This window comes from Helianthus annuus, chromosome 12 (genome assembly GCF_002127325.2).
Source record: "Helianthus annuus cultivar XRQ/B chromosome 12, HanXRQr2.0-SUNRISE, whole genome shotgun sequence".
Taxonomy (NCBI): Eukaryota; Viridiplantae; Streptophyta; class Magnoliopsida; order Asterales; family Asteraceae; genus Helianthus; species Helianthus annuus.
The window spans coordinates 89,957,196-90,029,284 of record NC_035444.2 but is presented as its reverse complement, the minus strand read 5'-3'; the positions used below and the strand labels follow the sequence as shown (position 1 = coordinate 90,029,284).

Genomic DNA, 72,089 nt, shown 5'->3' with positions numbered 1-72,089 from the left:
CTTTAATTTTACAACACATGAAATCAGAATGGCGTTTGAAGTGATGATGGTTCTTTGTTGTAGTGATTTTTTTCCAGCCCCTTAGGTTTCTATTTTTTCCTTGTCAGTTTTGTCTTTTTTAAAGTTTTCTTGCTATAAATTTGAGTTTATTTATGTTTTACGTCCGCTCATGGCATACAGGATGGCATAAATTTAATGTTTTGTTTTATAATTTTTCCAGTTTTGCTTACTACTAGCATTAGGTTAAACACTTAAAAAACTTAAACTTAAACATAGAAATATATGGATTGTAACTTACTGGTTCAGTTTTTTTGGTTACTGAAAATGATTATCTTAAAACCGAACCAAAAAATCCGAAAACCGAACCGTCGGTTTTTGTTTCGGTTCGGTTTTTTGGGTTTTGTTTCTTAGGTTACGGTTCGGTTATTTTAAGTTTCTCCTCACCCCTATTAGAAATCTTACACACAGCTCTCTCCACTTTGCAAGATCACCACCAAGATTGTCCCATTAAAGGCTCGAACCAAAACAAGTTTAAACAAGCCCGAGCCTGAGCTCGAGACTAGAAATAAGTTTGTTTATTGAAGATCTAAAAACCAGCCCTTCGGAATGACTAGAGGGATGGATCTTATGGCAGGAAAACAACCTGCAAAACAAAAAACCGTTAGGCTCGTCGTAGAGGTGGGAGGACCACTTTGCGACCACCCTCCGATGTGAGAATAAACATTTGTAGTGGAGAGAGAAAATAGAGAGAGAAACTAACGCCGGATATAAGTCACTTTATTTGATTGATATGTGGTTTGCTTCGGTAGCTGGAGCATCAGATTATCCCAGTTGCCTATGTGGCTATCATTTACGTTCCGATGGCTGGACTATCTAGTTCGGTACTAAAACGTAGTCTCTTCATTTACTAAACGAGATTGAGCCTGAACTTCACTTATTAAGCTCAACTAAGCTCGCAACCCTAAGCGAGCTTTTTTTATATAATTGTTTTTATATTTCAAATATATACATAGTATTTATTAACTAATATATACTCACGAGCTCAGCTTTAGATTTAGAGTTTGAAACGAGCCCAACTCAAGCTCTCATAAGTTAAATGAGCCAATCTCAAGCCCAGGCGAGTTGATGCTCATCTCGGCATATTTACACCCCAACATACACTTTCAATACATCAATAACACGTTACGACATGTTTTATGACTAATATATCTTCTATGAACGAACAAATTATCATAGAAAAGAGTTCATTAAATTAAACTCCAATATCATAAACCAAACCACATCCACACAATCAACAACTTGAGGTGCAACAAACATCATAACCTCTAAAGAGCAAACCACATTCATATCAACATGATCATCAACATCACAAAAGTAAATAAAAAGATAGTTGCAACCAGATTTAATCTTTAATAATCCCCATCATCTTCATCTTCATTCTCACCAGACTCAGCACCAACCTCCTCATAATCCTTCTCCAATGCAGCCAAATCTTCGCGAGCTTCCGAAAACTCACCTTCCTCCATACCCTCACCAACATACCAATGAACAAACGCCCTCTTCGCATACATCAAGTCGAACTTATGGTCAATGCGAGAGAACACCTCAGCCACACTTGTCGAGTTAGATATCATACACACCGCTCGTTGCACCTTCGCAAGATCACCACCAGGAACCACCGTTGGCGGCTGATAATTAATCCCACATTTGAATCCAGTCGGGCACCAGTCGACAAACTGAATCGTCCGCTTTGTTTTAATAGTTGCCACTGCTGCATTCACATCTTTTGGGACCACATCACCCCTATACATCAAACAACAAGCCATGTATTTACCATGACGCGGGTCACATTTCGCCATCATAGAAGACGGTTCAAAAGCCGTGTTTGTGATCTCAGCAACTGACAGTTGTTCATGGTATGCCTTTTCAGCTGAGATTACTGGTGCGTAAGACGAAAGCATGAAATGGATCCTTGGGTATGGAACAAGATTTGTTTGGAACTCGGTTACATCCACGTTCAACGCCCCATCAAACCTTAAAGACGCGGTTAATGAAGATATAACCTGGGAGATCAGACGGTTTAGATTCGTGTAAGTGGGCCGTTCGATATCCAGAGATCGCTTGCAGATATCGTAAATGGCTTCGTTGTCTAGTAAAACTGCAACATCAGTGTGTTCAAGGAGAGAGTGTGTAGATAGCACACTGTTGTATGGCTCAACGACTGAGGTCGAAACTTGTGGTGAAGGATAGACAGTAAACCCGAGCTTTGACTTTTTTCCATAGTCAACGGATAGGCGTTCTAGTAGAAGCGAGCCGAGACCAGAACCTGTGCCTCCACCAACTGCATTGAACACCAAGAATCCCTGAAGACCAGTGCAGTTGTCAGCAAGCTTCCGTATGCGGTCTAAACATAAGTCAACAATCTCTTTTCCAACTGTAACACAAAAAAAAAAAAAGCAGCACAGTGTAAGGTTTGTCAAACCTAACAGCGCTATCAACTATACAATGATATAAAAGGGGGTGGAATTGGAATATTTACTGGTATAGTGGCCTCGTGCAAAGTTGTTTGCGGCGTCTTCCTTCCCACTAATGAGCTGCTCGGGGTGGAACAGTTGGCGGTATGTTCCAGTTCTGACTTCGTCGATGACAGTGGGCTCAAGGTCAACAAAAATGGCGCGAGGGACGTGTTTTCCAGCACCTGTTTCGCTAAAAAAGGTGTTGAAAGCATCATCACCTCCCCCAACAGTCTTGTCACTTGGCATCTGGCCATCAGGCTGTCAATGTTCAAACACACAACAAGATCAAAATTTATAAAATATATATATATAAGATTCAATTGCCTACTGTCTAACTGACATGATGACAAGTATACTAAAGTACAGTCCATAAGTGCAACTGGCAACCAATTTAGACAATATTAACAGTCTGAAATGAATCGGATAAATCATGAGTAAACGATGTACCTGAATACCATGTTCGAGGCAGTAAAGCTCCCAGCAGGAATTCCCAACCTGAATACCAGCCTGACCGATGTGAACCGAGATACACTCCCTCATTTTCGAACGATTTTGAAGCAGAAAATTATGGTTTATGAAATGGTAAAGAAGAAGAAGAAAAAGATAGAAATATGAAGGGCGTTTATTAAGACGCCTCTCCAATGGATTTCAAATGTTAATTGTGGTTGTATGAAGTTGAAAGTGGGGATCTTATAGCCTCGTTTGCATGGGTTGCCAGCTAAAAATATTCTGGCCAAATGGCAAAAACACATTTTATAAAAAAAAAAAAAAAAAAGATATATCATAAGTTAGTTTAGGGTTTTTCGGTTCGAGTTTTTGTTTCGTCGGTTTGCATAGTTTTTCTATCGAAATCTAAAACTGAACCGAACGAACTTAGAGTTCGCAATGGTTTTTTAACCGAAAAACTCAAATTTTAACAAGATGGGTGTTCTTTATTCGTTTTTAACGGCCTAAACGTTTATTGAGGTGTACAAAAGGGAAATCCATACACCAATACATGTAATTTGGGTTCCTTGGTTTTTACCGAGTTGAGTTTTCGAGAACCGAAAACGGATTACCTAATTCAGTCTCGGTTTTAACTAATAATTGTAAATACTTTTGGTTTCGTAATACACATATATCGAACGAGTGGGAGGTGTATCCTTCCCTAACGGTGAGGACGAAGAGATGTGGTTCACATACTCATCTCACTCGTCGCATTTTTGTTAAATATAATTTTGCGTAAAATATATGAATAATTGTATTGATAAAAGACTATAACCTTGTTAATAATATTGCACTATGAAGTTTGGTTACATCGTAAACAGTTGCTATATAGATTTAGTGTGGCTCGACGGGAGAAGCAAAACTTCTAGAATCACCTAAGTTGAAATGGTTATAGGTTCAAGTCCTATAGGGAGTAAATAAATGAAATTTCAAGTAAAAAAATGGATTTAATGTGTGAATGAGGTTTTATGTACTTGCTCGATGACATTCTATTTGCATCATTATTGCTGCTAGGGTTCCATCTATGATTGTGATGATGCGATGCAACAACCTCTTGGTGTCACATTTCTTTTCTTCGATTGTAAGTTTAGTTTTTCCATTTCCGACTATTGTTAATTGAACATCTTAGATTAGATTACATTATATATATGGGTAATTTTAGCATCTTTAAAAGGAGTAATATTTTTTTACTTAAAAAATAGAGGAAGTTTTTTGAAAAAAAAAAAAAAAGCTGTATTTTAGTGTTTTGGGTCTACTTACTTAGGTATAATAATGGTGGGGGGTGGGGGGGGGGGGGATGGTATTTGGGCACCCACAAAATTATCTGGACCCTTCTAATTAATACGTCACGTATAGTGCTATATGTGACGTATATGGATCACATTTGTCAAGATATGATTAATAACCCATCAAACACACTCCTATTGGCACATATAACGCTATATGTGGCATATAGAGTATGATGATAGGTATTGCTCGTTTGGTTTGGGTTTTGATGGTGGTATATATACGACGATGTTAGGTAGTCTTTGAACATTTCACTGAAATGTTTACATTTTCATCATATGTAGCATATAAAAATGACTAAGAAGACACAATTTTAGATGAAATGTTATTCAATTCCATGGTTGTAAAACAAGGTTTCCAAGGCCGAGTACTCCCCGAGTAGTCGCTACAAGGTAGGTTGCCGAGGCGACTTTCTTCGACTCCGCCTAATTACTCGGAGTCGGTTAAACACGGTCAACCTTGGTCAGAATTGGATCTATTAGGTCAACTCGGGCCTAGTTTGACTTAAATAATAATGAAACATAATTTCTATGTCTATCATATTAAGGAATGAATATCATTTTCACATATTTTGTTATAAATATTAGTAAATTTATGTTATTTGACATATATTTAATCTACAAAACGTAATTTCTTTATAATTTAACATGTCCGAGTACTCCCCGAGTACTCTCCGCCTAGACTGAGTACTCTCAACTCCCTGGTCGACCGACTAGGGAGCGCCTAGCGACTTTTGCAACCATGTTCAATTCTAACTGAAATGAAATTTATTAACCAAAGGAGAATCGTGCAATGATATTCAACGCCATAACTTTTATAATTGGGCTGCAATCAGAAGCGGTCCGAGATTTTAATTTACATGTGTCACTATGTCACTCTATTCAAATTTTCGGTGAATCGGTATGACAAGGCTTTGTTTACTATATAACACATACAAAGTTTTAGTGATATGACCTATGTATAGGTCCGCCAATATTTGCAAAAAAGGTAAAGTTGGAAACAAGAACTCATTTCGAGCAGGCGTAAATTATTGGATGATAAATTAACCTCAAATGTTGTTGTTGAAACAAATTCTGAACATCGAAGGGTTTTTTCGCATGTATAGAGTTTAGGTGAGCCGACTAGAAAACAATTGTTATCCTCGTCAAATTAAGAGGTTATTTCTGGATGTAACTAAAATACAACGTAAGAATAAATATAGGTATGAGAATTTAGGAGCAAATATAAGTAATTACAAGGTAAAAATATGAAACATGATCCTTTTGTATTTCTCAATTATCTATGCCATGTGGACCATTTACCTTTCATGATTGATCATGGAGTAAATGACAATTATGCGGTCATGGAGTAATGATGGATAACTACTAACTCGTTAGATAAGTTGATCATGTGACTTGCACACTAATCATGTCATGGGCAAACGTACGATGGGTCGGGTAGATACCCAAATTATTGCACCAGGGTGAGCTAGGTTTAGGAGACATTTAATATCACATCTCTTCAATTACGAAAGCGGTCTTTTAGATATTTTGTCTTTCTCTCTCTCTCTCTCTCAAATCCTTGTAGGGGTGATATTTTTTCCTTTAATTGTTTGAACTTGAACATATGGTACATCGCATGAGGTCCGCGTGAATCTATTTCGATCCAGGCGTGAATGACCATTGATTAGGTAGAAACTCACAAACATAGTTGTTCAATGTGGTCATGGGCCACTATTAAAAAAAAAAAAACAATTTAGATTTCCAATAGATTGAATTTGATGATTAAATTATGCCATCTTACTAGCATCGGATTCTGATATTTCATGTCAAAAAAAAGTATTCAAACTTAACATTCAAGGACAATTGTTGCTCAAAATAATTCAATTAGTTAGAGTAATCCAAAACACACTCATTTTCAAAAATAATTTTATATACAAGAGTGGGCCGTGAGAGGTGATGGACATAGAGAAAATATATTATTCATGTGATGCACATTAGCACATGGGTTGAATAAAACAGGGTCATGGATCATACACGTGATTAATGGGTCCGTTGTCTGTTGGCATAGTGTATTATATACTAAATAATCATGATAACGTTTGTTACAATTTATTTAATTATTTAATTTAATTTAATAAATATAATTAAAAAATGAGAAACAGGACTACATGGCCACAAGACCATATCATAAATAAAAGATTATGGATCTGTTTGGTATGAGGGAATGGAATGGACGAGGGAATGCAATGGATCATTACCGTTCCATGTCTTGTTTGGTTACCATGTGTGAATGGAATGAAATATTATTGTGTGTTGTTAGGTAGGCAAGAAAAACGGAGTAATAAAATAAGTGGTGAGCGGTGGTGGTGGTCGGTGGTAGTAATTGTGGGTGGTTATAGGTGGCGGTGGTGGGCGAGTGGCGGTGTGGTGGGTGTCGGCGGCTGTGATGGGTGGTGGTGGTGGCGGCGAGTGGCGGTGTGGCGGTGACGACGAATGGTGGTGGCAGCAAGGTGGCCGTTGGTGGTGGGTGGCGGCGACGACGGCGGTTGGTGGTGACGGTGGTGGTGGCGTCAACGATGGTGGTGGGAGGCGGCGTCGAGTGGCATCGGCGGTTGGTTGCGGCTGTGGGTGATAACTGTGGTGAGTGGGTGGCAGCAGCGACGGTGGCTGTCGGGGTGAGGTGGTGGCGAGTGGCGGCGATGGCGTCGGTGGTGGTGGTGGGTTTTTGCGAAGGTGGTGGGTTGTGGTGTTGTTGATGAATGGTGCAAGAGAGGATGGAATGGAAAAAAAAAACCATGGGGGTGGAAGGAATGATTTTGAGAGAATGGAATGTCTTTTGGAATGGGTGATTCCATTCCATTGACCAACCAAACACCCTTTTCTTCATTCCCTCGTAATCATCCATTCCATTCCGCCTCTCATTCCTGCATACCAAACACTACCTATGTTTTCCTATAACGGGCCAAGTAAAAAGGAAAAGAGTAAATTACAAAAAAAACGTCATTTATGTATTAACATACCCACATTACATGCCTGACTTAACTAAAAGTTTTAACCAGGTTAGAGTTAAAGGACCTATGGTGTAATGAGTTTCCAAATAAATGATTGTGGCTGTAATTATTGAAGTTAAAGGTCATACATTGCAATCCTATACAAACATAAAGGACGAAAAGTGTAATTTACCTTTATCTCTATAATTACGCTAAAAGACACTATCTTTTCTCTCTTCGTTTCAATTAAATAATTGGGTAAATTACACTTTTCGTCCTTTATGTTTATATCGAATTCAAATGGATGACCTTTAGCTTTAATAATTACACTCACAATCCTTTATGAAAACTCGTTACACCTTTCATCCTTTAGTCTTTTTCTTCCGGAACAAGAAACTTATTATGAGAAAGAAACAGTAAACCTTGAAATAGTTCCTCAAAATGTCGTGTTTACAGGATTTTGGATTGATCGGTTTGTGGGATCGACGGAGGAAGATAATCTAATATCTGTTAGCAAAAGTTTTATGACCTCATGGGCGTGTATTTCACCGAGAATACCGAATTATCGAGTCCTTCTTTCGATGATGAAGAAGGTTAAACTGGGAGTAGTGTTAGGGTTTTGGAATTGGGGGTTAGTAGGGAGGTAGGTGAAAGAGGTAGAGGTGATGAAGAAGATGGTTTTGCTGGGACTAGCGGTGGCAGAGATGGCTACGATGACGGAAAACAGGACAGTGGTAGTGAGGGAAGCCATGAGAGAGAGTGAGGTGGGTTTGTTTGTTTGGTGTTAAACATAGCGTATGTGATGGCTCAGACAGTGGTAGTGGCTAAATTCGGTGGTGGTGGGCTTGGTGGACGGATTTGGTGGTGGCGGCTGGATTTTGTGGTGGTGGTGGTGGTGGAGGTCGGTTAAAGAGAAAGAGAGAGAAAGATGGAGAGAAATGGTTGAGAGATGAGATAATAGGGTTTTTTGTGTAAAAAAATGAGGAAACTTACAAATCTACCATCATGTGAAAGGCACATGACCAGACTTAACTTAATCTTTTAACCCGGTTAGTGCTAAAGTACGAAAGGTGTAACGAGTTTTCCAAATAAAGGATCATGACTATATTTATTAAAGGTAAAGATCATCCGTTGTAATTTGATATAAACATAAAGGACGAAAAGTGTAATTACCCTAAATAATACTTTTTTATACTTTTGTTATTACCTTTTCTCTCCACTTACAATCACTTTCAAAAAAATATTAAAAAATTATAGAGGTGAACAATATTTCCTCCAAATTTACTGATGATCAGTAACTTTTTCTCGTTTTTCTCTCTCTCTTCCACTCATAGTAATTTACAACCAATCTCACAAATACAGAGGTTACACTCACCTATATATGGTGGATCTATTGTGAATGCTCTTATCAACAACAACAAGTTATTATTATATATATTAAAACACATCACATTAACTATAGTAAAGTTTTAGTTTTTAAGTTTTGAATACTAAACTTCAATCACATTAAGTGAAGGGGTATGGTCCCAAAAAGCCGCGCAGACCATTCAGGTCGCGCGCGGGACCATACTCCTTACTCAGCAAGCTGATCAATTTCCGGACCCGCGCGGGCTGCTTAAGCATAGCCTGACCTCGTGCGAGGTCCAAACAAGAGATAACATCAGTTTCGACACTTAGTTTTCTGAATGAGAGCCTTCAACACCTACAACCCTGAAAGGGCTAGTTACGTGCTCAACAAGGGTCGCGCAGGAGTTAGAGCACAAGGCCACTTCAGAAAGTACACAAGGTACAAGTGGCAGAAGAAAGAGCCAATCAGCATCCATATTCCTCTCTTAACGAGCTAACGGTGTTCTTGTTAAGAAGAAAGATACTTATTCTCACGCCGGAGTCTGGTTAAGAGGGAAGCCCCCCATATTCCCCTCTTAACGAGCTAACGGTGTTCTGTTTTGCAGGAAGATTGGATCATTACGGAGCTCAGGAAAGTTAAAGAAGATTAACCCTCATGTTTGAAACATAAACCAAACTAATTAACCCTAAAATTAGTTTCGTGTTTCTTCTTTAAGAGAATTATTATTATACTATATATTAATTTACATCACTAGCTATAGCAGACAAAAAGTTCTTATTTTTAGGTTTAATTACCAAAATGTCATTATAATAGAATTTTCAATTACACCTCTAATTTTTAACAAATTTATTATACAACCTCTCTACTTTAGTAATAACATATTTAGACCCTTAATCTTAATAATTGTTTTTCATTTTCAACCCTTACACTTTGTTACAATCACTATTTGACCGTCAACTTTATTTTTTCTCTTTACATTTTATTGTAATTACTATTCAGACCCTAATTTTTTAGTTTTTTTTTCCTTTTACTTATTTATTGTTGTTTCTTTTTAGTTTTTTTCTTAAGGTAAATTGTCTTTCTAGCTTTTGTATGTACTGTCATAAGTAGGTTATTTTATTCACGTTTTGAACTTGATGCAAGTATTTTTTTTTTATGGTTATAACGAGGTGTCAATACCATCACAGACTGAACCGATAACTTTTTGTGACACTCGAATATACCGTCGTAACGTGCTTTTTTACCTTTATGTAAAATGTCCATTCGCGATTGCTTTTTTTATATATGGTTTGAACTCGCCGTAAAGCGCGGATGGTAACCCATTAGTTAAATTTAAATCATAACCATTAGATATTGTTGATCAATGGTAATTAACTGTGTTAGAAATTTGGACTCAAATGGTTAAGAAAAGTGGCTATAAAGACTCAGGACGTTAAACATTTTGATTTTGAACTCAAATGCTTAAATCATTTAAAACATAACTCAAAAAGTAATTTATTCTATTACAAATGTTTGTGTTTGTGGTTGAATCCAAAAGCCAGAGCTTGTAGTATGGACGATACCTCTGTTGTTTGGATTTTTACCTCGAAGTAATACTATTGATGGATGTCTAAAACTTTATTTTTACTCTTTATATACTTTTTAATTTTTTTTTAATCTAGATACTAGGTTATAACCCCATGTATTACACGGGTTGAATAAATGAATTTTATATACCAAATAATAAAACATTATCTTTTTAAAAGCCTCCTTTATTGCACGGGTTGAATAAATGTAATTTTATATATTAAATAATGAAATAAATCATATCTATAAGAACCATGTGTATTGTACAGGTTGAATAAATGTAATATTATATACCAAATAATTAAAAAAAATTATATCTTTAAAACCATTGTATTACACGGGTTGAATAAATGTAACATTGTTTACCAAATAATAAAAAAAAGTTATATTAAAAACCCCCGTGTATTACAGGGGTTGAATAAATATGATTTTATATACCAAATAATAAAAAATATATTTAAAAAAACTAACGGAGTTTTTTATATTTAAAGTAGGATTTGATTGAATATTAGTCTAAACTAACAGATTTTTTTATATTTAAAGTAGGATAAGATTGAATATTAATCTTTATTTATTTAGTTAATATAAGATTGAAAAATCATATGATTGAATAGGTGGGAGGTTGTATTATGATAAACCGGTTAACCGTACTGAATGATAAAGATAATAGTGATTGTTGAACAAATTAATTAATCGAATTTAACAGAAACATTTGTGATGTTAGACGGATTTTTTTTAATTATTTGAAAGTTAATATCAACTTTGGAATTCGTATGAATTCTTATTAGATTTGATTGAATATTATTGATAATAAAAATTTGTATTAGAATAGATTTTAGATTTGATTAAATATTTTTAATAATAAGAATTTGTATTAATTTAGATTAAATATTATTATTTTTAGTATTATTAATAATTTTAATCAATTAAATGAGAGAATGACAAGTGTCCTAAAATTGATTTCTTTTATTAGATAAAGTATAGAAGTATAGATATAGATTTATAATATATAACAAATTCTTTTAGAGTACTCAATTCCAATTTCTATTAATCAAGATTTAGTTACGATATGCACTTTAATAATGCCCAGGATCTTACATATGACATATTATCAAATTCTGTTGCATCTCATATACTACGAAATCATATTTAAGTATAAGGATAGTAGTTTGATAACTAATTAAATCATATAATCTATTGATTGAATATTATTGATAATAAAAATTTGTATTAGATTAGATTTTAGATTTAATTATTAAATTAATAATAAGAATTTGTATTAATTTAGATTAAATATTATTATTTTTAGTATTATTAATAATTTTAATCAACTAAATGAGAAAATGACAAGTGTCCCAAAACAGGTTTTCTTTTATTATATAGTATAGATATAGATTTTAATTTAATACTACTAATAGTTAATGGAGATAAAGACAAATAATGTTAACGCTTATTTGAAGTACACCTCAAGTGCCATTTGTCTCTTTTCCCTTTCAAGAATCATGGTCCATCTTGTTCAAGCCAAAATAGTTCGACATGTATTTCATTTTGAAAATAACCTTCAAATGGAAAATTCCCCTAATTATAGTGTGTTATATAAAATTCTTTGGTAAAGTTCGTTTGGATTTATGAAAGATTATTTTTAGGAAACCTTTTAACCTGTACATACATTTAAATTAATTCATTTTCATCATTGTTGTATTGCAATGGTTGATGCACGATTAGTCTATGTCATTGACCAATGACCATAAGCTTCTTTCCACTCTCGTTTATACATGGTTGATGTGTAACATTAAATATATTATAACATGATATTTAATCTGTTAGCCATTATAATCATTTATATTATATAAGATCAAAATATGTTAAACTTATTAAATAATTAGTTGGTAATTGTTGATGGACCATATTGCTCTTATTAACTAATTAGGTTTCCTCTTAGGTGTATATATAAGTAGATTATTAGAGAGGTTAAAGGTTACACAACTTGGACTACCATAACATCATCAAAATCGTCCCACCTCTCTCCCCATAATCAATCCAAATTCATCCCAAGTATTCGGTCTCACCATCATTAACTTACACCCTAAGAAGGAACCAAATCATCCTGACAAGTATGTCAAACTCAATGGCTGCATCTCTTACTGGATTCTCTATTGGCCTATATGCTGTCACATGTATTTCTTTATGTTTTCCATTATGTTTAAACAGATCTGATCAACATATGGTATCAGAGCATATGTTGATAAATCAGTTCTGTTTTGTATCCATAAATCTGGAATAAGATAAATTACTGTTCTGACTAATGGGTAAACAACTGTTCAGAAATCTGCTTAAATGTGTTATAATCTCTAGATGTCGGATTCAAGGATTAAGTTTTATTATTTTAGGGTTCTTGATGTTCTTAGGAAATTCGAATAAGTTCATATAACCTGAAATGAATTAAGGATTATTTTATGTTTTTCTATTTGATCTGTTTTATCAATTAAAATATTTTTGAAATATGTTATTATTATTAATGGATATTATTTTTCGAAATATTTAGATAAACCTAAATACATTAAAACATGAACATAATCTCCATAATCCCTGAAAATTTGAATTTCACCCTTATCACTTATTAACTGCCAAAAATTAAGGATTTCGAATCTTGGAGAACACGTCTCGGATGAATCCGATATCATTTCAAACTTACCATCTCAGATGAATCCAAGACCAATTCGAACTTACCATCTCGGATGAATCCAAGACCAATTCGAACTAACTCATCTCGAATAGATCTGAGATCTTTCGAACTAACTCATCTCGGATGGATCCGAGATCATTCGAACTAACCCATCTCGGATGGATCCGAGATCATTCGAACTAACTCATCTCGGATGGATCCGAGATTAATTCGAGCTTACACAGATGGATTTGAGATCATTCGAACTAACTCATCTCGGATGGATCCGAGATCATTCGAACTTACATATCTTGGACATATCCGAGATCATTCAAACTCATTCATCTCGAACATATCCGAGATCATTCGAAATCATACGTTTTGGATGAATACGAGATATAACTTATTCGAAATCATAAATGTTCTTGAAATTTCAAGATTTATCCGAAATCCCATTACTTTATTAGGTTGTTAATATGAACTAAAACTTTGCTCTAACAGGGGGTTTGCTATTAAATAATTGGTTTTGTAAATATTTAATTAATCAGAATCAGATAATTTTCACAATACCAAATAGCTTAACTTGAATGAGCTTTTGATGTATCGCTTCTTCCCAAAGGTGATTTGATACATCTATTTATTGTTCAAGCATTATAAAAGCTATGTTAATTATGCATTACAAAAGTGAATTTCTTATTTCTGACCAAAGCTGATTTAATTCATTCATGTCTAGCATACTTAACAAGTGCATAACTAAGGTGATTGTCTCATTTCTGGCCAAAGTTAATTTGTCACAATTACTTTGCACACATACTTAGATGATTACAATTCTACCCAAAGGTGATTTGTCTTCATTTAAGTAGAATTTTTAACTTAGTCTATTACTTTGATGTTAGTAATAGAAAATATCACAACTTCATAACTAAAATGGTTATTATTTATGCCTGCCTTAGTATAACATGCCCTTAGATCACATTAAGACTTCTTTCTTAGTATCATAATTCGCTCATCTTACTTTCCACTCTCAAAAACCAATTGCGGGATTGCACCATTGACGAGTGATAACTTTGCTGCATGGAAGGACTCTCTCGTGCTTACTCTTGCATTACTGGATTTCGATTATGCTTTAGGAGAGAATAAGCCGATAGACCTTACTCCTCAAAGCATTGCTGCTGAGTAGATGACTATGGAGAAATGGACTAGGTGTAACCGCATGTCTCTCATGTTTATGAAGCAATCCATAAGCAATGCTATTAGAGGAGCCATTCCTGATTCTGATGATGCTAAAACCTTCTTGGCTTCTGTGGAGGAGCAATTCAAGGGAACGTCTAAAGCACACGCTAGTACTTTAATCCTCAAGCTGGTGACTACTAAATATGATGGGAGGAGCGGCAGTCGCGAACACATCATGATGATGAATGACATGGCCCATAAGCTGAAGGGTTTAGACATGGAGATCAGTGATGGTTTTCTTGTTCACTTCATCATTAACTTCGTTTCCTTCGTCCTATGAAGCATTCAAGATCAATTACAACACTCAAAAGGACAAATGGATGATGAGTGAGCTGATCGCTATGTGCGTGCAGGAGGAAGAGTGTATGAAGATGGATCGCACCACTGATGTTGCAAACTTCACCACATCCAACTCTAAGAAAAGGAAGAACAATTATCCAAGAAGGGATGTTTCCAAGGTCCAAAATCCCAATCCTAATACAAGTGCACTTCCATCTATAAGAACTCCTTAGGTAAACCCTACTACAAGTTCTGTAAAAAGACAGGACGTAAGCAGAAGGAATGCCCTGACTTTAAGGAGTGGCTGGCTAAGAAAAGTAACGATTTTTTTCATGATACTTGAGTCATTTAATTTAAATGTTCCTGCTAATTCTTGGTGGTTTGATTCTGGTTCTAAGGTTCATGTAACCATTTCTACTCAGGGATTCCTTTCAATCCGAAACCTGGGAAGAAACCAAAGAACACTTAGAGTTGGGGATGATCGGGAATTAGAAGTGAAGGCCATAGGAACATTACAATGATTTATGAAAATAGGTTTATGCATTAAACTTTATGATACCTTATATGTTCCTAGGTTAACTCGGAACCTTGTATCAGGACCAAAGTTAGACATAGACAGTTTTGTTGTTTCCCATGGTCATCGCAAACTCTTTTTCTCTATGATTCCGTTGTTTATGGTACTTGCATTCTGGATGGTGGTCTCTATAGATTAGAACTAGATGATGATTTTTCCAGATCTTTGTTGTCATATAATATTAATGAATCACTCACAAAGATGAAAAAGAAACGAGACTTAGAGACTTCATCCATGTTGTGGCATCAACGTTTAGGCCACATCTCGAGAGAACGATTAAATCGTCTCGTAAAGGATGAAGTCTTACCTCCTCTCGATTTCACTGATTTTGGAACATGTGTCAAATGTCTTCAAGGTAAAATGACATTAGCGAATAAGAAAGGTGCCACTAGGAGCTCTAATTTATTAGAACTCATTCATACTGACATTAGTGGTCCCTACCAAATCGCTGGCATAATTGGACATACTTCATTTATCACTTTCATTGATGATTATTCTCGTTACATGTACTTGTATCTCATTAAGGAAAAATCTGACTCTCTTACAATTTTAAAGATTATAAAGCTGAAGTTGAAAAATAACCAGATCATCAAATTAAAGTTGTGAGATCAGATAGAGGCGGTGAATATTATGGAAGACATACTGATGCGGGTCAAGCTCCTGGTCCATTTTATGAGTTTTGTAAGGGCCAGGGGATTGTAAACCAATACACCATGCCTAGTACACCTCAGCAGAACGGTGTCACTGAACGAAGAAACCGTACCCTTATGAACATGGTGCGCAGTATGTTAGCCAACACTAGTTTACCATTATTCCTCTGGACTAAAGCGTTAAAAGCAGTTGTTCATATACTCAATAGAGTTCCTTCTAAGTCTGTCCCTAAAACTCCTTATGAACTTTGGACAGGAAGGAAACCGAGTCTTAAATATATGAAAGTATGGGGCTACATTGCTGAAGCAAAACTTTACAGTCCTTTCTAAGGAAACTTGACCCTAAAACAGTCACCTGCTTCTTTATCGGGTATCCTGATCACTCAAAGGGTTATCGTTTGTATTGTCCTTCTCATGTCGCCCGTATTGTTGCAACCAAGCGTACTACATTCCTGGAGGATTTCAAGGTCAGTGGGAGCAGTATCAACCCTTACGAAGAATTGCAAGAAGTACAAGACGCCGGGGGGGGGGGACTCATCACATACCATTACTCAGTTTACTCCTCTTGTACCCGATGCAACAACTACACCTGAAGCTACTGAACCAACTCCAAATTTACCTCCAGAATCGGAACCCATTATACCTCATAACGAAGGGATGATTGGGATGATTATGTTACCTATCTGACTGAAATGGATGTCGTTCTCTTGAGATGTGGCCTAAACGTTGAACCAACTCCAAATTTGCCTACTAATTAGGATGATTATGTTACCTATCTGACTGAAATGGATGTCGTTCTCTTGAGATGTGGCCTAAACGTTGAACCAACTCCAAATTTGCCTACTAATTAGGATGATTATGTTACCTATCTGACTGAAATGGATGTCGGGAAGCTCAATGATCCTATCTCTTATAATGAAGCCATTAGTAATGATCGGTCTTCTGAATTGAATAAAGCAACAATTGATGAGCTTGAATCCATGAAGGAAAATGACGTTTGGGGTTTGGTAGAATTACCCAACAGTTTCAAACCCGTAGGATGTAAATTGGTATTCAAAACAAAATTGGATCCAAATGGGAACGTTGAACGCTACAAAGCGAGATTGGTTGCAAAGGGCTACACTCAGAAAGAGGGAATTGATTATCAAGAGATGTTTTCCCCTGTCTCTCGTAAAGATTCATTAAGGATCGTTATGGCCCTAGTAGCTCATTTTAATTTAGAGCTGCATCAGATGGACGTTAAAACCGCTTTCCTTAACGGAGATTTTGACGAAGATGTCTACATGAAACTGTGACAATCCGAGAATTCAAGGTCTTTCCCATACACATCACTAATTTCATAATCCTGTTTTACAATTTGATTCCTATGGTGCCGAGTGTAGTTATGTGAAGGATTGATTGTTTTGAGTTATGTGTAATGATTGGTTGATAAATGCGTAGTGTTAAATATAAATTATTTGAAGTTTATTAATATAGTTTTTCGCCACAAGATTCCTTCGACGAAAAAGGGGTTCTTCGCCAACCACACTTCGACGAAGAATGGGTCCTTCGTCGAAGAGGATCTTTCGTCGAATAAGGGCCTTGGCGCAATCAGTTCCGCAGCCCAACTACTATTGTATGTGTTTGTATAACTTCTTTGAAAACAATTTACACGTAAACAAAAACCCTAAAGCTCCTCCTCCCTACTCTCTGTGCGACGGCAACCATAGGATCTCGAAACCTTCCCATCTCGATTACGCAAGTCGTTTCGGTATCACGGTAAGTACCTATTATTGTTTGCAGCTAGAAGTTTGACGTCTTGGTTTTATGAAAACTAGGGTTTCATTATTTAGAGCATAAGGCTAGAACATGTGCTTGAATCTGATATTATACTATGATGGACGTAATGATTAGAAATTTTATTCGATCGTTTAATATGGTGATTCACATGATAAATTGCGTGTTATGATTTGTATGCAGTTATGTTTGCATTGTGATTGGACCATGTGTTCGTAGAACTAATGTCATACTAAACTAATGAATCTAATTTGGTGCGATCATGGTATGGTTAGGGTTATTGAGTGTTTAATTATGATTTGAATAATGAACCTTGTTGTGTTGGGATGACGAATAATCATTCTTGAGTAGACTACACATTCATGGTGTAAAAGTGCCATTTGATCTGATTAAGAAACTATCAAAGTGTTAGTGTATGTGGCGGCCGAGATTAAGGAGAAATTGTTACTGACTGTTATATACAGCGACGAAAGACATCTCGACGAAGAACATGGTCTTTAGTCGACCAGACTTCGACGAAACACTAGGGTCTTTCGTCACATGCATTCTCGGCGAAGAACAGTCTTTCGCCATTAGGGTCTTTCGCCAGGAAGGCATTCCACGAAGAACTGGTCCTTCGTGGAGTTGCTGCAAAAGTGTAAATGTACAGAATAGTTGAACAGTGTTGATGTATGTAATGATGAGTGGTTCTGTTTAAACAACTGCGTGTATTGCATGTTATCAATAGCAATTAGAAAATGAGGAACTGGCTTGACTCGGGTAAATAGTGAATTCGTGGTTAAATGTTAAATATATGACTTGCACATGGGATGTGGGTTTATATGGAAACTAAGTACTTGCTACATGTTGTCAGTGATCTTTGTGTTAAATGTAAACTATGTACAAATACGTGGTTTGAATGATTGTGAAATTGATGTTGTTTGGTAACCACGGTAGGGTTTAGGTTGACCAACTTGGACGGGTAACTAAACATACCGAGCAAACCCAAGGTGAGTTCATTCCTCTTGAGCATGCGTCCCGGTGGGAGGGACAGTCATTGGGTATCCCTGAGAGGGATAGGTTTTTGGGTAAATCAATTGGGTATTCCTGAGAGGAATACGTCTTCTGGGTAAAATCTGGAATGTTGGATAATACACTCATCCTATCACCTTCAAGTCCCATCTGGTTTGTTATCTGAGAGGTAACGGGGTATTAGTTGGTAGCGCTATTTGGTTTGGCACCCCCCCGTACCTAAGAGGACGGGTGTGAACTAATGACCCAGTCATGCCCAATGCTTTGATAGGAGCATTGGGGAATGGGCAAAATAAATCTGGAGCCGTCTTGTATTCGAGTTATTATCAACATTGTAATCAATGAACTGAACTAAAAACTTGGTAACTAACGTTTTCGTAAAACTATGAACTCACCAGCGTTGCCAGATACACTTGTTACATGCTCGCAGGTCGTTAGGTACTATGGAAAAGGAACTTGCTGTCTGGATGGCTGGAGTGGTCATGGGTCGTACTGCTTGGATTTGCAAGACTTATTTAATGATTTCACGTATATTGGTTTTTGAAACGAATAAACAATGTTTAACTATTTGCTTCCGCTGAACATGTTAAACTTGGATATGTAATGAATGTTTTATCTTTATGAATGGAAACTTTGTTTTATAACTTGATCTTAGTTCAATGTGATTGGTGGCTAGATCCTGGTACGTCACACGCCTAGTGGGGTTTCCGCATGTGGTATTTTGAGGGTGTGACAGTTTGGTATCAGAGCCACTGGTTATAGTGAACTAGGTTTTAACAGCGTTTTTGTAAAACCAAACTATAATCGAACAGTTCAGAAAGCGACCATGACACTCAGCTCCAGATTGCAAGGTTCGTCTCTCGTTTATTTATTGCCTAGTATATCTAGTATACACTTATGTATGATGTTGCATGCGATTGCACACACTTAGCATTTCAGACTAAATTCATGTGTATTTACCTGAGTTATGTGATTGATAGAGTCACAGTGCGATATCCCGTTAGATTTTCGTGGTGTTTTGTCTTGTTGCGAGAACTTGAGGAACCTTTTAGCATGAGTTGGGAGGAGCTGAGATAAACATGCAAATCGCATTATTATTATGGGTGCACACATAATAATATTGTGGGGTGCATGTGAGTCCCAGTGAGATCTAACGAGCGTGAAAGGGGTTCCACTCCGTTGTCTGATGTAACTTAGTAGTCCGTAGAAGTCATCGTGAGGTTTGACTCCTACCTTATCTCGACTCTTAACCCTTCTCCTTCTCTTATATATAGAATCATGAGCGGATGAGGTCATGGACGTGGTCACATTGCGATGACTCAGGCTGAGTTGACAAATTTGATTAACACCCATGTGGCTGAGGCTTTGGCAGCCTATCAAGCTGGTACGCTATGTGCCAATTACTCTTTATTCTTGTGTCGCGTACCACTCTTACCCGTATGCTGTATTTTCTTTCGTCCTTAGGTCAACAAGCGAATCAGAATCAAAACAATTCGCCTGCTTATACGTTCAAAATGTTCATGGATTGTAAGCCACAGACATTCAGTGGGACTGAAGGGGCTGTGGGACTACTGCGATGGTTTGAAAAAGTAGAATCGGTGTTTGCGATGTGTAACTGTCCTGCTGGGGACAGGGTAAAGTATGCTACAGGCACACTCGAGGATGGTGCCTTGACTTGGTGGAATGTTCAAGTCGAAATGCTGGGTATTGAGATGGCAAATGCCACTACGTGGGATGATTTTAAGGAGCTGATGCGTGAAGAGTACTGCCCTCGTGATGAGGTGCAGAAACTAGAGAACGAGTATTATGATCTAAAAATGGTGGGGTCTGAGATTGAGGCATACACGAAACGGTCTCATGAGTTAGGGAATATGTGCCCGAACTTATCACGACCTCCACACTGAAGAATCGAGTTGTACATCAAAGGACTAGCCCCACAGGTGAAGGGCTTGGTTACTGCATCGAACCTCAATAAATTAGCTCGGATCATTCGCCAAGCTCACAAGATCACAGATCAGGAGGTGGAGCGTGGCTCGCTACCACCGCGTGTTTCTACTACAGCCACTACAGCTACAGCTACTACACCTGCTACTGACAGCAAACGGAAGTGGAATGATGTGGACAAGGCGTCCAACTCGAATCAGTCACAGAAGAAGCCAGACAACAGTATCAACCGCAGTTTTAGCCAGTCATCTTCTGTGAATCAGAACCAGAGCAACAATTCGAATCAGGGTTCATACGCAGGGAAGCAGCCTAAGTGTAACAAGTGCAACTTTCATCATCGTGGGCCATGCACCCGAGTCTGTCACATGTGCAACAAGGTGGGTCACATGGCTAGAGACTGCAGGGTCTCACTCCCAAAGCAGCAGCAACAACCCCCACAGCAATAGCAGCAGCAACAACAGGAGAGGCAGAAGCCTCAACAGAATCAGGGGAATCGTAAGGGGTGCTTTCAGTGTGGCGACGAGGGTCATTTCAGACGGGATTGCCCTCAACTCAATCAGAATGCTGGTAACAACAACAACAACAACACTGGGAATAACAACAATGGGAACAACGGAGGGAACCGTGCATGTGGGAGAGTGTTTACCATTGGCACTGGGGAAGCTCGCAATGACGGCAACGTTGTGACCGGTACGTTTTTTGTGAACGATCTTTTTGCTTCTGTTTTATTCGACTCTGGTGCCGATTGGAGTTATGTGTCTTTGGGGTTCAGTCGTCAGTTAGGGTTGACTCCTACACCTCTTGTAAATAAGCACATAGTAGAATTAGCTGATGGTAAATCTATTGAAGCTTCACATGTTCTTTTTGGCTGTAAACTTGATCTTATGGGTCAAGTATTCGACATTGACCTACTCCCCGTTACTCTTGGAAGCTTTAATGTGGTAATTGCCATGGATTGGTTGTCTAAGCATCAAGCAGAAATTCTCTGTAAAGAGAAAATCGTGCGTATCCCTCTCCTCAGTGGAGAATCTTTATCGGTTCAAGGTCGTCGTAGTGGTGCAATGGTTGGCATCATCTCAGCCATGAAAGCCCAGAAGTGTTTGCGAAAGGGCTACCCTGCTATTTTAACGCTTATTACCGACACTCAACATGAGGAAAGGAAGATTGAAGACCTTCCTGTTTTTCGCGAGTTTTCTGATGTGTTTCCTGAAGAGCTTCCTGGTTTACCTCCACATCGTCAGGTGGAATTTCAGATTGACCTTACGCCAGGAGCAACCCCGATTGCCCGTGCTCCTTATCGTCTTGCACCAGGAGAGTTGCAAGAGCTGTCAAATCAACTTCAAGAACTATTGGATAGAGGTTTTATCCGACCCAGTTCTTCGCCTTGGGGAGCCCCGGTTTTGTTTGTGAAGAAGAAAGACGGGTCCTTTCGTATATGTATAGATTATCGAGAACTCAACAAGGTGACAGTCAAGAACCGCTATCCGTTACCGCGTATCGACGACCTATTTGACCAGTTGCAGGGGTCAAGTTTCTACTCGAAAATTGATTTAAGATCGGGATATCATCAGATGAGAGTCCGAGAGGAGGATGTTCCAAAAACGGCTTTTCGAATGCGGTATGGCCATTATGAGTTTCTGGTTATGCCATTTGGGTTGACGAACGCACCAGCGGTCTTCATGGACCTCATGAATCGTGTGTGCAAATCGTATCTTGACGATTTCGTCATTGTGTTTATCGATGACATCTTAATCTACTCTAAGAGTAAGGAGGACCACGAGCGACACTTGCGCCTTATTTTGGAGCTCCTGAGGAAGGAGCAACTCTACGTGAAGTTTTCCAAGTGTGACTTCTGGATTCAAGAGGTACACTTCCTTGGTCACATTGTTAATGAATCGGGGATACACGTGGATCCTACTAAGATTGATGCTATCAGAAATTGGGCGGCACCAAAGACTCCATCAGAGGTGCTACAATTTCTTGGTCTCGCTGGGTATTATCGCAGATTTATTAAGGATTTTTCAAAGATCGCTCAACCTCTTACCTCGTTAACTCAGAAAGGTGTGGTTTATGCTTAGGGAATAAAGCAGGAGGATGCTTTCCAACTCTTGAAACAAAAACTTTGTAGTGCACCAATCTTGTCTCTACCTGAAGGTATCGAGGATTTGGTGGTATATTGCGATGCTTCTATTCAGGGTCTCGGTTGTGTATTGATGCAACACGAGAATGTGATAGCCTATGCTTCTCGACAACTGAAGGTGCACGAGAAGAATTACACAACTCACGACTTGGAGCTGGGAGTTGTGGTTTTTGCGTTGAAGATTTGGAGGCATTATCTGTACGGTACCAAATGCACTATCTACACCGATCACAGAAGCCTCCAGCATATTTTCGACCAGAAGGAATTGAATATGCAACAGCGTCGCTGGGTGGAACTCTTGAACAACTACGATTGTGCAATCAAGTATCACCCAGGTAAGGCTAACGTTGTAGCTGATGCCCTTAGCCGAAAGGAGACGAAACCCAAACGTGTGCGAGCTTTATAGCTTACCATTCACTCAAATCTTCCTGAACATATTGATTCGGCTCAGGCTGAAGCGTTGAAGGAAGAGAACATTAAAGCGGAGTATTTACGGGGCATGGAGAAGCGACTCATGGAAAGGTCTGACGGCATGTACTATTTCATGGAACGGATATGGGTTCCATTGTTTGGAGATCTTAGGGAGCTTGTGATGGACGAAGCACACAAGTCCCGATACTCTGTTCACCCAGGTTCGGATAAGATGTATCGGGACCTCAGAGTTTTGTATTGGTGGCCGAAGATGAAAGCCAACATCACGACGTATGTAAGTGTTTGACTTGTGAGAAAGTCAAGGTAGAGTATCAGAAACCCTTAGGCCTGCTTCAACAACCAGAAATACCCATGTGGAAATGGGAGCAAATCGCTATAGATTTTGTCACTGGGTTACCAAGAACTCAAAATGGGAACGATACCATTTGGGTGATCGTCGATCGCCTCACGAAATCTGCGCACTTTCTTGCGATCAAGGAAACTGATAAGTTCTCTCAACTTGCTGATGTTTATCTGAAGGAGGTGGTTTCTAGGCACGAGGTGCCAACCTCTATTATCTCTGATCGTGACCTGCGTTTCATTTCAGATTTGTGGCAGTCGATGCACAGATCATTTGGCTCGCGTCTCGACATGAGCACTGCTTATCACCCACAGACGAATGGTCAAAGTGAACGAACCATCCAAACACTTGAAGACATGCTGCGAGCGTGCGTGATTGATTTTGGCAAGGGTTGGGAGAAACACTTGCCGTTGGTAGAGTTCTCTTACAACAACAGTTACCACACTAGCATCCAAGCAGCTCCGTTTGAAGCGTTGTACGGCCGGAAATGTCGTTCTCCTCTTTGTTGGGCTGAGGTGGGTGACAGCCAAATCACAGGTCCGGAACTTGTTCTTGAAATTTCGGAAAAGATTGTCCAGATCAGAAACCGTATGGCGGCAGCACGCGACCGTCAGAAAAGTTACGCTGACAAGCGTAGGACACCCTTGGAGTTCACTGTAGGTGATCGCGTTATGCTGAAAGTTTCACCCTGGAAGGGTGTGGTGCGCTTTGGGAAGCGCGCCAAGCTTAATCCACGCTATGTTGGGCCATTCAAGGTTTTGGAGCGTATTGGTAAGGTGGTGTACAAGCTCGAGTTACCTGCTGAGTTGGGTAACGTTCATGACGTGTTCCATGTTTCGCAACTGAAAAAGTGTTTGTCCGATGAAACACTTGTAGTACCGTTTCAAGAGCTGAAGATTGACGACAAATTGCAGTTCGTTAAGGAACCAATAGAAATTATGGATCGGGAAATCAAGGTTCGTAAGCACAGTCGAATTCCAATTGTGAGAGTTCGTTGGAACTCCAGACGTGGACCGGAGTTCACGTGGGAGCGCGAGGATCAGATGAAGCTCAAGTACCCTCAATTATTCCCAACTGACAAATCTAAATCTGAAGTAACTGGTGAATTTCGGGACGAAATTCCCTTTCATGTTGGGGATGATGTGGTACTCGCGGAAAATCCACAGTCATCCTGAGTTAAATCTTGCCGTTTTGGATTACTTGTCAAATTTCGGGACGAAATTTCTTTCAAGTTGGGGATGATGTGACAATCTGAGAATTCAAGGTCTTTCCCATACACATCACTAATTTCATAATCATGTTTTACAATTTGATTCCTGTGGTGTCGAGTGTTGTTATGTGAAGGATTGATTGTTTTTGTGTTATGTGTAATGATTGGTTGATAAATGCGTAGTGTTAAATATAAATTATTTGAAGTTTATTAATATAGTTTTTCGCCACAAGATTCCTTCGACGAAAAAGGGGTTCTTCGCCAACCACACTTCGACGAAGAATGGGTCCTTCGTCGAAGAGGATCTTTCAACGAATAAGGGCCTCAGCCCAATCTGTTCTGCGGCCAACTGCTATTGTATGTGTTTGTATAACTTCTTTGAAAAAGTTTACACGTAAACAAAAACCCTAAAGCTCCTCCTCCCTACTCTCTATGCGACGGCAACCATAGGATCTCGAAACCTTCCCATCTCGATTAAGCAAGTCGTTTCGGTCTCACGGTAAGTACCTCTTATTGTTTGCGGCAAGAAGTTTGACGTCTTGATTTTATGAAAACTAGGGTTTCATTATTTAGAGCATAAGGTTAGAACACGTGGTTGAATCTGATATTAAACTATGATGGACGTAATGATTAGAAATTTTATTTGATTGTTTAGTATGGTGATTTACATGATAAATTGCGCATTATGATTCGTATGCGGTTATGTTTGCGTTGTGATTGGACCATGTGTTCGTAGAACTAATGTCATACTAAACTAATGAATCTAATTTGGTGCGATCATGGTATGGTTAGGGTTATTGAGTGTTTAATTATGATTTGAATAATGAACCCTGTTGTGTTGGGATGACGAATAATCGTTCTTGAGTAGACTACACATTCATGGTGTAAAAGTGCCATTTGATCTGATTAAGAAACTATCAAAGTGTTAGAGTATGTGGCGGCCGAGATTAAGGAGAAACTGTTACTGACTGTTATGTACAGCGACGAAAGACATCTCGACGAAGAACTTGGTCTTTCGTCGACCAGACTTCGACGAAACACTAGGGTCTTTCGTCACATGCATTCTCGGCGAAGAACAGTCTTTCGCCAGGAAGGCATTCCACGAAGAACTGGTCCTTCGTGGAGTTGCTGCAAAAGTGTAAATGTACAGAATAGTTGAACAGTGTTGATGCATGTAATGATGAGTAGTTCTGTTTAAACAACTGCGTGTATTGCATGTTATCAATAGCAATTAGAAAATGAGGAACTGGCTTAACTCGTGTAAATAGCGAATTCATGGGTTAATGTTAAATATATGACTTACACATGGGATGTGGGTTTATATGGAAACTAAGTACTTGCTACATGTTGTCAGTGATCTTTGTGTTAAATGTAAACTGTGAACAAATACGTGGTTTGAATGATTGTGAAACTGATGTTGTTTGGTAACCATGGTAGGGTTTGGGTTGACCAACTTGGACGAGTAACTAAAGATACCGAGCAAACCCAAGGTGAGCTCATTCCTCTTGAGTATGCGTCCCGGTGGGTGGGACAGTCATTGGGTATCCCTGAGAGGGATAGGTTTTTGGGTAAATCAATTGGGTATTCCTGAGAGGAATACGTCTTGTGGGTAAAATCTGGAATGTTGGATAATACACTCATCCTATCACCTTTAAGTCCCATCTGGTTTGTTACCTGAGAGGTAACGGGGTATTAGTTGGTAGCGCTATCTAGGTTTGGCACCCTCCCCCCGTACCTGAGAGGACGGGTGTGAACTAATGACCCAGTCATGTCCAATGCTTTGATAGGAGCATTGGGGAACGGACAAAATAAATCTGGAGCCATCTTGTATTCAGTTATTATCAACATTGTAATCAATGAACTGAAGTAAACACTTGGTAACTAACGTTTTCGTAAAACTATGAACTCACCAGCGTTGTCTGATACACTTGTTGCATGCTCGCAGGTCGCTAGGTACTATGGAAAAAGAACTTGTTGTCTGAATGGCTGGAGTGGTCATGGGTCGTACTGCTTGGATTTGCAAGACTTATTTAATGATTTCACGTATATTGGTTTTTTGAAATGATTAAACAGTGTTTAACCATTTGCTTCCGCTGAACATGTTATACTTAGATATGTTATGAATGTTTTATCTTTTTGAATGGAAACTTTGTTTTATAACTTGATCTTAATTCAATGTGATTGGTGGCTAGATCCTGGTACGTCACACGCCTAGCGGGGTTTCCGCATGTGGTATTTTAGGGGTGTGACAGAAACAACCTGAATGCTTTAAACCTGAAGGTCAGGAGCATCTAGTTTTTAAGTTAAAGAAATCCATTTACGGGTTAAAACAAGCATCACGTCAATGGTATCTCAAGTTTGATGAAGTCCTGAAGTAACAAGGTTTTATAAAGAATCAAGTGGATCAATGCACCTACCTCAAGATTAGTGGGAACAACTTTACTATACTTGTCCTTTATGTAGAAGATATTCTATTGGCAAGTAATAGTTTAGACATGTTGCATGAGTTGAAGCATTTACTCTCGCATAACTTCGACATGAAGGATCTCAGAGATGCTTCTTACTTCATTAGCATCGAAAGTCACCAAGATAGACACAAAGGGATCTTAGGATTGTCTCAAAAGGCTTACATAGATCGTGTCCTCACACGTTACAACATGTAACAGTGCAAACCTTCAGTCGCTCCAGTAGTTAAGGGAGATGTTTTCGGTTCATTCCAATGTCCGATAATAGAGGTTGAAAAGGAGCAAATGAGCCAGATACCTTACACGTCAGTGGTCGGGAGCCTGATGTATGCTCAAGTCTGTACTCGCCCAGATATCGCTTATATTACTGGAATGCTAGGTCGTTATCAGACTAATCCTGGCCTAGATCACTAGATAGCAGCTAAGAAAGTACTTCGATATCTGTAAGGGACGAAAGACTAGAAACTGACTTATAGAAGAAGTGATCATGTAGAAGTGGTAGGCTATTCTGATTTTGACTCTGCCAAATACAAAGATGATAAGAAATCCACTTCGGGCTATATCTTTATGTTAGCAGGCGGACCCGTTTCATGGAAGAGTCTTAAACAACAATTAACCACAACTTCCACAATGATGGCAGAATACATTGTTGTTCATAACGCAACATGTCATGGAATGTTGCTTAGGAATCTGATTACTGAACTCAGAATCATTAATTCCATTTCTAGACCATTGAAGCTTCACTTTGATAACTCAGCTGTTGTTAGTTTCTCAAACTGTAACAGTTCGACTGGAGCTGGTTTATATCTAGATACAAAGTATTTTTTCGTACGTGAACGAGTTGAGGAAAATAATCTTTGTATTGAGTATATTATTACTAAAGATATGCTTGCGGATCTGATGACTAAAGGTCTCCCACCTAAAGTTTTCGAAGAACAAGTTTCGAATATGGGATTTACTAAAGACCTTATTTAATAGCATATTGTATTAGCATATGTTTTAATTAATGACTTTTCCCCAGATTGATTTTGTATGTCTCTAACATATGTTCTGCTGGTGTAATGACGTATAGACAAATATAAAAACAATTGAACGCTAAAGGTCTTATGTGTATTTTGATCATAACTGTTAGGTTTTAAATTGAGGCTGTAGTATGACTAATGGGGGTCCTGAGTCGAATGATGACTCAACGGCTGTATTTCTCTGCTACGGTTCTTGGTTTAAAGCTAAAATGAGTGTTAACTCCTGATCAGGCTCATCTAATACTCATGATAAATGATTACTCGGCTAAGTGGGAGAATGTAAGATTAAATATATTATAATATGTTATATAATCTAGTAGCCATTATAATCATTTATATTATATAAGATCAAAATATGTTAAACCTATTAAATAATTAGTTAGTAATTGTTGATGGATCATATTACCCTTATTACTAATTAGGTTTCCTTAGGTGTATATATAAGGAGATTATTAGAGAGGTAAAGGTTACACAACTTGGACTACCATAACATCATCAAAATTGTCCCACCTCTCTCTCCATAATCAATCTGAATTCATCCCTAGTATTCGGTCTTACCATCATTAACTTACACCCTAAGGAGGAAGCAGATCATCCTGACAAGTATGTCAAACTCAATGGCTGCATCTCTTACTGGATTCTCTGCTGGCTTGTATGCTGTCACAGGTATTTGTTTATGTTTTCCATTATGTTTAAATAGAACTGATCAACATGATGATGGTGGACGCACGAATAATGAATCTGATATTACTGATATGAAACATATATATATATATATATATATATATATATATATATATATATATATATATATACACAGAGAGAGAGAGAGAGAGAGTCAAATAAGTTGTATGGTAAGATGTAATACTCATTGAGGAGAGAAGATAAAGCATATAAAATATATAGCACTAACTTGTTAATTAGCTTAATATACCAAATTGTAATCCATATGTGGACTCACAACAACGCTTATCAAAACAAAATAATTATCCTAGTATGCATCTTTTAATCTCATGAGCGTCAAACACATAATATAATCTTGACATGTGGTGGCTTGTTACACCGTCACGGATGTTACTATGACAGTCATGCCCCAACGATGCACCAGTGGAATCAACTCACTGAAGTCTTGCTCAAGTATTAAAGACAAACTACGTTTCCTAAATGTCATAATTAGTTGCTTGAACAAAGGTCTTATGCAGTTATCACATATGTTACAATAGGAGAACATGTGATAATAAGTACAATTCCAATAATCATATCGCATGCATAACAAAGTGAAGGCCAAATGGTTTGTATCAATAAAGTAAAGGTATCGATACAAGGAGTAGGAGTTGGGTGGAAAGTGTGTTTTTCCTAGAAAGTCTAGGAAGCAAGAAGAACGCGACATGTGGCATTGAAGGATTTTATCTAAAAGGGCATTTATGTACTTTCACAATCTATTTTTATTTTAGGAAATTATCTTCAATAACTAACTATACATAAATTTCGGAATTTTTTGTTTTCAATTTCTGATCTCACGTAATATCAATCATTCCTTCGTTTTCTTGCTGGAATCTATCAGCATGTTCTTGGTACTGTGTTTTAACAGTTTGTTCTTGGTGATGTGTTTTAACAACAAGCAGATTCATACAGTTGTGTTTTAACAGCAAGCAGATTCATACAGTTGTGTTTTAGCATTCAGATTCATATAGCTGTGTTTTAACAGCAAGCAGATCCATACAGTTATGTTTTAGCATTCAGATTCAAACAATTGTGTTTTAACAGCAAGCAGATGCATACAGTTGTGTTTTAGCATTCAGATTCATACAGTTGTGTTTTAACAGCAAGCAGATTCATACAGTTGTGTTTTAGCATTCAGATTCATACAGGTGTGTTTTAACAGCAAGCAGATTCATACAGTTGTGTTTTAGCATTCAGATTCATACAACTGTGTTTTAACAGCAAGCAGATTCATACAAATGTGTTTTATCATTCAGATTCATACAGCTGTGTTTTAACAGCAAGCATATTCATACAAATGTGTTTTATCATTCAGATTCATACAGCTGTGTGTTTAACAGCAATTCAGATTCATACAGCTGTGTTTTAACAGCAAGCAGATTCATACAAATGTGTTTTACATCAGCAGATTTCGCCCCAGCTTTCGATCGGCTTCCGGTAACTGTTCCGCTGCTATCTATCCTTTCCAAAGTTTACTGCTTTTTGAATCTCTTCCCTGTAACCAGCAAAATACCGTCAATTACAAACAAGAATCACCTGTAATCGCTTTGTAAAACACGCAGTACAATGAAAGCTTGATTTTACGTATATGGAACAAGGAAAATCTCTTATCTTCATCCATGATTTTAGGTATTTTTGGTATGATTTTGGGAGTTTCCGAATTTGGGTTTAGAGAGAGAAAGAGAGAGGGAAATTGGCGTGTATTAAGGAGATGTGATATCTCTGACGGTTATTTTTTATTGGTTTAAAACACATATAAGGACGAAATTGCCCCTACTCGTTTAAAACACTCTATTAAATATAGTTAATTATTACAAGATTACCATTGATTTAATCTCAACCCTTAAACACACCAATCGGATGGACAAGATCGCTTCCTAGACTTTCTAGGAAAAACACACTTTCCGGAGGAACCCTACTCTCGATACAAGAACTAAAATGTAATAGAATTTGTACGTTAATGGCGAAAAGTAATGAAAGAATATATAAATCATAACCTTGACTTTCAAGGGTCACAAAAACATATAGTAATTTTTAACTCCAATTTTATTAAGAAATATCAAGAAGCTAGTGAAAAGGAATAAAAACCATTACAAAACAAGAAGCGGGTTTGATAGCGACCCCACCCACTTAAAATTCACCTTCCTATATCTGTTCCCAAACCATAAAAATGAATAATTAATAATAACATAAAAAGCAATTGTTTTGAACCCTTATCTTGAGGGGAACCCTCTGATTTCAAAATCTCCAAATAACCCATCATGAAGTCAAAATGATACCATGAAGAATCTCCATTATCTTTTTAGATAGAACTAAATAATCCATCCATGTTAAAACATCCAAAGGCCTAGCCTTGCTGAGAGGGGAATGCGATGTCAAGCCATTTCGCAATAGCATTCCAAATTCTCGTAGCCACCTCGCAATCACCAAATAGATGCTCCAAAGATACCACCACCCCAGTACACAACGGGCATAAAACAGAAGAGATATCAACCCCCTGTCAACCAAAGTTGGTCTCTTTGGGAGACTCTATAACGCAATCCGCCACACCAAAATATTAATTTTACTAGGAATAAACCGGTTCCAAAGAGTCTCTATTAAAGCATTAGGGAGAAGAGTATTATCCATTTTCCTACGAGCAGAAGAAACTAAAAAAAAACATCTTCCACACCAAAGTCCCCCACCCACTTATCAGAACTAGCACTAGCATGGAGTCGATACTCATTTATCACTTGCATCATGACATTAAATTACTCCAACTCTACACCTCCTCGAATAGGACGCCTCCAATCCAAATTCCAACCTTGCACCCCCTTCTCCAAATAAATCAAACAATCTGTATTGGTTTTAGGCCAAAATAATCTCGGATAACAATTCATAATGGAGCCTCTCCAATATATTGATTTGTCCAAAACAAAGAACCTTCCTCGTTAGCCACTTTCTTTCTTAAGGTAGTCCATGGTATAACACTTTTATCGTTCAAATAAGTAGATGATTTGATAATATGAAACTAAACCCCATTACCATAAACTTTCTGGAAGCCATTATTAATGCCCCTTTTATCACCATAAATAGCTTGAATAATCTGAACCCAAAAAACATTCTTACAAGATACCAATCGCCACCTCCATTTTGTAAAAGAGCATGATTAAAATTAGATAAACTATTAATTCCTAAGCCACCTTTATGTTTTTCAGCAAGAACTAAGTCCAATTTAACACAAGAAAATTTTCTTTTTTTTTTCTGCCCTGCACCACCAAAAAAATTAGCTTGAATAGATTCCAACAGTTTAGAAACTTTTCCAGGCATAGGAAAACTGATAATTAATGAATTCCCAAACGCCCCAAGAACAGATCTCAATAAAGTGTACCTTCCGCTAATTGAAAGAATATTCACCCTCCATTTAGAAAGTCCCTGATAAAATTTATCAATAATTGGCTCCCAACTTTTTATACACCTCATATTAAATCTTACCAGCAGGCCCCAAATAAACAAATGAAACTTTACCTGGTTTAAATCCAGTAATCCACACATAAGAAACAACCTCATCAAAAGGAACCTCTACTCCATACAAGTTGGACTTGTGTAGATTCAATTTAAGACCAGATGCCAAGTAAAAGCAGTTTAAAACATATGAAAAACCTAGACATTACCTCTCCCAATACCCCCCCCACCCCACCCCTTATAGCAACTCGCTAAAAAGATCTCTTTCAATGCAACATGAGGACCTCCCATATCGGTAATAAATATAAAAGGAGACAAAGGTTCACTTTGTTATAAACCTCTTTCCAAAGCAAACTCCCAAATTGGACTACCGTTCGCCTAAGATAGAAGTCTTTGTTGAAGCTAAACAAGAAGAAATCCATTTTATCCATGTTTTTATTAAAACCTACAGCCTCCATAACCTCCATAACTTGCATCAAATTCCCCCAACCCAAAGAATCATAGGCCTTCTCAAAATTAGTTTTGAACACCGTTAACTTTTTTTGTTCTTATACCAATCAACAAGCTCATTCATGATTAAAGGACCATTGAGAATTTGATGACCATATATAAAAGCGGAATGTTTCCGACTGACCACCAAATTAATAACCTTCGCCAACCTATTCGCCAAAATCTTTGCAATTATTTTATATTGGGATTTATGAGACTAATTAGTTTATAACCAGAAGTAAGCATCGAGCTATCGATTTTCAGAATTAAAAGTAATAAACAACGAATTAACACCAATAGAAAAATTAAAAGTATTAAAGAATTCTGAAACAAAAGCCATAATCTCACTTTTTATGATGTTCCAAACTACTTCACATACAAACCGTAGTTATTAATTCAACTAATTTATCAAATACATCAATTAACATCATGAATGACAATACAATCAGATCTAATAACCCAGTTATTGCAAAGAATCATCAACATCTTACAATCATACAAACCCTAGTTATTAATTCAACATTTATACTATCAAAACGATACTACAACATGATTTCTAGCAAAACCCTAGATCATAATCAGTCTCAAACACCATGTATCGATCATCAAGCAAGGACACACAGCCATGAATAATAAATCAAACAATGGTAATACACTAACCGAGAGATGTAGAACAAAGGAAGGTATGCTAGAACGAGAAGAAGAGGTCTCCGAGTGGAAGAAACTGCCGTCAATGATAGAATGATAGAGAGAGAGAGAGAGAGAGAGCAAGAAACTATCGTCAATGATTATGAGAGGGCTAGGCTTTAAGTGTTTCTATGTTTTAAATACCAAGTGAGTCGCACACACATAATGCATGCATGTGTGCGGCCCTAGATAATAAAGGCTGGGCTCAGTTTGGGCTTGGGAGATATGGGCCGATGACAAAAACGAAGTGTGCGGTTGGTTGAGGGGTGTGCGACCCGGGCACTAGTGTGCGGTTGAACTTTAAATAACAAATAATTCATATAATATCCAATATACTCATAAACATCCAAATATAATCAATCAAGTATAACCAATCAAGTTTATCAAGTTTAACATAACGTACACACACAATTACAATGTATGGTGGAACGTGAAGGGTAATGATACGAAGTTAAAGGTCATGAAATTAGACGACGCTAACCTCGAAAGTACGGGTTGTCACATCATCCCCAAGTTGAAAGAAATTTCGTCCCGAAATTTAGCATGCAGTCACTGAAGAAGCTAGTGCAGTTGAGCATTTTCACGGGGTGTCACATAATACATGTAGGATTTGAAAGCCGTTCTCTTTTAAATTTTATCCCAAAAATTAGTAATTCTCTTCTTCTTTTAAATAAACATGAAAAAATTTGGAATTTACAGCATTTTCCATAGTACGCATATTGTGAAGAATATCTCGATGTTCATTTAACTAAGCATCCGACCCCCTCCCACCATTCTCTAAAACCAAATAAATAACCTTTCATCTATCTAAAAGCTTTGTAACATCATCCTCTATATTCTCTATTTTGTTTTTGTTCTACTCTTTAATAGCACCTTTTACATTCTTAAGTGTGTTTTTGAAACCTGAGAATTTAAAAGGATTTAAACCATTATCATCAACTTTCCACGCATTCAGAACCATAACCATCCTCCTACATCCAATGGTTATAAAATTTGAAAGGGATAGGATCAAAGTCATTTACCTTTTGAAACAAAAGAATTGGTCTATCTTCCAAAAACCTATCCAAACAAAGCACCTGTAATTAGGGACTACATCAAGAAAATCCATAGAAGTAAGAAAAAAAACCACCTTACTCATCTTCAAACAATTCCTGTCAACCTAAGTAAAATGACAACCCCATAGAGGCACATTTATTAACTCAGCTATTCATGAAATCATTAAACTGAAAAGTTGTTGAAGTAGAAAACACAGATCGAACACTCTCAGACGACCCTGTAACACTATTAAAATCTCCAAAATAATATATTTTCTGGTATGATGAAACATAAAATTTAAAATTTGATTCCAAACAAATTGTTTCCCACTTTCATCTCGAGGAGCATATACTTTATTAAGTAGAGTTAAAGTCAAAGTAGCACAACGTTTATAAGAAAGTCAACAACTAAATAAGTTTAAGAGTAGTTTGAATAAGTAGAGAAACTACAGGTCCTATTCCTACCAATTTTGAATAGGTTTGTTAGAAGCCGTTATCAACTAATAAAAGGGGGGAAACAGCTCATTCGATTGGGTTTTCAATTTCATTCAGTTCGTCATTGTTTTCTTTTCGATCTGGTTTGTAATCAATCATTAATTGATGAATAAAGTTAATCGTTGGCTTTGATTTCTTCTTTGTTCGTATTCTCTATTCTCTGGTTCAGCTTTGTAACAAACATTATCCATGAAACAAGAAAATTTAGAGAACGCCCACTCCCCTTCAACAATTAACACATAATCTATACAGATTATAGCTTTCTTCACAAACATAGTGGGATCCCAACCCGATGGTATACCACCTGATCTCCCATAGCACTAATGCCTGTAGAATGAAATTGAAAATTCCCCCCACAAACCACTAATATTAAGAAGATTTAACTAAGAACATATGTGTTTCCTGAAGACCCTAAAATCCCATGTTTTACACATAACCGCTTAATCTTATTTCTTTTAATCAGATTTACGATACCACAAATGTTTAGTGACATGGTATTCATTTATTAACGAAAAGATCACTAGCACTTTAACACTTTAATTTCTTCTTTCTACATTCTTCTGAAAACCACTTGAAACCTAAGCACATAACAATAATCCATTTAAATAGAATCTATACTAGACGATCCATAGGTACAAAAATCTTTGTTACCGGCTGAAGATCTGAGAGAAAACACGAAATGTCATCATTTTTTTAAATTTATTACACATATCACGTGTATTAAAATTTAACCACAAAAAATCCCGCCAACATTACATTAGGGGAAACCTTTTTTGAAACATATCTTATTAAGATAACTAAGCGCATAAACCTCTTGAACCTTAGCCAAAAGCATTCGGTCTGAATCTAACCCTCTGAACAGATCCCTAGCCTGAAGCGTAATATCCTTCTAAGAAGATACTACTTGTGCACCAGCCTTTATGACATGTTTAGATCGGTCAAAATTTCGACACCTTTAACCATTGCTGCATAAGAGTAACCAGTCATAATGTTTATAGGAGATGGCCGAGCATTATCAACCCAATGCTCATTCATGTTCACCCTACCCAGATTACCTCGGATTGCTTCATTGACATTAATGTGTTTTATTTATCTTTTTCAAATCTTGCCATATCAAAATAAAGATGACAATTTCCAATCAAATGGTGCGTAGACCCCGAACTAATTTTAAAGGATCATCCACCTGAATGAAACGAACAAATGCAAACCTTTTACCCATCTTGGATAACTTCTTAGCAGTTTAGACATCGGATAGTATTCCATGTTCTTCACAAACCTTACATAGTGATTTCTCATCCACAGTAGGTGGGAACTTCGTAACACAAAATGATTCAAACAAATTTCTTTATATCGGTATGATTAGGGTTTGAATCAATATGAAAATCTCTTGTTGACGTCGTTCGTTGATCCATTTTGATTCGTGACCCTATCCTGTCTTGATCGGAAGAAGTTCAAGTCTAATCGCAAATATCGGAAGCCCGATGACCAGACATGGCCCTGGTTTCAAAATCACTGTTGAGAAAATTATCGTTAAAAAATCCTTGCCGTCATTGAAAAAATCGTTGTTTTCTAACTAAATTCCTAGCAATCTTGCTATGAATATATCTTAGTTTTATCAAAGTACGTGTCAAATTTATAATTTATCTAAAACATGTAATTTTTAATTTTTATTTCTTAAATTTTGAACTTTGTAAATTATGTTAAAGCTAGGTAACTTATATAACATTTTGTTAAAAACTTAACTATGCTTGTAACACCTTTTCGATTCAAATTATTGATTTCTCGTCTGATATATTTTTCGATTCGATATTCTATATACAAAATCACTCATCAGGCAATCATTTAGATTATCCATTTGAAACGATGTATAAAAACTATTTACATGACTTATAACGACTATAAACATACAATAACAAAATTCAAGTTTAAAAAGGAACATGTACTTGTAATAAAATCCAAACACATGCAGAAACACATGTGCCTAGAATGTACACATTCATCATGTTGCCTCATATGATTATTGTATGACATTTATGATTAATGTTATATATATTATTTTATGGAAAATCTTTCAACACTTTAATTTCATTTTTAGCGATTTGAACCTATAATCTTTTATAATTGAACACCATACCACTGGATTGATAATTTATGTTATCTACTATACACACCACGATAATATTTTTCACTTTATTCTTGGAAAGCTCAAATAAATAGGCTTTTTTTAGTTAAGATTTACATAGACACCCATTATTTGATTACTTTCGTCCACACATACTTAAAATGTAGGGGTGTGCAAAAACTGAATTAACCAAACTATAATCGAATTAATCGATAAAATCGAACCGAAAAAACCGAACCAAATAAAAAACCGGTGAGTCAGTTAATGGTTTTTTTGAAAATCGAAAGTAGCGGGTTGGTTATGGTTATCCCTTTTTCCATACCCACCATAACCGAACCGAACCGACATGTAATAAATTTTTGTAAGATTTAGGATATTTCACCATATTTTTAATATTTGATGTTGTTTATTGAAGATTTTTAGTTTTATAGGTTTTTCATATCGTTTTGTGGTTTTGGTTGGATGTTTATTTGAATTTATGGAATGTATCATATCACTTTATTTTAATATTTGATAATAATTGGTATTAATATTATAGATTATATATATTTTTTATACTATGTAATATGCTAATATATACAAATATGCAATAACAATTTATTCCATGTTAAAAAAATTACACTATTTTTAGCTAAGCTAAATACACGGTGAACCACCCATAACAGACCCGCTAAAACTATCGAAACCGAATAACCATAACCACCATAGCTGATCGGTTATGGTTATGGTTATCCATTAACCGACATCGCGGTTATGGTTATGGTTTTAGGTCAAAACCGACCCTTGCACATCCCTACTTAAATGTATGAGTTTTATTATTATTCACAATCAATCCACACAAAATGTGTTTGTATTTTAGGTAAAACATTTCAGTATCTCTTCTATCCAGGATGATTTGGATTTGTCTAGGATGTTACTCCCCCTCCCCTTTATGGACTCATCTTTGTCCCACCATGTTAATCAAGGATCCATGGTTTGTTTAACGTGTCACCCACATGTACTCATCGTCCTATTTTCTCTACCATCTCAAACGATACATGAGTAACTCTAATACCATTTGTAAAAACTTATGAACTCTCAAGTCAACCAAATTTTTATAATTGGCTCGCGAGGAGCTCACATGTTGCTATTGGTTCGAGGGTAGAGACTTCTCATTCAAGTACCTTTAATTCTAAAGTTCTCTTATTATTCATAGTTGATGCGCTCAAAACGGGTTGGTATTTGAGATTTGGAATTATCTATGGGCCAAATATCTCTACTATTCGCGTTCTAAATGAGATTTATCCAGAGCATCATACGTGTGTATGAAAAGATAAGGCCAAAACAAAATATGTGCTCGGAAACCTCAATGAATTTGATCCAAATAATATCAAGAAGACTAGACTGAGATTATAAGTCAACTTGGTCCCAAACCTATAACCTGGTCCGTACGCAATCATCCTCGTAATATTATTGGCAGAGCTACATACATCGTAGAAACTAAACCATAAAACTAAACCACACAACTAAATGATAAAAAAAAATCTAAAAAAAAAAAGTTTGTTATCTTTTAAAAAAAATCGCTGCTTTTCGTCTCTCAAAAAAAAAAAAAAAATTTTTTTTTTTGGATGGGTGGGGGTTTAGGTTTTGGGGTAGTGGTAGTGGTAGGGGTTTAGGTTTTTTTTTTTTTTTTAGTGGGTTTATTTTTATGAACCTTTGTACACTTCTTATTTTTAGTAACCTTTGTATTTGATCCTAAACCTACACTTTATATATTACTGTTAGTTATGTATGTCATTGTCTTAAAAACTAAACTTGAAGAGTCAAAATCTTCAAAATCATCACAGAAAATCTCACAGCAGTAGTCTATATACAAAGTCATGCAACCCAAACTACAAACTTTGTACAGGAAAAAAAAAATACATGTTATAAAACTAGGTTATTTTGTTGGTGTCCGGGACTGGTCCTTGAGCAACTCCACAACCCGTCGCATGGACGGTCGGTTAATGGGGAATGCGGAAGTGCACTGAAGAGCTACATTCAACACGTTCTCGATTTCTTCGTAATCTTGGCCTGAGGGGTTTAGTTTAGGATCAATAAGTTGGTCCAAGTCTACCCACCCACCGTCACCTTGATTTTCAGACGACGATAGAGCAGCCTCGGTTACCCACTTCACTAGATCCTTGTGTTCCTCAAAAGATGCATCATTAGGTCTCTTACCCGTCACTAGTTCCATCAATACCACCCCAAAACTATAAACATCGCTCTTTTCAGTAACTTTCATTGTGTATGCATACTCTACAATACAAAGCAATGTTAGAATAATATAACCTGTTTATAGAAACATCAACTTTTAACAAAAATATGTTTAAGATCAACTCAAAGAACCATCACCTGGTGCAATGTAGCCGTAGGAACCAGCAACGCGCGACATGGGTTCATCACTTTCCTTCACTTCTAGCTGCAAGGTCTTGGCTAGACCGAAATCAGCAACACACGGTCTAAACTCTTCGTCCAACAGGATGTTATTGGACTTAACATCCCGATGGACGATGCTTGGTACACAGTCATGGTGCAAATACGCTAACCCTTGGGCAGCTCCAAGCGCAATTTCATACCGCTTGCTCCAATCTAACAAAAACCCACCTTTCGGATCTTTATGCAACAAATCCCCTAAACTTCCATTCTCCACATACTCATAAACCAACGCCCGGAAGTCCGCCCCAACACTACCAAACAAAAGCTTCACAATGTTTTTATGCCGGATTCGACCCAACGTCTCCATCTCCGACAAAAACTCCGCCTCGTTTTCCGGACCCCGGTGAACTCCGTAGAGCTTTTTAACCGCGACTGTCTGTCCTGTTTTGAGTGTCACTCTGTATACCTTACCCGACCCACCCATTCCAATGACGTTGCTCTCCATTAGTGACACCATCACATCTTGTTCTTTAAACCCGAGCCGCTGGAACGACGTGATCTTCCATAAACTTTTACTTCGCCGGAATAGTTTAGTCTTGACCACAACCCACAAAAGGGATGCGATAAGAAAGAAAGCCAAGATCGACAAAAATCCAACCAAATAATAGCTTATTGATTTCGATTTACTGCATTTCCTAAACGGTTTAAGATCCTGACTACATAGCTTCGGGTTACCCGTTAAGCTCGAGACAAAAACCTCACTATCCAACCCGGTTGGTATTTTTCCTTCCAGATTGTTATTGGAAAGATTCAGCATGTTGAGTTTCAGTTTACTCAACGTAGCTGGGATCTTGCCGGAAAGTAAATTTCCGGCAAGATCCAAATAATTCAGAACCGGTAAATCCCCGATCTGATTGGGAATTTCTCCGGTTAACTGATTATTCGAGAGATTCAAACTCGAAAGCTCATCCCAACCGCTCATAGCTTTCGGAATCTCACCAAAAAACTTATTAGATTGAAGATTAAGCTTCTCTAACTTCTTCAAATTGGTCAAACAAGTTGGCAGTGCACCTGAAAACTGATTATCACTCAAATCCATTTCTACCATCTCCGGTAACTTGCATATCGCCGCCGGTAACTCACCGGAGAAATTATTACCGGAAATCGCTAACTTCGTTAGCGATTTAGAAATCGAACCAGGAATCGACCCATGAAACTTATTACCACTCATATCTACAAACTGCAGCTCCGACGAGCTCCAAAAACTCGCCGGAATCTCGCCGGAAAACTCATTATTAGATATACGCACATAAGAAATAGACTTACACTCCCCACAAGACGCCGGAATTTCACCGGAAAATCTGTTATTAAAACAGATAAACTTCTGAAGCGCCTTCTTATAACAAAGATTTTCCGGTAACTTACCGGAAAATTGATTACTAGAAACATCAAACTCCTCTAAGTTGGAATTTTTCCCCAAATTCTCCGGCAACGTACCCGAAAACGAGTTGTTAAAAAGCTTCAACTGGACGAGCTTGTCGTTTGAAGAAAGAACCGCTGGGATTTCACCTTCAAGGCGGTTGTCATTTACGTTCAGTGACACAAGATGCAAACCGGCAACACTAACCGGTAATTTACCGGTTAAGTTGTTTTGTGAGACGTCAAAATGAGTTAACGACGTTAAGTTACCGAAAACATCCGGTATTTCACCGGATAAGATATTGTTATACAGCCAGAGATATTTTAAACCTTTCAAACGTCCGATACTCACCGGGATCACCCCGGTGAGCGCGTTATCTGAGAGATCAATACTTTGGATAGATGCAAGATCACCAATAGAATCCGGTATTTTCCCGGATAAATTAGTGCTTGAGATTCTGAAAATCTCTAGATTCTTAAGAAGCCCGATTGTTTCTGGCAACGGACCCGCTAACGGATTAAAAGGAGCTAAAAACACTTTTAGCTCCGTTAGATTCGTTAGCGAGTCCGCGAGTTTACCAGAGATATAGTTTGAAGTAAAATCGACGTATTGAAGCGAAGATGATCCGCCTATACTTGGAGGAATCTCGCCAGTGAAACCATTGTAAGACGCGTCTAGAACGGTTAAGTTACCGAATCTAGGCATGAATTCGGGTAACTTTCCCTCGAAAAAGTTATTAGAAATGTTTAAAAACGCGAGGTGAGAGCATAAACTAAAGGATGTTGAAGAGATGGTACCGTTGAATAAGTTATTAGCTATGCTAAGGTTGCGGAGAGTTGGAATCCGGCAGAAATCGGCTGGAAAAGGGCCGGCTAGATTGCCGAAATCGCTGAAGTCTATTGAAATAATGTCAAGGGTTTGGTGGTTACATTTGATGCCGGTCCAGTTGCAAGAGGAGGTAGATTCAAGCCAGTCGTTGAGCATGGAATCTGGGTCGGACAGTTGGGTGGTTTTGACGCGGAGGAGGACCGCGGCGTCTCGGGTGGTGGAGGAATCGCCGGCGAGTGTGAAGGAGAGGAGGGATAGAAGGTGAAGGTAGAATATGTAATTAGCCATTAGTATGGTTAATGGTCAAGGTGAGTAGATTTGTGTAGTTCAACAGATTTGGATGTTACTCATGATTCATGTCTGGGTCGAGGTTAATGTTATATATGCTTAACAATGTCATGATATTGGTTTTGGAATTAGATTCGAAACATGTTTTGGTTTGACTACAAGATCTTTTTTATTTTCATGTTTTTGTTTTTTTAGTTATATGGTCATTTAATTTAATTTTTAATAATTTTCCTGTTTTTGTTTTTTAGTTATATGGTCATTTAATTTAATTTTTAATGTTAGTACTTGATTTCTTGCTTTGTTTTCTTCTCTTTTTCAACAATTTTTGCGTTACATTTTACTTTTTTATTCAGATTTGTAGTCATGTGTCTTCACATGTGTATCGTGTTTTTTTCATAAAAGAAAAGTAATTTTTGGTTTTCACAAGTTTGTTTTATTTTTTGAGCTCAAACTGAAACAAAACTGGAATTTTAGTTTTAGAAAACCGATTGTTTTTTGATTTTTGGTTTTACCTTTGGGTTTGGATTTGGTACGGGTTGTTTTTTGTTTTACATAGTTATTCTTAATTATAAATTAATTTGTAAATGTAATAAAAAAGTTTAAATTTACATATTTGACGGTATGATCTTTGTGGTTGTATAAAAAATTATTTTCAGTTGTTGCAGTGTTTAAAACAAGAGTATTATGTTTATGTAGGTTTTTTTTGGGCTGATTTATATCAAAAAAGTGGATCTCAAAAAACAAAAGTGCAAAACTATTTTCATCAAAAAAACAAAAGTGCAAAACTATTTTCAAATATTTGATAAACAGGAAAAAGTGAGTTGGTGGAGAGTTTGTTATAGCGTGTGAAACGCTATAAATAAAAACAATCATTAGCATCCCATATTACGACAAAGGCGTAATTTCAAAAAAAAAAAGTATAGTTGAAACTTCGTCGCAAATCTGTACATCAAATGTGACACTGATAACTATACGGCAAAGGCGTAATATCATAAAAAAAAGTAACGTTGAAACTTCGTCGCAAATCTGCACATCAAAGGTGACACTGATAACTATACGAATGTACATGAATTCATGTCAATGCACGTCTATATTACAAACATTCACAAACGTATGAATTTAGTATAATTCCTTAATATACACGTATATGTATTCATTATAACGTTTTGGTGTGTATACGTTGTTAGAAACTTATCAAAGCAAAAGGAATACTAATAACTTTTACAATGAAAATTATTTTTCAATACTTATTTAATTTTTTATTCTTATAACCAATCTTTAGAGATTTTCATAAAGAAAAGATTATTTTAGTGATTTTTATTAAAAAATTACACAAATTAAAGCATATAAAAATGAGAAAAAGTGAAGATGAACATTACACTAGAACTAATACTAAAAGAATTTTATTATCACAAAACAACCATTGTTGCTTACTTACAAACTCTCTATCTATCTCTACTCAAAATCTCATCTCCAAATTAGGTTATTTAAGGGCATATTCACACTAGCTTTTCTATTATTGTCTTAATAATTTAATTAAAAGACATATTTATTCTTCATATTTGAAGATTAATTAAAAATATCCCATATCTCATTCTCGATATTTATCTCTTTGTATTTTAATAATATTTCAAGTAAATTACATTTTGAGTCTATGTATTTTAATGTTTTTAATTATTTGAGTCCAAAAAAAAGTAACACTCTTAGTACCTGATAACGGGGCAATATCAAAACGACAATAATCTTATAAGAGTTCCTGTTGGTTATAAGTCGAAAGGTTCTGGATCTCGCAAGCGGTTGAAATCGAAACACGAGAAAACAACCAAAAAAACAACAAAAAGGCGAAGACAGGGGCGAAATAACGACAATTTAAGAATTGTAAACAATTTGGACACTATGCATCCACATGCAAAGAACCACTAATCAAAAGAAGATCGACACGGTCTTCGAGAGCGGACAATAGAGAAGAATAGCTTTTGGTGTTTATCATTTTATCATATTTTGGCGTTTTAATATTTTATTACTATCTATGGCATTTGTTTCCACAAGTTATTGGCTTAACTGAGACCTCACATTACAAATTGGCGTTTTATGTTACACTTACCATTTTTGGCGTTTTTAGTTTCATTAATTGTTTATAAATTGTCTTTTAATTTATTTTAACAAACATCTTGGCGTTAATTATAAAATGTCAAGGCATTTTGATAAATAATAATATTAGAACGTTCATTTTAATGACGTTAATTATAATAGTCAAGACATTACCAAAATAATATTACAGGAAAACAAACAAATAAAACATTATAGAAAAAATAAAAGAGAACAACTAAAATTTATCATCGGATGGGATATGTCCGAGAAGTACCCTTCGCTCCCTTCGTCTTCTTCTTCTGATTCCTCACCAAATGGCTCATCTTCGTGTTCAGTTTTAACGGCGCCCTCGTCATCAAGTGGTTAACGCCTCCATTGAAACATTCCCTCCAATGAAGTCAGTGTTGGGGGTCATCTTAGCGTTTAAACATTTTACATTGCATAATTGTTCTATAAAAGAAAGCCCCATGTTCCAGAGCCGTCCCCGATAACTCTTATAAAAATTTAGGCCTCGGGCGACCAAAAAATGGGCCCAAAATTGTGATTAAGGGGAAATGGATTACAAAAATAAAAACTTGGTGGTGGAGCCAAGACTTGAACTTGAGACCTTTACATTATCTTGAGATGGTCTTTCCACTCTACCACCAACACATTTTTGCATAATAAGTGGATGCATATGTTAAATACATAATTTAGTATATATATAAAAGCTTATGGAAACCTTTTCGGCCCTTTGAAAATTTAGGCCTCGAGCGACGGCACGGGTTGGCCGGCCCAAGAGCCGTGTCACACCCCAACCGATGGCGGAAACATCGGGGCATGGCACTGAGCGAAATAGATTGTCCATGAGTATCCATAACAACTATTAATTACCAGATATTTAAACGTCATGTCCCATACCACAACATATCCAAATAAAACAGTTATTACAAATAATTATCTCAAAAACAAACACTGTTCCGACAACTCAGATTAAGCGTGACATAACTAGACCCCTAGCTTGATTCCCCAAAGCACAACATTCCTAGCATTCAAACACCTTTCACATACGTTAAAATAGAGGTCAATACACATAGTGTAAAGGTGAGCATATAAGTTTAATAGTATAATAGTATTCGAAATCGTTTACGCATAACCAGCATGTAACATGTAGCAAAGTGAAAGCTAGTAGGTTATCGACAATGAAATATGCACAGACGTGATTTCCAGTTGTAGAATGCGCAACACATATCCCCACTAGGACACGTGAAGTAAAGCCTTTAACAACCTCTGTCCACGACATGTGCTGAGTCCAAACTATAGTACTATCGTTGCTAAGGTGTCAGGCAACAATCACTGTGTTAACATAACATACAAGCATTCATCGAATAACACGTAACATGCAATGATGGTCAGTGTATAAATAGTGTTTGCGTTGTGTGTCGATTGTGATTTGAATAAGTAACGTATGTAACACCCAAAAGTGCGTAAAGCAAAAAGGGATCGAGTATACTCACAGATTGTGTTTAACAAGTAAACACTCTCTTGGATTGAAGGGAGCGTTGAGAGATTAGCCTAAACAGTTAACGATAGCATAAGCGAATGCACGGCGTGTAAAACGGTGCGAAGTGACTAAGTGACGAATGGTAATCCGATCGGATGGCCATTCGGTCGGATTAACATTCGTTTAGGAATGATGTGTTTGTGTATGATGGCTTTGAAGTTTTCGTTGTAGCATTTTGAAAACAGAGAAGTGTCTCTACCCTTCAGGTCGATCGATCGAACGGTCGTTCGATCTGATTGCGATCCGATTGGCGAGACATTTCAGTTGAGAACAAGTTCACAGCAGGATGGTCATTCGATCGGATGGTCATTCGATCAGATGGTCTTCCGATCGGATGGCAATCCGTTAGAACTGATGATCTTTGAAAATTATGAAAATGATTAAGTGTTGAAGTCCCAAATGTCAACCGATCGGATTGTCGTTCGATCGGATGGCAATCCGTTCGGACGGCAATCCGTTCGGACGGCAATCCGTTCGGACGGCAATCCGTTTGACATTCAGATCTTTTGAAAACTTGAAAATGTTTAAGTGTTGAACCTCAAGTGCAATCTGATCGGATTGTTGTTCGATCGGATGGCAATCCGATCGGACGGCAATCCATCCCAACGACCTGGTCGTCTTGAAACTTGATTATTTTTGGAAAGTTTGACAGTTTTGCGGTTCGCTCGAGACGGTATGACAACGTTTTAAACAACGGAAACCCCATCAGACCCATGTTATCCGATCGAACGGGAATCACCCCAATCCGATCAGTTAACTGTTCGTGACGGTTGGTTTCATGTTCAACCCGAAATCGGTCGTCTCGTTGATTGGAATCAGATCTCAAACCGACACATCACGAGAGAAGAGTAGATGGCCTGAACGAGCTCCGATTCTATCAGTTTTGAGTGCATTGAGTGTAAAAGAGTTGAAAGAAAGTTGGAAAAGTATCTTTCAATCCTTTTAAACTTGAAAATGTTTAGATCTATGCGAAATCATTGTTTAATCATGTGGAAATCCTTCAGATCTGAGTTGTTCTTGGTGGAATGAGGCCAAATCTTGAAGTTCATAAGAACTCCATGATGACATCATCCTAGAACACCTCAAATCCACTGATTTCACGGTTAAAAGTTGGGATTCAAAGGTGAAAGTGATGAAGAAGTACGTTGTAGATCATAGAAGTACAAGATTTGAGTTGAAAACTTACAAGAATCGTGAGAAATCGAGAGAAAGAAGGGCTTGAGCGCTGGTTGTAGGATCGTTTACGGACCCGAACGAGTTGATCAGAAGAGTTTATGCTCAAAACGAAAGGTAGAAACAATCGTATTGAGGTCAATTCAGCAAGATATGCTCATTAACTGTCGATATTATTGATTTGATGACAAATTACAGCGAGACGACACTTCGGCAGCACTTCGTTGCACAAACCGGAACTGTTACTACTAATCTCGCTTGAAGGGGTATTTATAGGCTTGTGATTCCGCTTGAAGAGGTTCCAAACGGGATTAGATTCCAAACGGAATCTAAATCCGCGCGGAATTACTCCATGTCTCATTCAAGCGGAATTAACTCATTCAAGCGGAATTACATTATCTCGAACTACGTGCTCTGATATAACATTCTAAATACAAGACTCGATACAAGACGAAGTCGACAGACACATGCACTAACAGACTCCCCCTCGAATGTTGACGAGTCTTAAGTGTCGAGTCTTCGCATCTTATCAGTCCTCTCGAACTCTTTGAAGTATCTGACACTGTAAAGCATCCTCAAATCTCTTATCTTTTTCTTCAGCACTAACAAACTCCCCTCGAATAAACTCCTCTCGGATGTTGATATTTTAATGACTAAGGATCGCAATCTAACTCTCAAGCTTTCTAATTCTCTTGATCAGATCTCTTGATTCCTTAAGTTCATCAACATCTTGCGTGAATATCAGGCTTCCAGAATCATACCCTGGCTCTTATCATCTACAGACTCCTCCTATCAATCAGCTGGGATCGTAGTCTGGATTGTAACCTGGTTCACACTCTGCTCAAGATCGAAATCTGGCTTTCTCTAATCACAGAATCCTCAGGTATTGTAACCTGACTAACCTGCACAGTCTCTACCACAAACATAAGTTTTATAATATAAAGATTTTACAACCTCAGACACCACTTGCAAATCTCTGATGAATCACTTATAAAAATGAAATGATTTAACATTTAAAAATTTCTGAAGACCACTTGCAGGATAGTTTTTAAAACCTTTTTACTCAAACTCCTCCTCAAATAATGTTCGTCATGTTTAGCACTTAGAATTTTGAAAATCAGCTTTCCAACACCAGTTGTCGAAAATCTTTTTGAATTTTTCAAAATTTTATGCTAAAACACACTCAAAATCTTTTTGGAATTTTTGATAAAAAAAATGAAATGCAGTAAATACATATTTACAAACAATATTTTTGTGAGTTTGTGTAAGAGGATCATATCAGTTTATGAGACAAATCACCAACACCGTTAAGCTTCAAGCATTTTAAGTTCTAAACAATTCACCTAGATTGTCAGTATACTGGTCCACTTAAATTTTCACACAAAGTTCAATTGTTTCGAGATACGATATTAATGTTTTAAGGACTTAAACTTATTCGCGTGTCCCACCACTTGAATATATTCCCGTATCCAGATCCCAATATCCAGTCTTACAGGTGAGTATACCTACATGATATCTGTAAAGGGTTAAATGCGAAACCGTGAGAGCTCAGGTCAGAACTTCCGTTCAGCAGAGAGATGACGGTTCGTCTTTTGGTGTGTTCCCTTTATAGAATCTTTTCTTTCAACAGCACATGATTAACATTTTTCAATGTTTCATCATTTTTTGTACTAAGGGCGATGCTATATTTCAAGCAAATTTGCAAAGTATTATACGGGGACTAGGCCATTGCTTCCGCAAAATCAGAAGTCTCGGGATAATACCCCAGATATCACTGAGTATAAAGACCTAGTATCTCAGAAAGAGGGACCTTTCAAACAAGATTTCGGGGGTTACCCATATATCCAAGAAATGTTTCCCACTATATAAGCAAGTTTGAATTTAGGTTTATATCTCGAAAACAATCTACTAAATGTACAAAAACCTACTGGCACATCCACAGTGAGATTGTTTATCGCATTTGACTTTCCATTTCTTTAGCGTGTTGTGATAGTCCATTGATGTACTATCATTTCCTCTTTTATACACCAAAACTCAATTTTTGAAATTTATCATGTTTTTTTGGCTTTTTCAAATTTTCTAATGTTTTTGGATTTTCTGAAATTTTTCACTCCCCCTAAAATGCAAACACATTTAAAGAAATTTGAAAACAAACAGTATAAGTAAGTTGACAACTATTGTGAATCGCTTCAATTCGCCATCCACTTGGCATAAACAATCAGAACTCCCCCTCACAACAAACTATTTTCCCATTATGATTTCAAAACACTTAAATTTGTTTTAATCAAAATGGTTTTTCCGGAAAATAAGTTTTGTTGATTTTACCACTTGTAGGAAACGGGGATCAATTCATCATCTTGTTTTTCAACCATATGTATGAGATTACATCAAGTTAAAATTAATGACCTTGACTAATCATTTTGTAAGACTATACCTCTGTACCACTTTGAAAAACGAAATCACTTTTCGTGAATTTCTCAAGAAATATACCACTTGTAGGAAAAAGAGGTACAACTTAATGTCCCTGATTTACCACTTGTAGGTATGCACAATCAAACCTGTTATAAAGAATGATGTCGATTCCTGCTCCACTCTTACCAACCTGGAAGCTCCGGCAAGTCACACTTAAACACATTCAAAAACAAATTTTTAAGAAAGATGCCGATTCAGGTTCCACGATTACCAACTTGGGAACTCCGGCAAGTCAGGTTTTTCAGTCAAAGAATATATCCACCCAAGCTTGACCAACCTTGGGTGATTCCGAGTTTCCAACACTCGGTTTCTTACCATTCATCTTCTTCTCATAAAACTCCTTAACCCCTTTGACTTTTCTGTCAATCATTTTTCCAAAGATGTGTTTTACTTTGGGGTTAAAAGCCTTTTCAACATCAAACACCTTTTTATCAGAATAAAATTGATTTGAAATTTCAACTTTACCAATTTTCTTCTTAAAATTTTTAGCTCGAAGTGGTGGAAAGTTCACATTATCCACTATCGGCACTGATTTTTCATCTTTTTCTTCAACCTGTGGCTCATCTGATTTAGTGGAATCAGATTCATCGCCAGAAGATAGCTCCTCTGATTTTGACGAATCAGAATCATTGCTAGACCCATCATCAGATTTCTTAACAACCCACTTTTGGTTGTCAAGATTTCCTCTTTTCTTGTAAAACCTGTTTGAACATTCACCAACCTCAAATTTTGAGTTTTGAAAAGTTTAGTTCTGTCAATTGGTGGTTCAAACTCAATCACTTTCTTTTTCAGTTTAAAAACTCCCTGTTTGGTTTGTTTTGCTTGTGAACAATTCATGGCAATATGACCACTTTTTCCACACTTGAAACAGGTTTGAGTTTCCATCTTCTGATCAACAGTCTGCATCTCTTCTTGCTTCTTCGCAAGGAAATCTTTGTTTGTCTGCTTTCTGGACAACTTTTCTTTTTCTTCTTCAGAAGATGTACCTGAAACAAAAATCATTTTTGATTTAAAATCTCTAACATATTTTTCATTTTTATAATTTTCTGGTGGAGTAAAACCAAGACCTTTCTTTTTGAAATTACCGTTATGGTTTGGTTTCTTTCGATAACCAAAACCAGAACTGTAACCCTTTTTCTTGTTTTCTCTTTGTTGAACTCTTGAGGTGTATTTTTTAGGTTTATCAGTAAGATTTACATCTTTTATTTCAGAAATATTAATTTCTGTTAGTTTGAAAACCTTTTTGATCTTGTCAGGTTTAACACCTCTTATTGGAAATTCCTCATCAGAATATAATTTGTCAGAATCATTCAAAGTATATGCAACTTTAAACGTTTCGTCATCCAAATTAGATTTTGATAACAGGAATTCATTATTGTATACTCTTTTGCCCTGTTTAGAGATTTGACTTGACGTGTCTGACTCAGACTTTGACTCTGGTCTTGACTCCGACATTCACTCCTTTGACTCATCATTTTCTAACACCTGATCGACCACTTTCTTTATTAACTCGGACTCATGATCAGTGTCAGATGATGTAAAAGTGATGTCAATGTTTTCTGGCAAATTAACTGTAGTTTCAGACTCCCACTGTAAGTTTGTTGCCTTTTGGACTCTTTCTGAATTTGAATTTCTTGGCGAATATCCATTTTCAAGCGGGGGTGGACACTTGTTGTAACTGACACCTTGTTTCTTACCAGATGTCTTTACTTTAGTATCCTTCTTTTCAGGAGTCTTTTCTTCAGATACCTTTTGTTCTTCATTGACTTCATCATCCTCAAATGCCTTCATGCCTTCAACAGTCGGATAAATCCTGTCAATGACATAAGAAGAACATGAGTAACTTTTCAACAATTTATTCATTCTTTCTGTTTCAATTCTTTGTATCTCCAGTTTCTGCTCCAGCACAGCACATTTCTCAATGTAGTTGTTGACGATTTTCTGCTTTGTCATGAAAGCTCCTTGAAGTGCCTTCATTGTTGTTGCTTGTTCATCGCTTGTTTCATTGTACATATTCATTGCTTTGTTCAGCACATCGTAAGATTCCTTTAACCTGTTCATGTTGTTAATCAATTCACTGTTTTTCTTTTTCATGATCTCACAGGTTTCACAATTCACTGGAATCTTTCGAACATCAGCTCCTTCATCAATCTTGAACTTTGGAACTTCTTTTACCTTTCTCTTAACCACTTGAACTTCTTCATCATCACTGCTGACCGGTGTTTTGACATTTTTCTTTTTCTATTTAGCTTTTTCATCTTCACTGTCACTTTCTGCCATCATTTTCAAATGATCTCTCATTCTTTTTGCATAATACTCATTATCATCATCACTATCTTCTTCAATTCGAGCAACAAAAGCTTTGTGACTTAAAGTTTTGTTAGGATCATAATCATCCCAATTAAAATTTTCCCAACTAAAACCTTCAGGTAATTTTTCATCATCTTGATCTATTAAACATGCTTTACCATCAGCTGAAACATATTTGTCCCAATTGAATCCTGTTGACGATTTCTCCACATCATGATTCACAATACATGCTCTCTTTGAAGATCCTTCAATCACCTTTCTCCCATGTGCAACTTGTGGTTCTTGTTGAAGTGATTGTTGAGCAACTTGATGATAGATCACTTTCCGATAATAGTCATTATTGTTGAACGGATTTTGAGCTCCACTTGCTTCGCGATTAGTGCACTCCCTCTTGAAGTGTCCTTTTTCCCTGCAACGAAAACAAGTAACTTTAGATTTATCAAAAGCTAAAGTAGAAACATTAGCATCACGGAGATCATCCCATCCCGTGATCTGTTTGAATTTCTCAGCTCTTCTTAACACGCTCGCCAAACACCATTTTATGTCCATTAATTCCATCTCCTCGGCATCTATTTGATCGTAATCCTCTTTTGTAAGCATTGGATTCCCGATCTTTCCTGCTACAAAACTTCCATACGACTCTAAAACAGTTCCCAACAAAGACATGTGGCTTTTTGCAACTTCTTCTGTGTAGTCTTGATCATCCTCAAGATTCAATACAATGTTGCATTGTAACTTCTTGCCATTCTTTGTTGTAGAAAGATTAGGATCAAATGACGGATATGATGAAAAACTCGTTTTGCTGCTTGATACTTTGGATGAACTTCCCGATGAACTTTTTGCATTAAATGCTGTCTCAACCTTTGGTGACATGTTGGTCTTTTCATTCAACCCTGCTTTGTAATACAGCCTAATATCTTGTTCACCATCAAACACTTTCATTCTTGAAATCTTCTTTTGTTCCATCTCCTGAGCTTCAAGTTTTTCAATGAATTTGCTCAAAGTTAAATTGCTAAACCCTTTCTTATTTCTTAACATCATCAAGTATGTGCCCTAAGTCTCATGTGGCAATGCATCAGCCAGTTTCTCAATCAACTCTTCATTCTCTTTATTGATGCTAACCCTCTTCATGTTTACCAACAAATTGCAGTATCATTCAATTATCTGCTTTGTGCTCTCATTTTTCAAACCACGGAATAGATCAAACTCTTTTTTCAGAAGCGACTTTTTATTTTTAATCATTTCTTGGCTTCCAACAAACTTGGATCGTAATGCTTTCCAAATCGAATATGCACTCCCACTGTGTTGTAATAAGACTATTATATCTTCTTTCACAGCTTGTTGCAATAAACTGATCATCATCTTTTCATTTTTGTATTTCTTTTTCTCCTCGGCACTAAGGTCTTTGATAGCAATCACCTCTTCGTCATCATTCGTTGGTCTAACGTATTTCGTTTCAATGCATTCCCAAGCATCCAAATAATTTGCTTGTACCCAATTCTCAAACAGTTCCTCCCAACCTTTATACTCCTCGATGTTCATTAGCTTAGGCGGTTTTTGCATAGTTCCCGTTTTGTTTTCCAACATCGTGTTTTGTACAATGGAAATTGGAGTAGCAAAGGCGTTGTAGAATTCCTCTTAAATGTTTCGGTTTTCAAAATTTACAAACTCAGACAGTTCAAACAGAAATACTTTCAAACGGAATTCCCTGTTCAAACGAAATTACAGCTCAAACGGAATATCAGTCCAAACGAAATTAACCTTTGAATGAAATTACCCTAATTTCGTTTGAAGTTGCACTTTTTCAAACGGAATTATAATTCCGTGCGGGATTATCAAACGGAAATACAACTTTCAACCGGAATCACTAATTCCGTGCGAACCTCTCATACGGAATTACCCAACTAAAGTGGAATTAGCTAATTCTGTATGAACTTTCAAACGGGATTAACTTTTGAAGCGGAATTAGGTGCTAATTTCATGCGGAATTAGGCTGATGTCATCATCTCGAAGCAAAATTTGTCAAATTGATCAAGTTTTAAGTCGTTTTTAGTTCTGAAACTTTCTAAGGTTTGTTAATACAGTATTGCACACATGATGTGTAAAAATCAAAGCATTTTGACCGTGAAAAATTGTTAATTATGAAAAAGAAGGTGTAGAAAACAGAATTTGCAGCTGAATTGGTATGAACTCTTCCTCCTAAGCTCTGATACCACTTGTAGGATCGTTTACGGATCCGAACGAGTCGATCAGAAGAGTTTATGTTCAAAACGAAAGGCGGAAACAGTCGTATTGAGGTCAATTCAGCAAGATATACTCATTAAATGTCGATATTATTGATTTGATGACAAAATACAGCGAGACGACACTTCGGCAACACTTCGTTGCACAAACCGGAACTATTACTACTGATCTCGCTTGAAGGGGTATTTATAGGCTTGTGATTCCGCTTGAAAAGGTTTCAAACGGGATTAGATTCCAAACGGAATCTAATTCCGCGCGGAATTACTCCATGTCTCATTCAAGCGGAATTAACTCATTCAAACGGAATTACATTATCTCGAACTACGTGCTCTGATCTAACATTCTAAATACAAGACTCGATACAAGACGAAGTCGACAGACGCATGCACTAACACTGGTCGAACGAGAGGGAGCTGTCACATCACTGTTGTGATGTGACAGGGGGTATTTATAGGTTGCCAAAAAGGGAAAGAGTGCGCAGGTGTCGGATCAAATGTCACTTTGATCGGATGGTCATCCGTTCGGATGACCATTTGATCGAATGGTCATCCGATCGAGTGGCTCCGGCAAGTTGGTTTTCGGCGTTTCGTTTCGTGTGTTGAGCGTTGCGTTGCGATGCGTTTAAGCGTTTTTGCGATGCGATAGCATTAGACAATAAGTACGATTAACTTAATCAATACCCGCTATATCTAACATACAATCATCATAAATAACTTGCGTTTTGCGTCTGCGATTAGACTGCAATTGCGATAGAGTTGCGATTGCGTTTCGATTAATCACCACCAAACAATAAATAAGCATGCACAGGTAACACGTAAGTAGCACACACACGTAAAACAATATACAGAACCTATCAATTAAGTTGCGAATGCGATTGCGATGCGATTAGCGATAAAGCGATAAAACATGCGATAACCTCGATTAAACCTCGATTATTAATAGATACTCCACATAATACAACTAAAGCAAATAAATAAAAGATTCGATTACAAGTCAAGAAGCACAAATCAGTAATTAAGCAAGGAGTGACAGATCGCAATTAGCAATCTTTTTTTCCTTTGACTTTGACTTTGACTTTGACTTGTACTTTGACTTTCCAAAACACGGGGTGTTACAAGCCGGCCCTGCCATGTTCAATGAGTATGTTATCAATTGTGTGGTCTTCTTCTTGACCGTCGTTCCAAACAACCGTCACCCACTCATATTCTTCATCATAACTCCATGATTTGATGATTGGCTCGACAAATTGATTTGCGTTATTTTGAGTAAATTTTCTCCTCGATCTCCATATGACAGTCTGTGTTTGCTCACACAAGTTGTCCATAGGAACTCCAAGTTCCAGTATCCTCCTCTTAACTTCTTCTTCCATATTCAGTATGGCGTTTACAATTTTCAACATAACCTATTGATTGAAGTGTTGAACCTCCAAGAGACTACTGTTTCCATTTTCCTTTGTGTGAATCTATTGAAAGTATTCTCATTTTTTGCGTTTTGTATAGACTGACGTTTTTGTTTTTCGAGTAGGATCAATGAAATGGATGGTATGTTCATTTATACAAAAAGTTTTAGGCGTGTGATTTTGGGTGAGAGTTTTCCCATTTAGATGTAAAACAATAAAGTCCCTGGCGTTTTGTTTTGCATTTTCATTCGGTACAACAAAGTCTCTGGTGTTTCAAAGGCTTTATTATTAATTTGACAACGAGTGGCGTTTTTATGTTTCGTCTTTATTCAATAAAAAGACTAGTTTACCCTTAATGAACCCTACAGAATTACCAAAATCGTTGATATTTACAAAAACGTCAACGCGTCAATTTAGTCCGTATGTTTTGATCCAACAGTTGTGAAACGTTTACACCGTTTTCACATTTTGGAGCGTTTTCTCCAAATCTTGCTCCTATATATATTAGTAAAAATATTAAAATAATAATTCCTGCCTCATATTATTGTTTATGTTTTTACTTAACTTTCTTAGTATATATAAGTGTTATTATTATTAATAATAATAATAATAATAATAATAATAATAATTTTGAAAACAAAAGAAAACAAAAACTAGATGATAAAAAGAGTAAGAAAAGAAAAACTTTCTTCAATAAGATAATTGATATAATATCTGGACGCAATTTATTTGCCTTTCTGTTTATTCAAAATTTCAAATCACCGAACAAGTTGCTCATTTTTTAAACAATAATTTCACTAAAACCGTTTACTTCCGCGTTCGAGTGAAACTAAAGTCGTTCATTTAGTCTTGATAAATGATTTTTTTTGAAAGGTATAAATGATTTATTTTGTCTTATGAATATGAAACATCACTTCAAAATAAAGTTAAAATATCCTTTGCTTAAAAAATTAAAAAGTAATTTGCTTTATAATTGTGTGGTCGAATAAAAGAGAAAGAGGTTGACTAGTGTGTACATATGAAAAATGAGTCAACCAATGTATACAACATGATGTGGTGTCATGATGCCACCGGTGATTGAAATTGGAAATTAAAGTATAAAAGGTGAAAAGTGGTTCAATTACCCGTGATTTTGATGCCCGTAAAGCACATGTCATGCGTATACAGTGTAAATAAACAAGCCTTCCAATTTATTTCAGCAAGAAGCTACTGTAAATTTAAATAAAGTCACATTACAAAATCAAAACAATATTAAATTCTAGTCGGTAAGACTAGTGGGTATGGTGAGGTCCATCCCCACGAGGATGGGCCGTCATCTAGGCGCCACATCACTGACTCGTGGGGGATGGGCCTCCTTCACTTTTAAGGGGGTGGAGAATGAGGCCCTACGTTAATATTTTATTATTTTCTATGTTTTGTTTTTGTTAATTTAATAAAAACTTTAAAAACATTAAAAATTACAACATAAAACAACCTAAATAAATTCATTTCATAACATTTAAAAAATTACATTTCCTAAAAATAAAAATTAATAATCCTAAAAACGAAAAACATAAAAAACGAAAAAAAATTACGATACGATACGATTAAAAAAATAGACAACCTACGACGTCCATTTTTTTTTCACCTCTTCTTTCATCCTCCGATAAACCTCGCGTTCATCCTCCGGAACCGAGTCGATATCCAACCTCATAATCCTAAAATCTTCCGCTCGAGCATAGTCGGCCGACACGGTTTTCTTGTGAGTATATTTTTCGGCCGCGAACTCTTTGAACGAACGGAATTCGTTTATCAAGTCGTCTATTTTCGACGATGCCTTCTCGCCCCCACCTCCACTCGAGCCGCCACCTCCACTCGAGCCGGCCCCTTTTCGCTTTCCGGCCGCTTCTTTTTTTGCTTTGTCCCTCCCGGTGGGACGTTCCGACTCGTGAACGGGCAACGCATCCTCGTCATCTTTCGGGTCGTCGTTTATGTCGATTTGACAACGAGCGGTGGAGCCTCCCGCACTATAACTTCCGGACTCGGAAGTTTTAGTCCGTTTGGCCGTTGCGACCTCATTTGGAACCGGCTTCCATTTTTGTTCTTTCCTTACAACGTTCCATGCTCGGAAGTGCGGGAAAGGCGTTGAATTTTGAGAGTCCCACTTGGCGATAGCAAGGTTAAGAATGTCCTCGTCGTTACTCCCGCTAGGAGGAGAAAGGTAAATTTGGTTATAAATCTGGTTAAAGGCGTTGACGACCTTGATCATTTTACGCCACTTGCCCGAGACGGATTCGATATCACGAGCCGGACCATGCTCCATAATCGTGTTAAATCTATCCGTTGTCTTCTTCCAAAAACTACTACCCGTTTGGTTGTTTCCTAAATTTTAAAAAATATTCCATTAGTAAAAAAAAGATAAATGTTTTAAAATTTAAATTAAAAGTTTGGTTCATACTGACTATCGGGCAAGTAGAGGCCTTAACAAACGCCATTGCTAGCGCCTCCTCCTCTACTTTCAGTCGGCCCCCATACCTTCTAGTCTAACTGTCCCTTATTCTTAGACAATTGGGTATGGTAGGGCTTGGGTTGGGGCATTTGTTGACACATGGAATGGAAGCCCCCCCCCCACCACTCAAACCCACGCCCATGGGGTATGGTGGGGCTTGGGTTGGGGGCATGAGTTTGGTTTGGCCATTGAGAGCCTGCCATGTCACTTACTAGCCCGCCCCACACCCAGCTTCAAACCCACGCCAATGGGGCCACGCCCAAAACCCACGCCCCAATCCAAGCCCTCGGGGTGGTGGCTTGGGCGTTTTCAGCCAACCCACGCCCCAACCCAAGCCCCATACCCCATGACTTTAACTCAAAGAAAAGCGTCCTCTTTAATTCGATCCACAATCTTTTGAACCGTAGTCGCCTTTGAAGGGAATCCGTGGTATAATATTTTTTTTTTAACTCGATTCATATATGTATATATTTATTATTATGTATACATACATATTTGTTAGTTAAATAAACCATATCTATTAATATATATATATATATATAAAGTATAATGTACTTCACGCCTTAACGTACATTAACGTACTTCACGAAATATATAACATGCGTAATTATTTTTTTGACCAAAATAACGTGCGTGATTTTGGATCCCATGCGTGATTATGTGGTCCCATGCGTGATTATGTTGTCCCATGCGTGATTATATGTTCCATGCGTGTTTATACCCATGATCCAACGGTTACCATTGTCTCCTACGTGAAGTATGATAAGCCGTGAAGTATGTTAACCTTTCTATATATATATACACACACATTTTTAAGCAACAGAAACAATATATAAATAATATGAACACTTTTATACCAAGGAGTATCCGCAATGGAACAAGATCACCGACTTGCAAACATGAAATAAAAACACAAACCATAGGGAGTTTAGATATCCTTTCGGTTGGTAAATAATCGGTTGAGACACCGAGGTTCAACGAACATGTGTTAGTGACACGAACTAACGAAACGCGGGTAAAGGCCCGTGTAGCGGTGGCGGCTTCAGTTGTTGCGGGTGCCTTTTTTTGAGTTTTGCAAGTTCTTCTAACCTCTTTAATGCAAGGCCAAACTCTCATTTAAATAGTACATGGAGGTCTATGCATGTTTGCCAAGTGGCGGACATGCACATGCATGTGCGACAAGTGGCCAGGGTTCTTTGCATGCGCGACAAGTGGCGATACAAGAGTGCATGCGCGACAAGTGGCGTAGCACGGGTGCATGCACGACAAATGGCGAGATGAGTGTAACTGTCTCACCCAGTTCATGTGTGACACCTCGTATTTTCAATCTTTCCATTTTTGGCAAGTCTACTTGTACTTTCTATTTTTATAAGTTGTACCATTGTGGTATTTGGTTTTATTCCCAAATTGTACTCGAGACTTGAAATCATAATGAAAGTGCATTATTTTATTCATATTTGTGTTTGAATACTATGTATTGTCAAAACAATTAAAAACATGATAAACTATGTTAAACACGTAAAAACAGTGAAAATACATCTTAATCTCAGCTCTCAAATTCATCATTGCCAAGAGATTACCCTAAACCGTACAAAAATCGGGAATTTATACGTTAATTCGGTAAAAATATCAAAACTTGGGTTAAATAAATTTTTATAATATTTTATTAATATTTTAGATAAGTAAATTAATAATTAAAATTAAATAAATAAATATTTTAAATTTAAATTTTAGTGATTTTGTTTAGTTTGGTTAGTTTAAACTAACTCAGTTAGTGAAAACCCAGTTAAATCAGCTAACTGGGTTAATTTTATCAAAGGGCAGCGCTAACTGAGTTAGAAAACTCAGTTAGTGGCTAACCCAGTTAGTCAAACTAACTGATGGCAAAAAAGGGGGTCTCCTGGGTGAGAACCGGGCCTTGTGCGGTTCGAACCCGGGTCTCTCGCATCACACACACACGACTTAACCACTCGGCCGGGCATGCCACATCCGACCTATATCGACATTAAATGATATTTATACGCAAATTAACTTCGCTGAATTTAAATAAAACTGCCAAACTGAATCGTCTTCTTCGACCTTTGGGTTGATTACCGGAAAATCGAAGTCTGTTCATGGTCCGTAACCGAAACCTGCATTCCCTTTATAAACTGACCGACCCTCAACATCTTTGGCCCTTCACACCCGATCACCGAAGCAAACCGTAACTGACTCACGCCTTCGTTCACATCTTCTCCGGAAACCTACACCACCACCGGAGCCACCACCTTCGCCGGAGTTCACCGCTAGCTGCCGCCGCACGTTCGCCGTCTGCCAACCGTTGACCACCGGTACCTTCTCCGGCCAATCTTTAGTTATTTTATTACTGTATTTATTGTTATTCATATTTTTTTTCTTTTATATATAATCAGAATTTATCAGGCTATTATTTTATCAGATTATTTTTATAGTATTAACATTAATAATAACCAGAATTATTATTTTATATATATATATATATATCAAAATTTTTATAACAGAATTATTATTCTTATTTAAATAATCAGAATTTTATTTTATAATTAATCAGAATTATTATTAATATTATTAACCAGATATATAAATATTAAATCAAAATTTTTTATAACAGAAATTATTATTTCCTGTTTCTTTTAATAATCAGAATTTTTATAACAAAATAATCAGAATTATTAAAATACAGAATTATTATTTAATCCGAATTATTAGTTAATCAGATTTATTGTTTTATTTAAATCAGAATTAGTATCTTATAATCAGAATTATTATTTTATAACAATCAGAATTATCATTTTATATATGTATTAAACAGAATTATTATTTTAAATATATAATAATCAGAAATTATTAGTCATATAATCCAGAATTTTAGTAATAATATTTATAATATTATGATAAAATCAGAAATATTGTATTATTATTATATCCACTTATTTATAAATTGACATTTATTCCATTAATTATAAAATAAGACATATTATTATTATTATTATTATTATTATTATTTTCACTCTAGAAATATTAACATATTTTATAAACATTATTTTATTAATTCCCACCAAGTCCCAATATTTAACATGTCCTCAAAATTAATAGGGTAAATCTCTTGTGCACATCCTCTTGGACAATCTCTTGTTTTAATCTTTTCCAAGAAAAACGCAACGCAACCTAAGGTGAGTATACATGACCCATTTTCTATTTTATCACATTTTGGGTGCTGTATGCATTTCTATATCAAACACACTATGTTAAACATTTTTGCACCCTCAATCCACATTTCATGTGAATCTATTTGACTCATGTTAATCACGTTATGTTACTGTTAAACATTTATGACTGTGTGTTCATTAACTTTGCAAGCCTCCCCTAACAATGGCAGCGCTGTAGGTTGAGAAACGCCCCTCCCATAATATTATGGGTATTGTTAGGTTTATTCTATGTTACTCATTTACCACCCTTCTAGGGTTAGGCTATGTTAATTGCGTTAAACTTTGGTTTGAACACATAGATTTTATCGTTACGAGTATAACTGTTAATATGAACTCATGTAGTCACGTGGATTTGAGCATGTTAAACTATTTCAAATATATTATACTATATTCAAACTTGTATACTCGCCAACATGTTTTGTTGACTTTATTTTAAATGCATACTGCAGGGTGAGGAAGTCAAGATTTGAAGAAATGAATAGGATGGCCTAGAAACCCACTTTTGAAATAAACTATGTTTAATGTTTGTTATTTCCTTTTATGACAATGTATGAAACTTTGCAATTTTAATAAATGAAATTTAATTATATTGTCACATGTAGTGTTATGATGTTTTGAGCAATTTGTTCGTCTCATCCCGATGTTTCCGCCATCGGTTGGGATGTGACAGATTGGTATCAGAGCCATAACTATAGGGAATTAGGAAAGGTAGGAATACTTTTACCTAGTCTATAGTTTAGGAGCTTTCTCATTTATTTGTTGTTTAAGACAATATTCCCTTCTCTCTTCCTTGCTTCCCTCTATTCTTTTGGACTTCTAATATACAAGCCTTTCCTAAGGCTAACACAATACACACATGGAAGCTGTGAAGACACTCATGTAACACAATCGAAATGATTCATCAAAACAGGGGTGATTCCCATATTTGGTGATGACTTTCATTCAGCTTAAATTTGATTTTTGCACGAAATCTACCCTCAAGTTAGGAGTGACATCCAAATCTTGATGGGAATTTCCATTTCATATTCTAGTGGACCCTCATCTTTGGATGAGTACCAACCACATCAGGGTACGATGTTATCAATTTAGAGGTGAAACTCGCATCTTGTTAACTAGTCCCATTCCTTGATTTTCAATCTCGCCAAAGTTTCGATTTTCCCAATCGATTAAGGACGTGTAGTAACTGGAAGGACAAATACCGTTAGTCGCTCCTCGATGAGAGTATTTGTCTATTAGGCCAAAGCACGTCTCCTTAATTCGAAAAGGATTTCGATTCACTTTGGAATAGTCTTATGTTACGTTCCGTGACAATCCATGTTTTTATGATAAATCTCTTTTTATGTTATCTCAATTATCATGTGATTTACATTTGAGCGTTATCTTCATTTCAAGTTTGGGAACACGAATCACGTTATTATCGCAATCTAAAACAATTAATAATTGCTCCTTCGTAAACAAACTAAATTTATCTTGCTTTCATTATACATGATATTCTATGTGTAACATTATGTTATTCTATGTGCAATGCTATGTTATTCTATGTGAAACTATTTGACAATTCATGTGAAAAACAATGTGCTGCATACATGAAATCAATTTCCCTAAACAAAAACAAAAACATTATGATTAAAGTCTCATCCATTTCTTGCTTTGAATTTCTAGATGTCGTCATCTCGCCAGTTCTCTCACTCCCCCAGAAAATCCAAGGCTAATTCCAAACAGAAAATGCTGACGTTCATGGCAAATCAGATTACCAGAATCGTGCCAAAGATAGTGTCTGAGATTCAAGCCTCCAGCACTCCCAATCATTCTGGCGATTCTCACGTAGTACAGCCTAAACCAGTCTCGTTCAACTACAAACACTTCACTGCCTGTAACCCCAAAACTTTCACTGGGAAGGATGGAGTGACAGCTATGTTGGAATGGTTTGACAGCATGGAAGTCACGTTCATAAATAGTGAATGTCCAGAGGAACTCAAGGTGCGAAGTGCCACTGGTGTTTTCCAAGCCAGGGCACTAGACTGGTGGACTAACGAGAGAAACATTCGATCCAATGAGCTAGCTTACGCGTTGTCTTGGGAAGAGCTCAGGCAGCTTATGATGGAGGAATTCTGCCCTCCTCATGAGCAACAGAAGTTAGAAGAAGAGTTCTGGACCCTCAAACAAGTTGGGGATGAAAACCTTGCATACACTACCCGGTTCAAGCAGTTGTGTTTTATCGTGCCTCATTTGGTGTTGACCACAGAACGCACCATTCGAAGTATATCAATGGGTTGCCTCCTACGATGCGTGATACCATCGAGGCGGCTAGGTTGGATAATATTGAGGATGTGTATCGCCTCGCGGCAAGTTTGAATAATAATCGAGTTCGTGATAAACAAATCGCAGCAACATCTAAACCTACATCCTCCTCCAAACCCGCTCATCAAATCACTCACAACAATAGGGGAAAGAAGCGTACTCACCAATCCTCAGTTTGCAACGCTGTTACACCAGTTGAAAATCCAAAACCTAACCCAGCAAACCCAGAAAAGAAGTAATACACAGGAACAAACCCTAAGTGCACCACTTGCCACTTTCATCACCCAACTACGAGCCCCTGTAGACACTGTACCTCCTGCAATCGTTATGGACATTTGGCAGCATACTGTCGCAACAACCCTGTGACAGCCCAAAATCCAAAACCAGCAAATGTGGTCAGGGCATGTTTCAAATGTGGGGATCCAACTCACCTACGACCTCAGTGTCCTCAATTGAGGCAAGATCTACAGCAGAAGGCACCACAAGGCCGTGCTTTTGTTATCAATGCTCAGCAAGCGCGCACCGACAACGAGGTCGTGAACGGTACGTTCCTCATTAATAATTTGTATGCCTCTGTTTTATTTGATACTGGTGCAGATAAATGTTTTGTATCTGTAGAATTTGAACCATTGTTAAAATGCACACGCTCAAAACTACCTAAGTCATTCCCAGTCGAAGTTGCCAATGGCAAGTCTATTCGTGTCGATTCTGTTCTTCGTAATTGTACTCTCACTTTGAATGATCATGCCTTTTCAATTGACCTCATACCCATGGAGTTAGGTAGTTTCGATATCATAGTAGGCATGGATTGGCTTCGAAAGAACCATGCTGAAATTGCCTGTTTCGAAAAATACGTTCGTTTGCCTCTTCCATCAGGCGATACCCTACATGTTTATGGGGATCGACCTTCCAATGGTCTAAAGCTAATGTCATGCACCCAAGCGAACAGATACTTACGTAAAAAGTACTTTGCCTTTTTAGCCCACGTAGTGGAAGAAAAGGGCAAGGGAAAATGCGTAAGCGATGTTCCATTTGTGCGTGATTTCCCAGAAGTTTTTCCTGAGGATTTACCTGGTCCTCCTCCTCCTCGATCAGTTGACTTTCGTATCGACCTTGTGCCTGGTGCAACTCCTGTTGCACGAGCTCCCTATCGCCTTGCACCCTCTGAGATGCAAGAGCTCTCCAGCCAACTTCAGGAGCTTCTTGACAAGGGTTTCATTCGACCCAGTACCTCTCCTTGGGGTGCTCCTGTTCTATTCGTTAAAAAGAAAGATGGTTCATTTCGAATGTGTATCGATTATCGAGAGCTCAACAAGCTCACTATCAAAAATCGATATCCACTACCCCGCATTGACGACCTCTTTGATCAACTCCAAGGTGCAAGTTATTTCTCCAAGATCGATCTTCGATCTGGCTATCATCAACTTCGTGTCCTCGAAGAGGATATCCCAAAAACCGCTTTTCGAACGCGCTATGGACACTACGAGTTCGTGGTCATGCCTTTTGGTCTGACTAACGCGCCTGCCGTGTTCATGGATTTGATGAATCGTGTTTGCAAACCTTATCTAGATCGATTCGTAATTGTCTTCATTGATGACATTCTAATTTATTCTAAATCTCGAGTCGATCACGAGCGTCATTTACGTCTCATACTCGAACTTTTGCGAAGTGAACGTTTATACGCAAAGTTCTCAAAGTGTGAATTCTGGATCAAGGAAGTCCAATTCCTTGGACATGTCGTTAGCGAAAAAGGTATTCATGTCGACCCTGCTAAAATTGAAGCTGTCAAAAGTTGGATTGCACCTAAAAACCCATCAGAAATTCGTTCATTCCTAGGATTGGCGGGTTACTACCGTCGATTCATCTCAAATTTTTCTAAGATAGCTGTTCCCCTCACTATGTTGACCCAAAAGGAAAAACCTTTCGTTTGGAGTCACGAGCAGGAAGAAGCTTTTCAAACCCTCAAGGACATGCTTTGCAATGCTCCTATCTTAACCCTACCTGACGGTAATGATGACTTCGTAGTATATTGCGATGCATCAAATCGTGGTCTTGGTTGCGTCCTTATGCAACGAGGCAAGGTCATTGCGTACGCTTCTCGCCAATTAAAGATTCATGAGAAAAATTACACTACTCATGATCTTGAACTTGGTGCAGTCGTTTTCGCATTAAAAATATGGCGTCACTACCTCTATGGTACGAAATGTGTTGTATACACTGATCACAAAAGTCTACAACATATATTCAATCAAAAAGAACTAAATATGCGTCAACGTCGCTGGGTGGAATTACTTAACGACTATGACTGCGAAATTCGCTACCATCCTGGAAAGGCGAATGTCGTAGCTGATGCCCTGAGTCGTAAGACTCATTCCTATCGTATGCGTTGTTTTCAAGTGTCAAGTGACCTTCACAATTGTATTCGTGAGGCACAGTTTGCGTCAGCTAACGAAGGAAGTCTGCTCGTCGAAATCCGTGGTGCCTCTATGGATCAACTTGTGACGAAGTCAGACGGACTTCAATATTATCTTAATCGCATTTGGGTACCAAATCGCGACAATCTTCGTGAATTTATCATGAACGAGGCTCATAAGTCTAAATACTCAATACATCCTGGTGCTGATAAGATGTATCATGATCTACGAACATCTTATTGGTGGCCTGGTATGAAGAATGATATAGCCTTGTATGTCTCAAAATGTCTTACCTGCTCAAAGGTTAAAGCAGAGCATCAGCGTCCCTCTGGTTTGCTCGAACAACCAGAAATTCCTGTTTGGAAGTGGGATAGTATTGCAATGGACTTTATAACTAAACTTCCTCGAACCTCATCTGGTAATGATAGTATTTGGGTCATCGTTGATCGTTTGACCAAGTCAGCCCATTTCTTACCTATTCGGGAAGACTTCAAAGTTGAAAAACTTGCTCGAGTCTATACTGATGAAATCATCTGTCGTCATGGCATACCTCGTGACATCATTTCAGACCGTGATGGTCGTTTCACGTCTCGCCTATGGCAAACTTTTCAATCAACTATGGGTACTCATTTAAATCTTAGTACAGCCTTCCATCCTCAAACAGATGGACAGACTGAGCGTACCATTCAAACTCTCGAAGATATGCTTCGATCCTGTGTCATTGATTTTGGTGGTAGTTGGGATGTGCATTTGCCTCTGGTCGAATTCTCGTACAATAACAGCTATCACTCCAGCATTCAAATGGCCCCATTCGAAGCGCTATATGGGCGAAAATGTCGATCACCAATCAGTTGGCACGAAATTGGTGATAAGCAATTTACTGGTCCTGAGCTTATTCAAGAAACCACGGACAAGATTCTTCAAATCCGTGACAATTTACTCAAGGCCAGGAATCGACAAAAGAGTTACGCAGATAAAGGGCGCAAACCCATGGAATTCAATGTTGGGGATCAAGTATTACTTAAAGTATCTCCATGGAAAGGGGTTGTTCGATTCGGTACAAAGGGTAAACTTGCCCCTCGTTACGTTGGACCTTTCAAAATCCTCGAACGAGTTGGCAAGGTAGCGTATTTGCTGGATCTACCGCAGGAACTGAGTAACGTTCATCCGACATTTCACGTTTCAAATCTCAAGAAATGTCTAGCTGATGAAGGACTTCATGTCCTAGTCGACGACTTGCAAATCAACGATACGCTTCATTTCGTGGAAAGACCAGTTGAAATTGTGGATCAAGGTACCAAGCAGCTCAGACGCAGCAAAATTCGCATTGTAAAAGTACGATGGGAAGGCAAGCGTGGTGCTGAGTTTACTTGAGAACTCAAAAGTGACATGATGGCAAAGTATCCACATCTCTTCGATCAGTCTTCTTCTTAAGATTTCGAGGACGAAATCTCCTAAAGTAGGGGAGACTGTGACACCTCGTATTTTCAATCTTTCCATTTTTGGCAAGTCTACTTGTACTTTCTATTTTTGTAAGTTGTACCTTTGTGGTATTTGGTTTTATTCCCAAATTGTACTCGAGACTTGAAATCATAATGAAAGTGCATTATTTTATTCATATTTGTGTTTGAATACTATGTATTGTCAAAACAATTAAAAACATGACAAACTATGTTAAACACGTAAAAACAGTGAAAATACATCTTAATCTCAGCTCTCAAATTCATCATTGCCAAGAGATTACCCTAAACCGTACAAAAATCGGGAATTTATACGTTAATTCGGTAAAATTATCAAAACTTGGGTTAAATAAATTTTTATAATATTTTATTAATATTTTAGATAAGTAAATTAATAATTAAAATTAAATAAATAAATATTTTAAATTAAAATTTTAGTGATTTTGTTAAGTTTGGTTAGTTTAAACTAACTCAGTTAGTGAAAACCCAGTTAAATCAGCTAACTGGGTTAATTTTATCAAAGGGCAGCGCTAACTGAGTTAGAAAACTCAGTTAGTGGCTAACCCAGTTAGTCAAACTAACTGATGGCAAAAAAGGGGGTCTCCTGGGTGAGAACCGGCCCTTGTGCGGTTCGAACCCGGGTCTCTCGCATCACACACACACGACTTAACCACTCGGCCGGGCATGCCACATCCGACCTATATCGAAATTAAATGATATTGATACGCAAATTAACTTCGCTGAATTTAAATAAAACGCCAAACTGAATCGTCTTCTTCGACCTTTGGGTTGATTACCGGAAAATCGAAGTCTGTTCATGATCCGTAACGGAAACCTGCATTCCCTTTATAAACTGACCGACCCTCAACATCTTTGGCCCTTCACACCCGATCACCGAAGCAAACCGAAACCGACTCACGCCTTCGTTCACATCTTCTCCGGAAACCTACACCACCACCGGAGCCACCACCTTCGCCGAAGTTCACCGCTAGCCGCCACCGCACGTTCGCCGTCTGCCAACCGTTGACCACCGGTACCTTCTCCGGCCAATCTTTAGTTATTTTATTACTGTATTTATTGTTATTCATATTTTTTTTCTTTTATATATAATCAGAATTTATCAGGCTATTATTTTATCAGATTATTTTATAGTATTAACATTAATAATAACCAGAATTATTATTTTATATATATATATCAAAATTTTTATAACAGAATTATTATTCTTATTTAAATAATCAGAATTTTATTTTATAATTAATCAGAATTATTATTAATATTATTAATCAGATTTATAAATATTAAATCAGAATTTTTTATAACAGAAATTATTATTTCCTGTTTCTTTTAATAATCAGAATTTTTATAACAAAATAATCAGAATTATTAAAATACAGAATTATTTTTTAATCCGAATTATTAGTTAATCAGATTTATTATTTTATTTAAATCAGAATTAATATCTTATAATCAGAATTATTATTTTATAACAATCAGAATTATCATTTTATATATGTATTAAACAGAATTATTATTTTAAATATATAATAATCAGAAATTATTATTCATATAATCCAGAATTTTAGTAATAATATTTATAATATTATGATAAAATCAGAAATATTGTATTATTATTATATCCACTTATTTATAGATTGACATTTATCCCATTAATTATAAAATAAGACATATTATTATTATTATTATTATTATTATTATTATTATTATTATTATTATTATTATTATTATTATTATTATTATTATTATTATTATTATTATTATTATTATTATTATTTTCACTCTAGAAATATTAACATATTTTATAAACATTATTTTATTAATTCCCACCAAGTCCCAATATTTAACATGTCCTCAAAATTAATAGGGTAAATCTCTTGTGCACATCCTCTTGGACAATTTCTTGTTTTAATCTTTTCCAAGAAAAACGCAATGCAACCTAAGGTGAGTATACATGACCCATTTTCTATTTTATCACATTTTGGGTGCTGTATGCATTTCTATATCAAACACACTATGTTAAACATTTTTGCACCCTCAATCCACATTTCATGTGAATCTATTTGACTCATGTTAATCACGTTATGCTACTGTTAAACATTTATGACTGTGTGTTCATTAACTTTGCAAGCCTCCCCTAACAATGGCAGCGCTGTAGGTTGAGAAACGCCCCTCCCATAATATTATGGGTATTGTTAGGTTTATTCTATGTTACTCATTTACCACCCTTCTAGGGTTAGGCTATGTTAATTGCGTTAAACTTTGGTTTGAACACATAGATTTCATCGTTACGAGTATAACTGTTAATATGAACTCATGTAGTCACGTGGATTTGAGCATGTTAAACTATTTCAAATATATTATACTATATTCAAACTTGTATACTCGCCAACATGTTTTGTTGATTTTATTTTAAATGCATACTGCAGGGTGAGGAAGTCAAGATTTGAAGAAATGAATAGGATGGCCTAGAAACCCACTTTTGAAATAAACTATGTTTAATGTTTGTTATTTCCTTTTATGACAATGTATGAAACTTTGCAATTTTAATAAATGAAATTTAATTATATTGTCACATGTAGTGTTATGATGTTTTGAGCAATTTGTTCGTCTCATCCCGATGTTTCCGCCATCGGTTGGGATGTGGCATCATGTACCCATCTCTCAATTAATACCCCCAACAAGTTTATAAATTAACATAAACCCGCTCATGATCATAAATATAATTATGACCTGTTTCGCATATCGTTCACAATTACCAGTTAAACAGGTTAAGTGAATTTTAGTTCGTTGCTCACGGTGTAACTCTTACGGGTCAAGACTCGGTCGGTAGCGTTGACTTGGACGGTTTCCGATAAGATCTCAACGCAGACAGCCAGCGGTGCTCTAGCTACACTTAGTTACCCCCAACAGGTCATGACACTTTAAAGTCACTAACCAAGGTATCTTCCCCTCAGTAACGTCTTGCTACTTGAAGACAACAGACTTATGGCAATCGTTGTCATCTATCCTTTTTATAAAAGACATCAATTGAACAATGAGACATGGATCAGATTCAATCTACATGGCGTTCAATAATTATCGTTCTCGTTCAAAAAATTAAAGTGGTACAATCAAACACAAAGTAAGTTTGGGTAAGGCCTTACACTTCGCCAGTTTGAATCAACGAGGACACCCCGATGTCTAGCTGTTACATATAATGTAAGAGTACATAATTCCAACTTGACTACATACAACTCCCACTAAACTTCGGAACTACTCTCAACCAATGCCTTTATGACTGGCATTTATGCGACAGCGGTTGACACTGATAAAAGAATAGTCTTTAGTAAACGAAAGTTCTAGTATACATCTCAGGTCAGAGGATACTAAATGAGTATACCTAAATCAAAACATCTTATGACTAAGACCCATGAAGATGATTTGATGCGTGTAACACCTCGTAAAATCACGACCAATATAATAAAGACATGTGTCATGGACTTCAAACGTGTAAGGAATTGTTTCCGAGGGACTAAAACTGTCAAACAATGTAAATATGTAAGTAAAAGGGATCCAAAGTGTCAACATGCCATTCTTGTGCCTCTGATTGACCTCACACCACGTTCGTATTCTTTAACGAATAATTTATCGAACTTAGAAAGTCGTTTGTGCTCAAAATAAGGATCTTATGAAGCATAGGGGTTAAGAGTGTCAACATGTTGAAAGTAACATTTGAGTTACCTTTTAACGATCCCAAAAATATTGTAATAATTATATATTGTGCTCTCAAGAATATCGGATATTAATTTTGTGGAGTTTCGATGAATACAAGACTTTTCGGGTGATCGTACAACTAACCGGGAGCTTAATGGAGTTAGTTTATGACCCAAGGTCCTTAAAAGTTAACTATGGGGGTCCTAAATACAATAAATGAAAGTTATTTAAACTTATTATGGACCACGGACCAAAACTGCAATAACTGAAAGTTGATTTCTGGTCATAGCGGAGCGACGCGGCCCGCATAGACTCCTTAAGAGTCTTACGCGGCCCGCGTGGTAGTGCCAGATGCAGAAAAATCTGCACAGCTGCAGGTCAGCCTGTTGCACCGCCTTTGCATGCCTCAGATCGATACCAGGGACTGTGCCAATGGTTTTTCATGCACTAGGGGCACCTGCTAACATCTGGGATCAGTATAGGGGCATGTGGAGTGATCTTGTGAAGTGTAATTTGCTATATAAAGGACTTGTAGTTCACTTGTTCATTTGCACAATTCAAAATTCTTCACAACTCTTTCTCTGGAGCTTCCTGGAGTTCAAGCAAGCTTTCCTCAGTTCTATTTTCGTGCTAAGGACCATAGTAAGTGTTCTTAGCCTCTTAAGTTCAAGTTTTATTAGTTTAAAGACCAAAAGTTAAAACTATCATAATTAAGCTTTGACTTAGTGATCAATCATTAATGGTCCAGCCATTATTCGAACTAAAAGTGGCTATGAGTTGGTAATTATGTAGGTAATAAACCCTTAAAAGGGCACCTACTGATTCTCACTCTAACTTGGTCAATTGTCGGGTCAAACTTAATATTAAGAAGTCAACAAAATGTATTTTTACAAATAAATTCATAACTAGCAATGCAGAGGTTATGGAACATGTTTTAACATTAAAATAACTTGGTAAATGATATAAGAACATGTCTAGGCATGTTCAACCTGACAATTCTTAGTTTAGGCTCGGTTCGGAACCGAAAGTCGCAAAAGTAGACTTTTGCTTTGACTTTCAGTTCTGACCCGATTTAGCTTGTTTTAGATATGCCTTAGGGTTCCTTTAGGACCATATTACATGTTAGTATAACCCTCTGAGATTATACTATATGGTTCCTATTTAATCCGAATCATTTGTATGTTTCCGTTAAATGCTTAACTGTTGACCATTATGCCCTTTTGATGTAAAAACGAGATTTTTAAAAATGTGAGAGGACAAAAACCTTTATTACTGATTTATAAGCATGCCCTAAAAATTTGACATCAGTTTATGGTCTAAATTAGGAGATATGCTCAATATCGTAAATTGAAAGCTTTTTATTAATTAAACGGCATTTTCGGCATAAAATCCATTTAAACCAGAATTTTGA

At 37.0% G+C, this 72,089-nt stretch overlaps 3 protein-coding genes across 3 annotated transcripts; all 3 read right to left on the bottom strand.

Moving 5' to 3' along the window:
* Positions 1-1,227: 1,227 nt before the first annotated feature.
* LOC110895460 (tubulin alpha chain) lies at positions 1,228-3,292 on the bottom strand. The gene is made up of 3 exons (XM_022142779.2): positions 2,964-3,292; positions 2,540-2,774; positions 1,228-2,434 (listed from the first exon to the last, which is right to left on the bottom strand). The coding sequence occupies exons 1-3, from the start codon at positions 3,054-3,056 to the stop codon at positions 1,410-1,412; spliced, it is 1,353 nt and encodes a 450-aa protein (XP_021998471.1). The 5' UTR covers positions 3,057-3,292; the 3' UTR covers positions 1,228-1,409.
* A 35,406-nt stretch (positions 3,293-38,698) lies between these two features.
* On the bottom strand, positions 38,699-41,958 carry LOC110895461 (LRR receptor-like serine/threonine-protein kinase HSL2). The gene is made up of 2 exons (XM_022142781.2): positions 39,283-41,958; positions 38,699-39,186 (listed from the first exon to the last, which is right to left on the bottom strand). The coding sequence occupies exons 1-2, from the start codon at positions 41,840-41,842 to the stop codon at positions 38,828-38,830; spliced, it is 2,919 nt and encodes a 972-aa protein (XP_021998473.1). The 5' UTR covers positions 41,843-41,958; the 3' UTR covers positions 38,699-38,827.
* Positions 41,959-56,602: 14,644 nt separating this feature from the next.
* LOC110893191 lies at positions 56,603-57,548 on the bottom strand. The gene is made up of 3 exons (XM_022140309.1): positions 57,512-57,548; positions 56,702-57,435; positions 56,603-56,611 (listed from the first exon to the last, which is right to left on the bottom strand). Exons 1-3 carry the CDS (start codon positions 57,546-57,548, stop codon positions 56,603-56,605), a joined length of 780 nt encoding a protein of 259 aa, XP_021996001.1.
* Between the last annotated feature and the right edge of the window lie 14,541 nt (positions 57,549-72,089).

Excerpts from the sequence above, each read along its gene's own strand:
- LOC110895460 (XM_022142779.2), bottom strand. The coding sequence starts at position 3,056 with ATGAGGGAGTGTATCTCGGTTCACATCGGTCAGGCTGGTATTCAGGTT. Across the intron at positions 2,775-2,963 it reads GCCTCGAACATGGTATTCAG|CCTGATGGCCAGATGCCAAG; the intron begins GTACATCGTTTA and ends GAACATTGACAG. Across the intron at positions 2,435-2,539 it reads TGCACGAGGCCACTATACCA|TTGGAAAAGAGATTGTTGAC; the intron begins GTAAATATTCCA and ends TTTGTGTTACAG.
- LOC110895461 (XM_022142781.2), bottom strand. The coding sequence starts at position 41,842 with ATGGCTAATTACATATTCTACCTTCACCTTCTATCCCTCCTCTCCTTC. Across the intron at positions 39,187-39,282 it reads CTACGGCTACATTGCACCAG|AGTATGCATACACAATGAAA; the intron begins GTGATGGTTCTT and ends TTTGTATTGTAG.
- LOC110893191 (XM_022140309.1), bottom strand. The coding sequence starts at position 57,548 with ATGGCGTTTGTTAAGGCCTCTACTTGCCCGATAGTCA. Across the intron at positions 57,436-57,511 it reads CTCTACTTGCCCGATAGTCA|GAAACAACCAAACGGGTAGT; the intron begins GTATGAACCAAA and ends TTTAAAATTTAG.